Genomic DNA, 56,067 nt, shown 5'->3' with positions numbered 1-56,067 from the left:
CAGATACCGGTATTAAGAGCCCTTTATATCGATATAAAGAGCTTTGTTGTGTGGACGGGTGCAGGGTTAATGCGATTTAATGCTGCTAAATTTGATATAAACTCATAGTGTTGGCCAGAGAGAGCAGCAGGTTTCCCCTATTGTTTCCCGCTCTTGTTTTCTTGACTAGTTTCTCCTCTGCACCAACTTGCTCTTTTGCTTTGTGAGCTTGGCTAGCTCAGTTGGCAAAGCATCAGCCTTTTAATTTGAGGGTCCAGGGTTTAAGTTCCTGGTCAGGTGATAAACTACTCACCAAGATCTTAAACTGTCTTTCTCATGTTCTCTTTGATGTTACTTTTTCTCTTCAGGATTTGCCCTTTCCTCAGAAGGGCCTTTTTGTGTGTGGGTTTGAAGGGGCAACTTCCTGACAGCCCCTCTGTCCTTGCGGCCTGGAGGAATAAAGGCCTCTGGGCATAGAGCATGTTCCTTCCCTGCACAGACACACACAGACAAAGACACAGAATATCCCTAAGGAATTAGAATCACCTGCTGCCTTCCCCTGTCCTGCTGGATCCCCAAATGAAGATGCTCTTCAGCCTAAACCCATGTCCCCTCTTTCCCAGTGCCCTCAATCCCAACCTTCAGTCCCTCCTATTCCCAGTGCCCCTCAGTCCCAACCCACAGGCCCCCCCTCCTCATGCTGCTCCTCAATCCCAACCCACGGCTCCCTCCTTCCCTCCAGCAGCAGGTGCTTCAGACCCCCTCAGGAAGATTTTCTTGCAAGGTTTCGTGTATGAGTCTGCATGTGGATTTTACAGTATGTTGGAAATAGGTTGGGTTGCTTGCCGAAATGATCACTTGTGGCTGGTGCTGGATTCCCAGTCTCCTTGTTATTGGGGCAGGAGAAACAAAGGGTCGTTATCCTTGATGTGTGAATCGAGGGCAGCACAACTGTGCTTGGCAGACCCCGACTGAGGGACTCACCCTCAATTCAATAGCACTTGCTAGGCAGGGGATAGGGGTTCCAAAGCCAAGTGGGCTGGGGCCTGGGTCCCAATACTAAAATGTAGGTGTTAGACCAATGTTAGGACAGGGTGGCTGTGGAGGGATGAGTGAGTCCCTAGACAACATAGTGAGTACGGTGCCTTCTTATTTTCCCCCTTTTCCACCCAGGATGGCAGGTGAACTCTACAGAGGCACCTCTGGGCTTGCACTGACTAAGGACAACAGCTGTGAGTGGGGTGCAGAGAGGGGATGGGTCATGTTAAAGGTCTCTTCTGGCCATAAAGTCAACTAATTTCTGAAAAACTGACTGTAGCATTGGGAGCAGCGTCTGATGTTTCCCTGTCTAGCCGGCTTGCTGCCTAGAACAAACGCTTCTTGAGTGAGGTGATCCACAGGGAGTAGCTCAAACCTCCAAAGTGCCTGGCCAGGGGCAGGACATTAGCACAGCAAGGGAGGGGTGTGGCAGTGACATCACAAAGGCTTTTTGCAGGACCTCAGACTATTGGTCAAAGGTGGTGGGGAGGTGGTGACCTCACAGACAGATGCTGACATCAGGCAGGCAGGACTGGGGTGAGGGACCAGGGAAACCTCAGAGACCCCTGTGGCTTTGCTTCAGCAAGTCTCCTGCTCCAGGTCTCTCTTTGAGGACTGAGAGAGTATTCGGGTTCACGGACGTGAGCGCCAGGAGGAACCTCTTTCGAGTTTTTTCCTTCCCTTTTAGTGATTTTACTAGAAAAGAGCCGTCCCTGTTTAGAAGGTAAGAGCCTCCTCGAGGTTTGAAACCTGTTCAGTCTGATCCATCAGGTGATAGTTGAATTCTAGGCATGGAAAACACAAGCTTAAGGAGGCAGAATTTTATTTCACACTTGGGATTTTGTCCCATAGAATCAGTGGGGGACATTAGGGTTTGTCCTTTTTGTTTCACCTTTTCCTCCATCCATCCCTCCCTCCTTTCTCTTTGTCTCTTGCATCTTTTGTCTTTTCACCTGTTCCCCTCCCAACACCAGGAGGTGTGTGTGTGTGTGTGTGTTTGTGTGTTGCGGGGGAGTGCTCTGCAGCTCCCACTCTGGGAGGTCCACCCAAAAATGTGGGGCTGAAATAGTGCTCGGGCAGTGATTCCCACCGGTGACCTGGGCCATCCTTTGGGCTTTCTGGTGAGAACCCTCAGCCTCCCGTCCTCAGTCTCTACCCTGATTGGCTGAGCAGGGGGTTATTGACAGGGAGGAGACTCAGGTACTTGTTGTTCTCTTTTAAGACCAAGTAAATAAGTCAGACCCAGTTCTATGTTTGATGAATTTTGCTGCTTCTCTGCATTAATGGTCTCTGAACAGTTCATGATTCTCTCTAACATTGCAGTTCTCCTCAAATACTTGCTGAATAATTACTGTGCACTCTTGTTGGTCTGGAGCTCATTTGAGAACACTTAAGTCATTCAATGTTTGAAATTCAAGATCTGATGGTTAGTTTGAAAATCAGGGCTCTTGGGTCCTACTCCCAACTCTGCCACTGGCTGGCTGTGTGACCTAAGACAAGTCAATTCTCCTTTCTCAGCCTTAGCTTCTCCCTCTTTCAAGTAGGGATAATAATGATCCACTCCTACCTACCTCACAGTGGGTGGGGATCCATTGGAGAGTGTCACTAGGAGTAGTGAATAATATGAGGTGTCCTATCACGTTTACTCCGATCAGATTATGACATAATACAATAGCTGAAATAGTCTATTTGATTTGTATTTTTTTATTTTGAAATTGTTAACAGCAGCAACTACTTAGCTCAGACTAAAGCATCTTATCTAATGTTTGTGATCTAAGTGTCTCCTCTTTGTGTGTGATGAGACAATTTAACACACTCTGACAAACAGGAGATGCTTTTGTTTTGCAACAAAATATTTTTGCAAAGAACTTTCATCCCATTTGTTTTGATTTCAAGAAACAAACTGGTTTAGTCTGAAGGGGATTTTCTGACATTGAGCAGGCGCAGTGTGTCCCATGACACCCGCCCGCTATACGCCGGCCCCTGCTGAGGGCGCCTGGCTGCAGCTGCAGCTGGTTCTGCTGGTGCCCTGTGGTTGCCTCGTTCGGCCAGGAACAAGCCTCAGGTGAGCTGAAAAGAATCCTGTCCAACTGAGTCTGGCAGCCGCCATCATGTAGCCAGAAGTCCCCACACATGTAGGGAAACAAACCAGCCACCAGAAAGTGGTCCATTGTCTCACACAGTGCCAGAGCCATGAAAAGTACCTGTGCCACTGGCAGATACTTTAAGGCTTCCGGCAGTGAGTTCTGGGGACAGTTGCTCACTTTCACTGAATGTAACTGTACGTGCAGCTCTGTGCAGTCACATTTGATAGAAGTTTGGTAATTAAATTATACAAGAAGGTCAGGTTCAGTGTCTACTACCACCACTATGTTTTGTCCCGAGAAACCTTTAAAGCCATTCTGAGGGGAAATGGGACCTTGCCCACAGAAATGGTCTATAGGGACGGCTCCAGGCAGCAGGCGGAGAGATGATCTCATCAAAATGATTTGACTCCTGGGTAATGTTAGCAAAATCACTAAAGGAATGTCCGGAGTTTCTATTGGCACTTAACTTGCCTGCCCCTGGCTGGCTCTGGTTGTACAAGATGGACGTGCAGTCAGGGTTCAGTTGTGTAAAAGGAGTAATCACAGTGCAAGGGATGTTAGGCAACAGAGAACTTTGTGTGTGATGATGTCAGGTTTTAAGGACCTAAACTGACACTCATGGTTTGTAAAACTCTTGTTTTGTAGGTTTAAGATGAATTGGTTTGGTTCTGCTTTGTTGGGTTTTTATAATGCCTCTGAAAATCCATTTGAATCATTCAAAGTGGCAAAACTGCCGGACACCTTTTGCCAGACACAGGTAACTAGTGTTGTTTGGGTTTGGGATTTAGCATTTAACCCTTAAGGTACCTCACTACTCTATAAAGTCCAAGACCACAGTTATGGCTGTAGTAAGGGGCAGCCAGAACCAGAAGGATGAAGAAAGAAACATTGGTTGGACAGACGGACGGATGGACAAACCGAATAATTAAGCCTCTGTTTAAAAAAATCCACAAAAACGCTTAAAAACATTAAAAGGAAAAAAGGGGCAAAATGTTTCCCCGTTTACCAAAATACCTCAGCCTAGCTCTGCCCTTGGGGTTTGGGGGTGGGGGCACCGATAGCAGGGTTTGCCTAGGACACCAGGTGCTGCAGCTAGTCCAGGGCTGCCCCTGCCCAGAGGCCTTTATTCCTCCAGCCTGCGAGGACAGAGGGGGTGTCAGGAAGTTGCCCCTTCAAACCCACACACAAAACCCCTTCTGAGGAAAGGCAAAATCCTGAAGAGAAAAAGTGACATCAAGAAGGACTCCAGAGACAGAGCTTTTTAAGACCTTGGGGAATAGTTGAGTATCTGACCAGAGACTTGAACCCTGGACCCTCAGATTAAAAGTCTGATGTGCTGCCAACTGAGCTAGCCAGGCTCACAGAAAGAGTAAGTCAGTTCATGCAGAGGAGAAGCTATGGAAGAAAAAGAGAGCAGGAAACAATAGAGGAAACCTGCTGGTCTCTCTCTCTCTCCCCCCAGCCCTGGCCCTGGCCTGCTCCTCCCGCCAGCGCCCTGAGGCATTTTGCCAGCACCATGCCCCAGTCAGCTCCACCCTCCCCAAATGCTGGAAGACCCAGCTCAGGAACCTGGCCGCTCTTACAGCCGCCTCTTCCGCCCTGACCAAGAGGGAGGGGGATTGAGTCTCCTCCCTCAGGCCTGTGCCTCAGCATCCCTGGGAAAGACCAACCCCAAAGTGACTTTGGGCCAGTAGGTCAACCAAGAGGGCGCCCTCCTGTGCCTGGCTGCAGCCCAGCTGCAGAACTCCGAGTAAACCCAGGAGACAGCCCCCTTGGTTGACCTACTGGCCCAAAGTCACGTTGGCCATGTTGGTCTTTCCCCAGGAATGCTGAAGGGCGGGCCTGGGTGGGGGGGTGTGCGCAATGTCACACCCTCCTCCTGAACTTACTGCCAGAGGCTTGGACACTGTCCATGGTAGAGGCGGTACACCTAAAATCCCTGCTTGTCTCTGGTCACACCCCCTTTCAGAACCTTTAAACTGTATGATGTCCTACATGGGTGGTCTAGCAAGGTATAGGGTTCCTGGTCCCCGGCTGCCTGAAAACATGTTGGGGTGTGGTATTGCTAAGAGAGTGCAGACAGCAATATCTGTTAACGTGTAGGTGTCTTGGCATTTAGCCACCAATGGCATAAGGCAGTGTGCCTCAGTTTCCCCTCCCACACAGCAGCGTAGGCCTGTTATGCTTTTGCTGCTGTGCCAAGCTTCCAGCCTGTTTACAGGTATGAGATGAAAAGAAACAATTCTTGTGGGACTGTCTTGTCACCATCCCTAGCACGTATAAAAGTTTTTTTTTCCCCACAAAACAGGTATGTCCTACATCTTTAAAGCGTTTACCACTAGTATTAACTCCTTGGGCTTGATGACGTAGCAAAAGACCCCCAGATTAACAGCAAATCTACAGCGGACAGGTTTTGTTCACACAATTTAGCTTGTTTAGTGTCTATTACATTTCCCAATTCCTTTGTGTACCCTCGTAAGTGCTCTGATGCAGATTGTTCTGCCTCTTTGGAGAAGGTTTTAAATTCAGGCATGTGTTTGAGGTGTTGGCAAGGAAGGGTGCACTGCAACCATGCCTGCCCTTGGCCCAAATCACACATTCCTTCAAAGCTTGTAATGTCTTTTCCCCTCACCCACGTATCTAACAAATCTCTCATTTCATTTACATAAGCCACATTACTGAATCCAGATCCTCTCTTAAGACTCCTGAATTTAACCCTGTAGGTTTCAGGTGTAATCTGAAACTGTTTTAAAACTAGTTCCTTACATTTACCATAGTTTGTAGCATCATCAATAGGCATCTCATTCAATATGTCCATAGCTCTTCCAGTCAATTTGGCTACCAATGTGACCATTTTTTGACCACCAGGGATTTCACAGAGGTGCAGAGTCTCTCAAAGGTGATGAAATATTCAGCAATATCACTGGATTCATCATACTGTGGACATAGTCACTCCCATTTGTGGATTTTTGGGGAAGTGGAGCCAGCTGCTGGAGGGTTTTGTCTCTTCCACTCCATAACAGCCAGTCCATGCTTCTGGGCCTCAGTTTGGGCCTCTATTTCTCTGTCTCTTAACTCCAAGGCTCTTGTGTGAGCAGCTCCCTCCCTGGCTGCCTCTGCTTCCATAGCCCTTCTGTGCACAGGTGCCTCTGCTTCTTTGAGCTTCAATTGAAACTCCCGGTCCTTTGCCTTCTCTTCTGCTTCCAGTCTGGCCAGCTCTAGTTAAGTAGCTGCCTCTCTGGTAGTCATTTTCCTCCTTTCTTGTGCTGAGACACCCCCTCTGCAGTTCACTGAAACTGGGATGCACTCAGCTCAGGGGGCTTCTTAGTTAACAGAGACTTTCCCAGCGCCCAGTGTTCAGCCTTTCTGGGCAGCAACTTGCAACCTGTGCAGTTCCAGCTTCTTCTGCTCTTCACTCTTCATTAGTTTGCTTATTTTTCTTTCCCTATTTCCCTTACCCGAAAGGAGCAAACAGAAAATCATAAACCAGTAACCACTTTGTCTGTTCTCCAGCCACCACACCCAACTCACTACCAGTCTCTCAAAGCAATCAGCTGTGAGTCTGGAGGTCAGGACTGGGATAGCAGGGGCTGCAGGTCAGGAGTGAGGGGCACCGTCAGACCTGGAGGGAGCCCAGGGGCCTGCGAGTCGGGAGTGAGGGGCACCGGTAGGGCTGTGAGTCTGGAGGTCAGGACTGGGATAGCAGGGGCTGCAGGTCGGGAGTGAGGGGCACCAGCAGAGCTGTGAATCTGGAGGTCAGGACTGGGATAGCAGGTGTAGCGGGTCGGGCGTGAGGGTCACCAGCAGTGCAGTGACTGGGGAGCTCAGCGGGAGCCCAGGGGGCTGCAAGTCGGGAGTGAGGGGCACCAGCAGAGCTGTGAGTCTGGAGGTCAGGACTGGGATAGCAGGGGCTGCGGGTCGGGAGTGAGGGGCACCGGTAGATCTGAGGGAAGCCCAGGGGGCTGCAGGTCAGGAGTGAGAGGCACCAGCCACGCAGTGACTGGGGAGCAAAGTGGGGAGCCAAGGGGGCTGTGGGTCAGGAGTGAGGGGCACCGCTATAGCTGGGGGGAACCCAGGGGGCTGCGGGTCGGGAGTGAGGGGCACCAGCAGACCTGTGAGTCTGGAAGTCAGGGCTGGGATAGCAGGGGCTGCAGGTCGGGAGTCAGGAGCACCAGCCGCACAGTGACTGGGGAGCTCAGCAGGGAGCCCAGGGGGCTGCGGGTTGGGACTGAGGGGCTGGGAGTGAAAACTGTGCAGTTCAGAATGTGAATAGTGACCCCGTCTCCTTCCTGCACCTGCTCTACATTGCTCCACAGCAGCTTCTCCACCTGCAGAGTCACCCCAGCACGGCAGTGCAGCCGCCCAGGGTTCAGCAGGGGCCCTGGCAAGGACAGTGGGTTCAGCTAACAGCCCGGTGTGCCTGGCCGTGAGGCAGCTGTAAAAAAGCAACCCCCCCCCCAGAAGTACAGAGACTGAATTCCCAACTTTAACATCATGACCCCCTGTAGAAAGCCACACGTGTCAGTTGTATTTTCACAGGGAGATGCAAAAATCAAGTGACACCAATTTTCAAGTTGAGTAAATAAAGTTGAGGAGATAGTTATTAACCTCCCAAAAATACACTAAAGATCCCTCAACATAACACCTGAAGGTGAAATATGGACAGAGACAAACCTTGTCAGCAAAGGCTCATTTCCCAAACGATCCTCAAAATGTTACTAATTCCCACCCCTCCTCCACAGGAGCTCTGTGCAGTGTAACTGTTCTGCAGGCAGCTTCCCATTAAATGCTGTTGTGGGACATTCCCAGGCCTGGAAATGTACCAAGGACAGAATTTGAAGAGCAAACCTGGCTCCCCGCACCAGGCGGGATTTGAGTGTTTTGTCCCTGTCACTTAGTCTTTGTCAATAGTACAGACGCCAGGGGCAGGACTCCAGGCTCTGCTTGAGGGATCCTGGCACAGGGGCTGCAGGAGGGAGGGGGGCAGAAAGGATTGCAGGTTCTGACCTGTGCTCTGGAGAGGAGGTAATAATTGAAGGGGGTGTTTTTGACTATTCCCCTGCCTCAGGGTCCCCAGGGCTTAAATTCTACATTCCACAGGGCCAAATAAGGGGGTGATGCCATGTGGTCAATGAAAACCAGTGCTCCATAGGTGAGGTTTGAACTCACAACCCCAGCATAGCTCCTCTCAGCACTGCCCTGCAAGTACTGTGCACTAACCAATTGCACCACTAGAGCACCTGTTAATTATAATTCTGAGACCCCCCTAGGCTGATACAGGCAAGGAGTGACCCCAAAACAGTCTCAGTGGAGGTGAGAGCCGGTAGCGACAAGTGTTGTACTCGGTGGGATGGATCCTTCTTAATGGTTCCAGGCACCATTTGACACCTTGTGGTCCCACCAGGAGCAGAACAGGCTCCCTAAAAGCAGGGCCGCCCAGAGGATTCGGGGGCCTGCAGCAAAGCGGGGGAGCAGACATAAAAAAGGTGCCACCCGCTGTGGCGCTTGTACTCACTGGATGGCGTCCGAGTCTTCAGTGGCAGCGGGTCCTTCACTCGCTCCGCGTCTTCGGCAGAACTGAAGGACCCGCCGCTGAAGTGTTGCCGAAGACCCGGACTGCTGCCGGGTGAGTAAAAATTAAAAAGGCGCCTCTAGCCAGGGAAGGGATTCTTGGCCAGGGCTTGTGGGGCAAACTGCCCCACTTGCCCCCCGCACTTGCCCTGCCTAAAAGTAGCAGCCACCAGAGCCCCACCCCTTCCACTCGAGGCCACGCCCCTGCCCTCCCTTCTCCCCAAGGCCCCGCTCCTACGCTACCTCTTACCTCAAGACCCCTCCTCCCGCTCACTGCTCTCCGCCCCCTCCCCACCCTCACTCGCCCTTACGGTCATTACAAAGTGGCAAGGCAGAGCCCTCCCATTTTTAAAAGCCCTGGGGTGTTGTTTCCCCCTGTTCAGGCACCCCTGGGGCCCTGCACTTCACTCAGCTCTCCCTGATTTCAGCTGTTAGTGAGGGAGCCTCACTGCTAGCACAGACTGGGCAGTTTGTTGCATGAGAGACACTGTCCCAAAGCAGGACTAATGCTTAGAGCTGGTTATCAGCGATTTCAGATCTTTTGGTCTGCAGCAAGACTCTCCATTGAGTCTTAACCAGCTCTGTTATTACACAGGGAAGAACAAAAGGGTGAAATGGGACCTGGAACCCTTAAGAAGAATCCACCCCACCAAGTACAACACTTGTCGCTACCTGCTCTCAGCCCCACTGAGAATGTTTTGGGGTCGCTCCTCGCCTGTATCAGCCTAGGGCGTCTCAGAGAATGATAACTAGCAGGTGCTCCAGTGGCGCAATTGGTTAGCGCACAGTACTTATAGGGCAGTGCTGAGAGGAGATATGCTGAGGTTGTGAGTTCAAGCCTCACCTGAAGCACTGGTTTTCATTAGCCAAGTGGCTTCACCCTGTTATTTGGCCCTGTGGAATGTAGAATTCCAGCCCAGGGGACTCTGAGGAAGGGAAGAGTCAAAAACACCCCCTTCACCTATTACCTCCTCTCCAGAGCACAGGTCAGAATCTACCATCCTTTCTTCCCCACCCCCCGCCCCTGTGCCAGGATCCCTCAAGCAGAGCCTGGAGTCCTGCCCAACCTTGACCCCTGAGCCTGGAGGGAGAGGAGCAAGGAGCCATTGTTAGAGGGCTTTCCCTTCCCCCGCCCACTTCCCTGGCTCTTGTCACGCAGACAGCAAGCAGCAAAAGACCAGAAGTCGGAAGCTCAGACAAAGGGATGGTTACTGGGGTTAGTTTCCAAGCAAGCAGATTCCAAAGCCCTTCACACCAGTCGGGCTTATCTCTATACACCGACAGAGTCTGTTCCCCAGTGTCCCCCTTCCCAGCTCTGACACCGCAGTTCTTACAGTCTAGATCTGTGCAGGCAGCCTGAATCTCTCTATTCTAACAGCCATCGGCCCCTGTGGGAAAATGATCTATTCAGGGTTGTCCCTAGACATTTTGGTGCCCTACACGGCACCCCCGTCCCCCAGCCCGAGCTGGCAGAGCGGAGCAGGCTGGGGCCAGGTCACTCCACTTCCCGCCGCCCGGTAATTGCAGGGCAGGCCTGACCCCACACTCACGGGGCGGCGGGAAGTGGAGTGATCCAGCCCCAGCCTGCTGCACTCTGCTCCCAGCCTTGGAAGTTGGGGGGGAAACACCCCCCAGCACTCACCAGCGGCGCGGCTGGGAGCTGGTGGAGCAGAGCAGGCTGGGGCCAGGTCGTTCCACTTCCCACCGCCCGGTGAGTGCAGGGGGCGCCTGATCCCTCCTGCAGTCCACCGGGATGTAGCTCAGGGGAAGGGACAGAGTGGGGGGGGGGGATGGGGTGGAGCAGGGGTGGGAAAAGGGTGGTGGGGGCAGACCAGGGGTGGGGGGCTGTGGGGAAGAGGCGGAGCAGGGGCAGGGGCAGCTTTCCTGGCCGGCTCAGCCAGCCGGGGGATCGAGGTCGCCGCTGGAGCAGTACCCAGCTGCATAGGGCACCAGGAAATTTGGGGCAATTTGGTGCCTCCACGTCCCTTAACCACGCAGTGTCCCTGTAGTGTGGGCTGTCTTCATAGGTCCTTTCTCAATCTTTCTCACCCTCTTGTCTGGAGTCTCCTGTGTCTCTGCTTTCTAAGCACAGACTCACTCTGGCTGTTCAGAGGAGGGGAGGACCATGCCTATGCGTGGCCAGCAGACAGCAACAAAGTCCCCTAGCCAGCCTGCTCCCTGCCATGCCAAACACCCACTGAAGGCCACCCACAGACCAGCATGCAGGGCGGCTGCTGATGCTCTGTGGCCAACATCACAAGACGGTAGGAAAGCAGGGCCAGCCCCCCTGGTGGGGCCTCTGACCGTTCCCACTCCAGGTGCTCACTTTTGCAGTGGGGCAGGAGATTTTACCCCAAGAGGCTGTTCCCCAGCTGGCGAGAAGCAGAGAAACACCCAGGCTCCCAAGGCGCTATGTAGCAACCCCCGTCCAGCACAGGGACAGGCGCACACTTGGAAGAGGGAAACTGCTCCACACGCTAGCCCGGGCAGCCGCCCATTTTCTTTGGCAAGTCAGGAAGGGCAAAGGCGAGACTGGAAGCACCTGGGGCTCATGCCCCAGCCTTTGTGACACCCAACCCCCAACTTCTTTCCTGGGCTCTAGCTGAAGCCAGAGCATTGGCCTGAGCGGCCAAGAAGAGGTTCCAGCCCTGAAGGTAGCAGGACGTTCAGCCCAAAGGTAAAACTGGACAAGCACAACCACAAAGGGACTCGAACCCTCAATCGCCTGATCTGAAGTCAGACACCTTATCCATTAGGCCACGTGGTCACACAAGAAAAAACTCTCCAAGTACTTCTTTAAAGAAGACGGGCACTGTGTTTCTCAGACTCAGGTCATCTACTGAGGGGGGTTGAGACTCTCTGGGCACAAGAAGTCGAGATCCCAGCGACACGTGAGACTTAATTGTCTGGAGCCAGGTGCAGGGCTTTGGCAGGGAGGCTCAGGCATGGGGGATTGGGGTGCAGCGGACGGACCGGCTGTCTAGGTACAGAGATTTAGTTGCACTGAGGCACAGAAGGGAGGAGAAGGAGGAATCCCGCTGATGGTCAGTGGCTGTGCAGAAAAAAGGGTGTTGATTCCCCCATCCTAAATGGGCTGATTGGCTTGACCCTTCTCCCCTCTGCAGAGCATGGTGGGGCTGCAGCTCACCCCTTGTGGGGCAGGAGGGCACAGGTGCAGGGCGCTGAGCTCCAATGCACCTGGAAGGCAGCTCCAGTGCGGTGGGGCAGGGCAGGGCCTGTGGTTTACGTTCTGCGTTGCCTGGTGCTGGGCTATTGCACAATCCCCAGCCACGCCGCACAGCGCGCCCCGAGAGGCGGTTGGGGGCCAAGCAGACGATCCAGCATGAGGGGGGAGAGGATGTGTGGTTGGGGGGAGGAAAAGCCTTGGGCTGCACTGGGGGAGCGCAGAGCAGGGGTGACACCCCAGAAACCTGCAGCAAAGGGATGGACAGGTGGGGTGGGTGGATAGAAGAGGCAGCGAGCCTAAAAGGGGAGTGGGGTCTAGTGGTCAGAGCAGGGAGGGGGCTGGGCGCCAGGACCTCTGGATTCTATCCCTGGCTCTGGGAGCAGAGGTGGGTCTAGAGGTCATAGCAGGGGGACCGGGAGCCAGGACTCCTGGGTTCCATTGTGGCGGCTGCTTTTTCCTGTGTCTTCCTCCCTACAGATCCCAGCCCAGCCCCCTAGCAGAATCTGACTGGGGGAGGGGGTTGCCCTGCCACTCCAGACTCGTGATTCGAACCCCTCCCCCCATGGGCTCTGACATCACGGAATCTCCCCCGCCCCCAAGACAGAAAGTAGGAGCCCCTCCCCGCATGCGGAGGAAGCTAGTGAGTTTCTTGGGGGGTCTCTGGCGGAGGTGACAGCACCCACCAGACACCCACTCATGGTTGCAAGGAGACCCCCCTGCACAGCCCCCTGCTACGAGGGGCCAGGGGCGCCCAGCCAGGGTCAGGAGGTGAGATGGGGTTGCAGTGGCAGGAAGGGGGCAGAGCTGGGGGTGGTGCCAGGTCTGGTGCTGGCTTCACGGGGAAAAAACCACACTGCTCCCCCGCAACAAACACAAAAACAAACACACACACACACACAAACAACTCCTGGTCTTGGGAGGGGAACAAGAGAAAGGACAAAAGAAGCAAGAGACAAAGAGAAAGGAGGGATGGAGGAAAAGGTGAAACCAAAAGGACAAACCCTAATGTCCCCAGTGATTCTAAGGGACAAAATGCCAGGTGCAGAATAAAATTCTGCCTCCTTAAGCTCCATGCCTAGAATTCAACTGTCACCAGATGGATCAGACTGAACAGGTTTCAAACCTCAAGGAGGCTCTTACCTTCTAAACAGGAACGGCTGTTTTCTAGTAAAATCAGGAAAACAGAAGGAGAAAAGTCGAAAGAGGCTCCTCCTGGCGCTCACGTACGTGAACCCGAATACTCTCTCAGTCCTCAAAGAGAGACCTGGAGAAGGAGACTTGCTGAAGCAAAGCCACAGGGGTCTCTGAGGTTTCCCTGGCCCCTCCCCCCTGTCCTGCCTGGCTGATGTCAGCATCTCTCTGTGAGGTCACCACCTCCCCACCACCTTTGACCAATAGTCTGAGGTCCTGCAAAAGGCCTTTGTGATGTCACTGCCACACCCACCCCTTGCTGTGCTAATGTCCTGCCCCTGGCCAGGCACTTTGGGGGTTTGAGCTACTCCCTGTGGATCACCCCACTCAAGGAGCGTTCGTTCTAGGCAGCAAGCCGGCTAGACAGGAAAACATCAGACGCTGCTCCCAATGCTACACTCAGTTTTTCAGAAATTAGTCGACTTTATGGCCAGAAGAGACCATTAGAGCATCTAATCTGACCCCCTGCATATCACAGGCCTCCTGTATGACACAAGAGCTACTTTTGGGGCAAACACATTCCAGAAAGGCATCTAGTCTTCATGAAATGACATCAGGAGATGGAGAATCCACCACTTTCCTTGGTAGCTTGTTCCTGTGGTGAATCATCTTCGCTGTTGAATATTTGTGCCTTAGTTGTAATATGAATTTGTCTCTTTTCACCGTCCAGCCATTGGGTCTTGTTCTGCCTTTCTCTGCTTTAATACCCAATCTTTTCTCTCCATTAAGGCCCTTCTACACCCCCCAGTGCCCAGAGCCCAGACCCCACAGCCCCCAGACACCCCCAGCCAGGGTCCTGCCAGATCTTCCCTGGCCCCCAGTCCCCAGAGTCCCTGGCCAGGGGCCCAGACACCCCCAGAGCCCCACCAGCCCCAGGGGGAGCTGGGCACTGGCGAAGGGGAGAGAAAATGGGGCCCAATCGGGGGGGGGGACAGGGACCTTCTCAGGGGTTGGGGAGGGGTCACCCTGGGGCTGCTCGTGGCTCTCTAGGAGAAAGGGGGCAGGGCGGGGGCGGAGGGTCCCCACGGGGGCAGCGGTAAATCCGAGGATCTCAGCCCCCTTTCTCTCCCGCTCCCCGGGGTCACTGGCTCCCGGCCATGTCCGGGCTGCACCGACACTTCCCCGCCCTTTCCCAGCCCCCGCGGGACCCCTGCCTGGCTCCGCCCCCGGGACCCCCGCTGCGAGATGCCGGGTTTCCCTCCCCCACCCCGGACACCGGGGCGGAGTCACCGCCCGGCCCCGCCCCCGGGACCCGGAGGCTGCAGCTCCGCAGCGGGGTCGGGGCCGGGCACGGGGGGGTTAATGAAGGTCTCTCCCGCCGCGATCTGCGCATGCCCAGAGCCCCAGCAACCTTCTCCGGCCCGGGAGAGGCTCCAACGGCCCCGCACGAGCCAGGCAGAACCGCAGCTCCCAGCGCGCCTCCCTCGCCGACGTCACTTCCTTTCCACTAAGAGTCCGAAACTACATCTCCCAGCCTGCCCCGGGGGCGCGTCCGCCCTCCCCAGTCCGGGTGAGGGAGGGGTCAGCAGCTGGAACTGCGCATGCTCCGTGCGAGCCCCGCTGGGGGCGGGAGAACAAAGCTGCTGCTGCCGCCTCCGTGTGAGCCGGTGAGTGAGACCCCGGGGGGGGGGGGGGGCGGGCACGTGACTCTGCCCCGGGGAACCTGGGAGAAGCCTCGGAGCCGCCTCGGCCCCGGGAGCTGCAGCAGGATCCGCCCCGGGGAGTTGCGGGGCGGGGGCGGGGGTTGAACTGTCTCTGGGCAGCCAGAGGGGGGGAGTGGGGCGGGGGGTTAATTGGCTCCTGTCCCTGTTTGCGCCTCTCGCCCCCGGCACAGAGTCTCTCCGGTTCTGCCCCGTTTCTCTCTCGGGGTCTCGCTCGGGCTGTAACATCCGGGGAGATTCGCCCCCCCCCGTTCCGCTCTCTCGGCTCCCCTGCCCCCCCCCCCGGTCTCTCCATGAGTCTCCAATGTCCATTTAAAATCTCTCCGATGGGGGGGCCCCCCCCCCGTTTTACCTGCAGCGATTTGTCCTTGTCCGGGTGGGAAATTGTTGCCCCGGGTCAGTCCCCAGCACGTGGCTGCCCCTGGCGGGGGGGCGGGGGTGAGATGCCGGTTCTCTGCCGGGGGCGGAGGCACGTGTCCCCGTGGGGCTGCCCGGACCCCGGTTTCCCAGTTACTGCCCCCAACTACCACCTGCCCATCCCCCACTGCTGCCCCCTTCCCTCCTCCAGGGACCGGCCAGCTCCCCTTTGCCCTCTTAAAGCAGCTCCTCACAGGGCTCCCTGCTGCCCGTGGGAATGGTGGGGGGAGCCATCACTTTGTGTATATGAATTGGATAGTAATATAAAATCCAGTCCAACAGCCCCCCTTTTCCCTCTAGTTATTTAACAGTAATATAAAATCCCCTCAGATCTTGGTGGTGTTCATGGAATCATAGGGTTGGAAGGGACCTCAGGCAGTATCTAGTCCAACCCTTTGCTCAAAGCAGGACCAATCCCCAACTAAATCCTCCAACAGATTTTTACTGCAGATTTCTAAATGGCCCCCTCAAGGATTGAACTCACAACCCCGGGTTTAGCAGGCCAGTACTCCAACCACTGAGCTATCCCTCCCCCCTCTCATGTTATCAACTGTGTAGTTTCTGACACGTATTCTCTGCAAATCTCAAAGATTGATAAAAATTATCCTAAGCCCCACTTTTTCTCCAATTGTCTATTTCTAAATGACTATGGCCTGAGATTTTTCCCTGTCTCTCTAATTATAAAATACTAAGAAAATCTCAAATTTACACCTTTTCTCAGATTCCTGAACATGGATATAAAATGTTGGCAAATGTTGCCCATTTTCTCTCTATTCAGTTATCAGATATTGATGTGAAACACTCAGATTTTACCTCGTATCAACAACTGATATAAAATCCCTCTGATTTTCCACTTTCCTCTCTAAACGTATTTAATACCCATCAAACCCAGAGGCCTCCCCCTGTTTGGGGGATCAGTGGTTCCCAGCTGGTAACAGGAGAGTTGGCTGGACCCTTTTCTTTTCTCCAGCTGGCACTGGGTGAGGAGGTCACTCTGAGTGCAGCGTGCGTCCAGAAGTGTCCCAAAGCCCATGACAAATGGTCTCTGGGAGGGGTTGCTTCCCGCAGTGCGAAGATGTAGCTAGTGACAGGGCATGGACCTTTCTTGCCCTTCCATTCTCCTGTTAAAGCAGCACCGCCCAGGGATCCCTCTGCCCGTGTGACTGGCCAGCAGGAGGCAGTGATAACTTTCTATCCACTTAGCAGACACAGTGAGGTAACTGTTGCTGGGGTAGGGGATGGGGTGTCTGTGTGGGGAGATTGCAGCTGGAGCTGAAGGGGTATTGTGGGAGGGGGAGGCCTCTGGGTGACTGGGCAGGGGGTACCCTACTCAAATTGGTGGGTTCTGGAGGTTTGGGGGGGGGTTCTGATGTGCCCAGCCCTGAGGCTGTGGGTCCTGGAGGTGGGTATCGCTGGGGACTTGTGGGTGCAGAACAGTGAGGGTGGGTGTCTCTTGGGGAGGCGGGGCAGGGGGCTGGAGGGAGCCTGGTGCTGTGCCAGGGGCTCAGTCGTGCCCAATGCACAGAACTGGGTGGGGGAGTCCCAAGCGCTAGGTCGGGATGCCAGGCAAGCAGAGGGAGGGGTCCCGTTGTAAAGCATCAGGGGGTCCCAGGCAAACGGCCTGGCAGGTCCTGCTGGAGGACAGGTGGGGGTCCTAGGCAGCAGGGGCGGCTCTAGGCACCAGCAAAACAAGCTGGTGCCTAGGGCGGCCAAATCTAGGGGGCGGCAGGCTGGGCCGGCGGACCTGCCGCAGTCATGCCTGCGGGAGGTCCACCGGAGCCACGGGACGACCGGACCTGCCGCAGGCATGACTGCGGAGGGGCGTCCCCGCGGCTCGGCTGAACCTCCCGCAGGCATGACTGCGGCAGCTCAAGCGGAGCCGCGGGATCCGCGAACCGTCCGCAGCCGCGGGGGTCCAGCCGAGCCACGCGGGACCCTCTGCAGTCATACCCGCGGGAGGTCCGCTGCTCCCGCGGCTCCGGGGCGCCTCCCGCGCATGACTGCTTGGGGCGGCCAAAACGGTAGAGCCGCCCCTGCTAGGCAGGCAGTAGGGGAATCCTGGGCAGGCAGTGAGGGACTGAATTCCCAGTGAGGGGTCCCCTGCGGGGGTGGTCCCTGGCTGTTGGGGGCTCTTGGTGGGGGGAACCTTTAGGATTCCCAGCCTGCCAGTGATGGTCTGGTGGGGGTTCTCTGGCCAGTGGGGTGCTGAGGGGTATCTGGAGTCCCTGTTCAGGGATTTTGGGGGTTGGGTCCCAGGGAATATCTGGTGGGACTCTGGCTGCGGGGTCTGGGCTCTGGGTACTGGGGGTGTCTGGGGGGCCCTGGATGGAGGCTCTGGGGGCTGCTACTAACCATGCTCCTTCTCTCTGATCAGCTTGTGCCAGAATCCTGACTCCAAGCACATCCCAGCATTCCCCAGCCAGGCCCAGTCACCAGGATAACTTTCTATCCACTTATCAAACATCTTGAAAACTCCAGGACCTTCCAGTTCCATTGGGAAAATTTGTGCCCCGAGTCCTTATACTAGATCTGGGGGGTGCGGCAGGTGGGAAGGGGGCTAGAAATGCCACACAATGGTCTCTTCCACAGCGTTCTGGACTCATTCATTCTGAAATCTGCTTTCATTGAGACCATTGTTAATCCAGAGTCACTGCATGGAAAGACAAGGAGTGACTCCAGATGGACAGTGGGGCAAATGAGATCAGCAGTTCTCCCTGCAAGGAGGGGCTCTCATTAGCTGCTCTCCCCAGAGAGCTAAAGGAGGGAAGCTGCTCAAACGCTCTGTCCCTCTCTGCCCGGGATATTGGGGTTCAGCTTCCTGGGTCAGACGCTGCAGCCTCCATTGTGATCTGGGAGACCAGGCTTAACAGCTGCTGCTCCCCCAGGGGGCTCTGTGCTGGGATGTGACCTTAATTAAAGCTGCTTCTCTGCCTGGCCCAGGTGATGACTTTCTCCAGCTGGTCCTAGCCCCTTGGGGCAGCCCTGGGCCCTGTTAATACAAATTCTACCACAGACTCCAGGTAACTGAAAGTCCTCTGGGAAAGTGCTGGGGACTGGCAAGAAAGTGACTCTGCACAAACAGCCTCTCCTCCCATTAGCAATTGCCAGGAGCAAATCCAGCCATGGGAGAGCAAAGCCCCCAGGAATGGGACTGTCCCAGCCAGAGGGGCAGGGAGAGAGGACAGGGGAAGGAGAGACTGAAAGGGGCAGTGGGAGAAATGAGTGGGGGGGAGAGATTTCCAGCTCTCTAGTCCACCCAGACCCATGTATTGCAGCATTCCTGGGCAGAACCACTTTCCAGTGATCAAGAAAAGGATCAGACAGAGGAAAAGCTGGTTCTTGACTCCATATTCCCCCTGCTGAGGTGTGACTGCCGTGGGGTCAGTGTCAGAGGGAATCCCCCACAGTGACTCCTTGGGTTCTGCTCTTTTCTAGCCTTGTGTTCAGAGACTTAGTTATGAGATTGGGAGAGGGAGAAGGAAGGTTAAAAATCTCTCTGTGGGCTTAGCCTGGCAGGAGGGGCCAGCTCCACACTGTAATACAGAGATTGAGCATTTTCCCAGGATGGCAGAATCTAGGATGTCTGTCTGCAGGGAAAGGGCCTGGGGGAATTGTGATGTGAAATTAACTAAAGCCTGTGCTGAAACCTCCACAACTGCCCTTCTCACCCTCCCAGGCTGCAGAATGACGTCCATGTTTCGCTCTAGCTCATCCCATCCTCCCGTGGGACAGGGGAGAGAAATGGCTGCAGAGGAGCCTGTTCAGGTAGGGATTGTCGGGGGGTTGCTGATGGGTTCCTGCAGGAGGGAGAGGGACAGCAAATACACCGGAGATGGGAAGATTTGCACAGTCTGGTTTGGAGCCGGGCAGGAAATGCACAGGGTGGGGAAGGGAGGAGGACAGCTTGTGACATTCCTGCTGGGGGGAGTTTAATGAGTGGCCCAGATTCTAGGAACAGACCCATGAGATTAGGATGTGGAAATACCCCAATTTGTGAAACAGAAAATAACCCTCCTACATCGGGCTAGGAAAACTGACCAGACTCCCAGTGCTGGAGCCTGACCTGACTGACCAGCCGCTGTGAGATATGAAGGGGGCACCCACCAGTGAGGTTTAGGGGAGATTCCCCTCCCTTCATATCCAGCTCCTCACAATGGGGAGGGTGTTGGGCTTCCTACGAGGGAGCTCTCCCTGGTCCCTGCTAGGGGCTCCATCTCCTTTATCCGTCTGTGGCTAGTAGGCGTGTGATGGATCTGCTGGGAGAGAAAAGGGGCTCTGTATTCATCCCCTTAACCTGGTGTTTCCAGGATGCTCTGAGTGGGGTGGAGGTGGGACTCTGACTGTGATCCACCCAGAGCTTGCATTTGATTGACTTCTCTCCCCCACAAATAGTGGGGCTGTGAGTGGGACATCAGGTACTGAGTGTTGGACCCTTGCTCTTTCAGGGGCCAGTGACCTTCAAGGAGGTGGCTGTGTATTTCTCCAGGGAAGAGTGGGCTCTGCTGGACCCTGCTCAGAGAGCCCTCTACAGAGACGTCATGCAGGAGAACTATGAGAATGTGACCTCGCTGGGTAAGGATTCCTGTCCCCTCAGTTCTTGGAAGGGGAAATGAAGAGATACGGTTCACGCCAGCCCCACAATGCCACCTCTGCTCTGTCCTGTCTCTGCATCACCCCAATATGCCAGGGACCCACACACTGCCACAGACCCTCCCCTGCTGCAGAACACAGGAACAATATTGCACAGTGTCAAATATCTCCTGTTTGCAACAGTAAACTTCTTTGAGATGGGGCAACCACATCTGAACGCAGTGTTATGCTCCTACAAAGCACACGGGATCTTTATAGAGGAAGATAAACACGCACACGCGCGCGCGCACACACACACACACACCCTCTGCCAGAGCAGTTCATAGTTACCAGTCTGTTGTAGCTCGAGTCAATCTAATGGCCAATTACACTGAGCACGAGTGTGGGGCTGGGCTCTTGTCGGTCGCAATCCAATGCTCCGGGAGTGTGGCAAGATGAACCCAAACTCCCATGGCCAAACACCCTGGTTCTTATAGGGTTTTTGCCTTTGTTGAAGTCTATGGATTTTGCTGTATCTGTTTGTGATCGGTTACTACTTAACTGGTGTAAACATTCCAGTGCACCTCTGAGAGGGTCAGCCTGTCCTTTTGTTCTGATTTAATCAATTGTCCTCAGGGGTGCCAGCCTTGACCTCAGGGTCATCAATCTGCCCTTTGTTATGAATGCACGTTGATGATTCTTTGATGTCCTTTAAGTCTCTTGACTCCTTCTTCCTTGACTCTGGCTATAACAATGGCCTTTACACCTTCTCTTTTCCTGATGCATACATCCTCATTCACACAAACCCACTGAGAATACAAACAGTAGTGTTTTATATCGAGCAAAAAGGCATTGCAAATGAAACCTTGCCTTCAATGTTTCTCTAATCTACTTAACATAGACACAATCGAGAATCCTGTCTCTTATTTACTAAACCTTAAAACAAAGACATGTAGATTTAACTAGAGTGCCTAATTTGTAATACATAGAGGAAACCATAGTAGACAGTGTAACTTATCCTAAAACAAAAGATGACCATAATCAGTCAGAAGGATTGTTCTGGTCTGTCATTCCTTTCTGCTATTCAAACAGGGTGGCTGACAGGATGAAATCAAATCATACATTACATTCTCACAGTACATTATAAAATCCAGCTCCTACAGCCGTATTCGAGATGTGGGCGTACCATAGATTTGTATACAGGCAATATGATATTTTTTGTCTTTTCTATCCCTTGCTTAATGATTCCCAGCATTCCGTTCGCTTTTTGACTGCCGCTGCACATTGCGTGGATGTTTTCAGAGAACTATCCATGACTCCAAGATCTCTCTCTTGAGTGGAAACAGCTAATTTACACCTCATCATTTTGTATGTCTAGTTGGGATTATGTTTTCCAATGGGCTGCACTATGTGCTATCCTGACATCTAGTACTGCTGAGATCCTGCATTCAGTACTATCCCTGCCCTTCCTGTTCCCTTTCTCCACTGAACCCCACCAGCCCATGGTTACTGTTCCCAGCTTCCCCAGGACTCTCTCATTGTCTCTGGACCTCTCCGTCAGCAAGAAGCAGTGGCAGGGAGACTTGCCCTCTCTCTGGAGTCTTGGATTTCTGGGACATGGATTTACTTTCTCTGTGTTTTGGGAGCCTCTTTGAAATTGAGTGTCTGTGACATTAAGCACAGTGCAATCTGGAGTGTTGAACAGCTGTGTCCCCTCAGTTTCCCAAGCTGGGGTGACTTTTACACTGTTTTACTGTGAGAGCAGCCGCTCCTGGGCAGGTAACACACAGTCTCCAGCATGTAACTCGCTCCCAGCTACACATTATTTAGTGCTGCTAGTCAGCGACTCAGGAGTTACAGTGCAGCACAGGAAAACCCCAGAAAAGTCTCTGTTCCCAGACTTCCCCCAGAAATGTGCATCTTTCCCTGTCCAGCACAGTACTGAACACTGCAAGCTCATATGAAGTCTGTCATTTCATCAGTGGAAACTGACATGCACCAGCCTTGTTATCCCATGTAGATGAGGGGACTCACCCCTGCGGCACCCCCTGCTGGTGACTTCTGGGAATTAGCTCATTCCAGCTCCAGCGCACCCTCTGCAGGCCGGTGATCCACCTGTCCTCTGGCCCCCCATGTCCCTCCCTGGACCTGGTGCCCCTTTTACCTGGGGTGCTGCCCTCTGGCAGTAACCCCTCAGTCTTGGGGTCTCCCCTCCCCAGGGAACTCCCACCCACTATTCCTACCTCGGCTCAGTATAAGGCCAGTCATCGTCTAGCCCCACACCCTGGGGCAGGCTGCAGTATCAGCCACTCATCACTGGCAAGGAGGGTTTGGACCTGCTGCCTTTGCCTACCGCTGGGCTGCCCTCTGCAGCCCCCCAGTACCTATTGCCTTCTGCTGGGCCGCAGCCTGGGTCTTTCCAGGCTGGAGCTCCCCAGCTCCTCTGCCTTTCCCCAGCCCTGCTCCACTCAGGTACCCTGTGTCCAGCTCCCTGCAGCCAGGCCCATCTCCCTCTACAAACAGAGAGAGACTCTATCTGCCCCTGGCTTCTCTGCCTTTATAGGGCAGCTGAGTCTGTTTGGGGCGTGGCCCCAGCTGCAGCCACTTCCCCCAATCAGCCCAGCCTAAAAGCTGCTTTCTCCAGCCACAGCCCCCTCCCAGGGCTGTTTTTAACCCTTCAGAGCAGGAGCGGACGTCCACCCCGCTACATCCCAAATGCAGTTTCCAACACACTTTAATCCAAACACGCTAGTTGGATAAAACAATAAAACAAGATTGTTAATTACCAAAAAAAAAGATTTTAAGTGACTACAGGTAACAAGTCATAAAAGTCAGAATTGTTTACAAAAGAAATGCAGATAAACCACAAATAAATTTGTTAGTCTCTAAGGTGCCACAAGTACTCCTGTTCTTTTTACAAACTAACGTGTAAGTCAGGGGTGGGTAAACTACGGCCCGCAGGCCACATCCGGCCCCTGAGCTCCCGGCCGGGGAGGCTCCCCCGTCCCCTCTCCTCCCCTCCTCTCCCCTGTTGTCCCCTCGCCCCCGCTGTCCCCCTGCAGCCTCAACATGCCGCGCCCTCAGCGCTCTGGCCCACCGCTCCTGGGCAGTGCTGCAGCGGTGGGGCTGCGAGCTCCTACTGCTCTGAGTGGCATGGTAAGGGGGCTGGTCTGCGCGCTCCTGAGGGACCCCGTGTCTAGCTGCAGCAGGCAGCGTGGCTGTGGTAAGGGGGCCAGGGCCGGGGGTTGGATAAGGGGCAGAGAGTCCTGGGGGGCAGTCAGGGGACAGGGAGCAGGGGACGGTTGGGCGGGCGGTCAGGGGATGGAGAACTGGGGGGGTTGATAGGCGTAGGAGTCCCGGGGTCTGTCAGGGGGCAGGGGTGTGGATATGGGTTCATATCCAGGACCCCACCCCCTACCCAACCCCGTTGCTACCTGTCCCTTGACTGCCCTGACCTCTGTCCACCCCCCTGCCCACTGACAGACCCTTGGGACTCCCACACCTATCCAGCCCCCGTCCTCCCAGAACCTCCGCCCCATCCAACTGTCCCCTGACTGCCCCCTGGGACTCCCTGCCCCTTATCCAACGCCCCCACCTCCTTACCATGCCGCTCAGAGCAGCGTGTCTGGCAGCCACGTGGACCACGCAGAGCCAGACACACTGCCCAGCAGGAGCGCACAGCCCTGCCCTGCAGGAGCGCACTGCCTGCGCGGTGGCGTGGCTGCGGGGGAGGGGCTAGCCTCCCCAGCCAGGAAATCAGGCACTGGGCAGGACGGTCCTGTCGGCTGGATGTGGCCCGTGGGCCGTAATTTGCCCATCCCTGATCAAGGGCATAAACCTATTGAGTCAGCAAGACATGCAGGGGTATGTCTGTGTGCTGAGACTTCCGAGGCTTTTCCATGCCCTGTGCTGTGAAGCTTGTGTTTGGGACACAGGTAGTACAAGCCACATGGCAAAGGGAATATAAAGGGCAGCTGCATCATCTCCATTTTGTCTTCAATCCCTCTTCCTACCTCTGGAGCAACTTCTCTACAAATTGAAGCCTGGAACAAAGGACTGAAAGACCCATCGAACTTGTGGATGTGTTCCAGACGGACTTTCAAGCCAGCAGCTCAACAATACTGCTAATAACCTGATATATAGATTTGGGAATGCATCTCACTGCTTTTCCATTTAACAACTTTTTTTGTGTCGTGTCCTGTCTTGTCTTTCCATGCTAAAGGATTGGCTGGCAGTGTGGTCTTTTGGGTAAGATCCAAACCTATAGTGATCTTGTAATGTGGCTGACCTTTTGGGGTCAGAAAAACATTTTGTATATGAGCAGGGTTTTTAAATAACCTCTCACTGTACTGGACCTAGGTGCTGATTGGGAGTCAGAGAACTGGAATGCAATAAAGGGGGCCGTGTGATTTCTTTTTTCAGCTTCTCGATAACCCGTGTGTGGGATCAGAAGCACAGTTTGTGACTGGTCGTTGAGTTTAACTTCAGTGTTAACCACCAGTTTTGGGAGCATCTGCTCTCCTTTTCATCCTGCCCTGACCCTGGCATTTTCAGTGTGGACTGCCCCAGGCACACCGTCACACTAAGCACTGAAGTTAAATTAATAGAATGTTTTTTATGACAAAGTTATGAAATCAAGTGACCTCCTTTGTTTTCTTTCATCTGAGCAGGGTTTCCAATTTCCCAACCTGATGTGATCTCCCAGCTGGAACAAGGGGAAGAGCCATGGGTCCCAGACCTCCAGGGTTCAGAGGAAAGAGAGATCCTGAGAGTTCCCTGCACAGGTGAGGAAATATTAAACCAACTCAGAATCTGTAAGTGCCTGAAGGAAACATCTGGGATGCCCTACAATGCCCTTGGAAGGTCTCTCAGTTCAATATTGTCCCTAGCAGGGGTCGTATCCTTAGGGTAAATATAGCTCATGGCTTCCTGTAGACACTAGCAGACACCAGGCAGTAGCTTCCTCCCTTCCCCCTGTGAATTTGGATGGGATGTGAAGCCTGAATTGATCCCCTCCTCTCTCCTGTTTGGGGAAGAACTTGGGGGAGTTCAGTTCCTGATTTTTATTTGACCTCTCTCCAGTACTTGTATTGGTTTGACCTTCCCCTTTCCATCCCTGTTTGAGGTTTCTGTCTCTTTCACAGCAGGTGACACAATGGTATGTGAGAAAGAGGAGGAGAATTCTCAGCAGGAAAATGTTGAGCAAGTGGATAAACACAGAGCATTATCACAAAGATTGAAAAGGAATGTGTCCTGGAGTCATAAGCAGGAAAAATCCCATGACATTCAGCACAGACCAGAAGGAGAGCAGGGAAACCAGCCAGGGGAGAAAGTGGGTAAATGTATTTCCTGTCAGGAAACTCAGAAGGACCTCAAGGAAACCACAACACAACAGGAAATCCTCAGCAGAAAGAGAAAAAATACATGCAGTGAGTTTGTGGAAAACTTATGTGATTACTCCATCCTTATAAAGCATCACAGAATCCACACAGGGAAGAGGCCCTATGAATGCAGTGAGTGTGGGAAAACCTTCAGTCGCAGTTCACACCTTATTACGCATCAGAGAATCCACACAGGGGAGAGGCCCTATGAATGCAGTGAGTGTGGGAAAACCTTCAGTCGCAGCTCAAACCTTCTTGCCCATCAGAGAATCCACACAGGGGAGAGGCCCTATGAATGCAGTGAGTGTGGGAAAACCTTCAGTCGCAGTTCGCACCTTATTACGCATCAGAGAATCCACACAGGGAAGAGGCCCTATGAATGCAGTGAGTGTGGGAAAACCTTCAATCGCAGCTCAAGCCTTCTTACCCATCAGAGAATCCACACAGGGGAGAGGCCCTATGAATGCAGTGAGTGTGGAAAATGCTTCACTGACAGATCATACCTTATTAGGCATCAGAGAATCCACACAGGGGAGAGGCCCTATGAATGCAGTGAGTGTGGAAAATGCTTCACTGACAGCTCAGCCCTTTCTCAACATCAGAGAATCCACACAGGGGAGAGGCCCTATGAATGCAGTGAATGTGGGGGAAAATTTAGTCGCAGCTCAGACCTTATTACACATCGGAGAATCCACACAGGGGAGAGGCCCTATGAATGCAGTGAGTGTGGAAAATGCTTTACTGACCGCTCAGGCCTTTCTCAACATCAGAGAATCCACACAGGGGAGAGGCCCTATGAATGCAGTGAGTGCGGGAAAACCTTCTGTGGGCACTTAGCCCATGTTAGTCATCAGAGAATCTGCAAGGGAGATCAACAACATAAACACCTCTAGGGCTATCAATACTTTTTTTTCTGTAATAATTTTCCTGATTCCCACATAGTAACGTTTAAAGCTGTTTGAACTGTTTGCAGCATGGTTATCCCTCAGTTTGACCAGATGAGGGGCCCATTTTTGCCTTTTGCAGTTTGCCCTGTTTTGAGGTGGACCCATTTGTCCTTTCTATCAACTCCATTATCCCATGAGTAATTCGAGTGTGCCCTTCCTATCAGGAACCAGGGAGCATCACATTTATACTATTCTTCCTATTTCAAAGTTATTGTTGGTCACCAGTGATACAGATTGTATCATTGCCAATTGTTCTCACGTTGCTCTGGGTTGTGCTGAAGAGCAGATACAATGGGAATTTTTCAAATTATAGTTAAATGAAGAGGAGCAGGGGCAGGAAAAAAAAGTGTAATTTCAGCCTCTGTGACACTGGAAGGAGATGGGGAGACGCAGAGATTCCCTTCTTCCCCATCACTGCAGAACTGTTACCTTTTGTCTGAGCCATGCAGAGGTTATCATCATCACATTCTATCCATTCACTTCTCAAAGTGTCCTGTGAGGAACAGTTCTTAGCTGTCTGTGCTTGGAGATGATGCTTTGACTTCTTTAATCTTATCTCAGAGTCGCTCTGACTGGAGATGAAAGTGTCAAAGACCTGGAAGGGGAATTCAAATGGATCCCAAACACAGTGTGCTCATTGGGAGTTTAAATCCCAGGTTCCATCTATTGGTAAAGCCACTTCTGGCAAGGTGTGAGTGGTTTTGTCCCAAATTATAGCAATGCTCGGATACTAAAAATTTTGTAAATAACATAACTGGCTATTGAGACAGTGCTGAGTGAAGTATGTTTGAATGGATCAGAGGAGAATGTGATGGGAGAATCTCTTGTCCTGATTCTGAATAATCAGATGTAACCTGCTGTGGAATTTCCCTTCACACTTTCATTGCCATGTATTCTAGCTCTCTGTGATGTGGGTTTCTATCTTTCCTGAAGGCTGTTTGGTCACTCAATTGGATAGTAGTTCAGTTTGATAGGATGTAGCTAGATTTATTGGAGAATTTAAGACAAATGACTATTTGCTAAAGTCATCATTTCTCACTTCAGCTTTGCTTTTTCCCCATCCCTGCACGATGTCATGGAGAAGGTTGAGGTGCAGTTCTGTCAGCGTTAGAGAACTCTCCAATTTACTGGACAGGCTAACAAAGAAACAGCAGTGATTTAAAATCTCTACTCAGAAATTGTGAACAACAGCAGAACCCCAACTAACTGAAGGAAGTGCATATGATCACAGTGTAGTTCAATTGTTTAAGTCAATATTGTCCCAGATGTTCTGGGGAGAAAATTCCATGGTAAGTGATTTTTGAACTAGGCACAGTGCCCAGGTATTTGGTTCCAAAGCCTTTGTAACCCAGGCCCTACAGAAGTTCTTTCCTAGCTAATCTTATTGTATCGGAGATGCTGCCCTTCATGATGCAGATGTTGAGGAAATAGAAGTGGAGTTTTGTTGAATTTATCCTTTGTAGGTGCTAAAAATGTATATCGAATCAAATCAGTTTTGGAAATCTAATAGCTGCAGAAAAATAGCTATTTTTTAATAGAAACTCCAACTCTGGTCACTAATGAAGATTGTGATCCAGCCCTGTATCCAGTCCCTTGCCTGGAACTGTGCCACCAAATTAAAGAAAAGCTGGGCATGTTTTGGTAAGCCTCCATGTTTTGGTAAGCCTCACTAACACTGCTGAGATTTGGAGTGGTTTTGTAAAGGATTCTACTTCGGAGAAGTGTAAATTTACCCTACCCAAGGCCAAGGATTTGGAAAGAGCTGGGGCTGAGAGAGTCCACACCCAGTTCTTGGTTTCCACCCCAGTAAAGGAAGCTATGGTGACCAATGACCCAAGGAAAATTGTTTGTACAACTCCATTTCCTAGTTCAGTGTCACTGATTACAGTTCCAAAGGATGCCAGGTTACATTGAGAACAATCATCCTTTACCATTTGGATCCAAAGAGAGAGAGCTTCAAAGGACATTCCTTCCCTGTGGATCCCAAACTGGCTGCCTGATTGGGTAACAAGGACTTCAAGGCTGTAGAAATGATGGTAACCAATGAGGCAATGAATGTATCAGGCTCCAATTTCAGACTTCTGGATACTCGCATGTTGAGTTCTGATTCTATGGTTTTGTGTCTGATGCTCTGGCTACACAATAAAGCTGATGTTGGTGCAGCTGCACCAATGTAGCTGCGCTGCTGTAGCGCTGCTATTACAGACGCTTTCAGCCAATGGGAGAGATTTTTCTCATCGGACTTGATTAGTCCAACCCTCGCAAGCGGCAGTGGCTCTTTTGGCAGGAGAAGTTCTGCTGCTGATGTATCGCTATCTACACAGGGGGTTAGGGCTGTGTAACTACATTGCTCAGTGGTGTGGATTTTTCACACATCGGAGTAATATAGTTAACCGATAAATGTCTTTAGTGTAGACCAGACAGTTCTCTCTTGTGTTTTATGCATTTACATCACTTCTCTATCTTCTCTCACTTTGAAAGATTAAAAGTGTGACACGAGAGGTATTTTTCCTCATGATGCAAAGATTCCCACATAGGAGACCCCTTCCACCAACACATACTGTAGAAGATCCTGAGATATATGAACTCTCAGAAGTGGTTGGGACAAACCACATCTTGAGCCAAGGTTCAGTTGTTGGCAATGGGCATTAGAAGAAAACTAACATATATGATAAGAATTTGTGATCTTTGAATATGTTTTTATCATCTATTAAAATGAGATTATTGGTGAAGTTATTGGTTAAAGAAGAAGAGACTAAATGTGTGATAATCTGAAGTATTTTGGAAAACTGAAAGTTGTCTTTTTTTGTTTTGTTTTGTTAGTCGTACAGGAAATGGTGGCTAATCTTGAAAAGTTAATTTGATTTAATTTACCCCCTGTAGTGTAAGGAGTTCTGGTGGAAAACCTCACTCCAAAGGTTGGGGTGGGAGAATGTGTGAGAGAAAGTGTGTATAAGAGAATATTGGCCCAGTATACATTTTAATATTTTGTGTTTTCAAATAGAATTTATTTTGTTTAGTTTCTAAGTCAATTTCTATTCAAAGGAAAGCTACTCGAGGTGATAAGTTGTATAAATTTTTACCAACTTAGACTGTAAGGGTCACTGTCTTCCCCACTTCTCTAATTTGCAAAGGAAAGGCCTGACATCTGTCACAGGATGTGTCCAGCAGGTAGGACAGCTGCACTCATCAACCATCAATATAAAGAAAGACTGAAATCCATTGCCTTTCAGGTCAATAAGCCAGCTAAAGGCTGGTCGATGTTGAAAAGCTGTGTTGGCAGAGCACATCTGTCAGGGGTGTGAAAAGTCCTCTCCACTGAGAGAAGTAGTTAATGTGACCTGAGCCCCAGTGTAGACAGTGTTAGGTTGTCAGGAGAATATTTCCAGTGTTTGAAGTGTAGACACAGCCTTAACATCAATTCCAAATTTGACCCATCTCCCTATGTGTGAGAAAGTTACTCGTATGGAGGGCTGAGCCAGCTGTCCGCTCACCTGGTTCCTCAGCTGTAGCTACAGCTCTTAGTGCCCATGAATGCAAAGACTGAGAGAAATGGAGAGTTCCAGCCATTGTCATTTTAGTATCTTATTGTTCCTCTATCTGTTTTTTTGTGCTGGCCTTTCTGTTCTATCAGGATGTGACTGTATAGCTCAGTGCATCTGTGACAAAAGCTCATTGGTGCCAATTGGCAAAGGGGGTCACAGGTCTTCACAAGCAACTCCTGTCTCAGACCTGACAAACTCCCCACACCTAATACACTGCTTTTATGATAGTTATCCAGGAAGCATAGCAGTGAGATCTCTACTGAAAGCTTGTAAATTATTGATACTCCTAATCACTGCGAGAGGTGTGTCCGAGTCATAGTTAAGGGGTAATGTAAGTACATGGAAAATTATGCCCATATGGTATTGTTGTGAAAGTGAGTCACCCCAACCATAGCTCTTGGTGGGGACGGCCCATTCCAGTGGGAGGGAATTGGCACCCGTCCCTTGCTAGCCAGTTTTGTGATGTATTGCTCCATTGTCAGCCTTTGCACCAACCCAGAAAAGCCAATGGAAAACCATCAAAGACAAATTATAGACATCGAAACCCTGTGGACATGACAAGGACAATATGAGACTGAGGAGATCATCCTTTCTGTGAATAAAGACAAAAGACTGATTCAGTTCCTAACAGGGTGGAGAAAAACACTCTGGGTCCATTCACCAAGGAGATTCCTAATGACCAGTGGCACTTCATGAAAGGCAGGGCTGTGGCTCCTAGGGACTAGAAGCAGCAAAGAATCCTGTGGCACCTTATAGACTAACAGATGTTTTGCAGCATGAGCTTTCGTGGGTGAATACCCACTTCTTCGGATGCAAGCAGAAGTGGGTATTCACCCACGAAAGCTCATGCTGCAAAACATCTGTTAGTCTATAAGGTGCCACAGGATTCTTTGCTGCTTCTACAGAACCAGACTAACACGGCTACCCCTCTGATACTAGGGACTAGGAATCAGTGAAATTGACTAAAGTGTGAGGTGAGAATCTACTTAGATAGGAAAGGTAACTATTAAGTGTAGGTTGCATTTTCTGATTTTATTTAGTTGGTAACAGTTGGTTTCCATCACTCACGTTTGTTTAAATCTCTATCGGTTGTTAAATAAATTTCTGCTTGTTTGATAACTATACACAAGTGCGGTGTGAGATACAGTAGCAGTGGTCCACAGTAAAACTAGTAACCTGGGATCTACCATTGCTTTGGGCAGAAAGAATCTGGGATTTCTCTGAGTATCTGGTGAGCCGGGCTGGACCCCAGAGGGGGACACATTGAAGGAACTCAGGGGTTAGGGTGGCTGCTGTAGCTCAGAGGAGGGTCTTTGAGTGCCTGACGGGCTGGATGAGTTTGGTCACTAACATCCAGCTGCCAAATGCAAAACTCCGTCTTCCTAGTGGAAGGGGGCAACAAGGAAACTCTCAGCCCTCAGCTCCCTGAGAAGGGTCACAATATGTCTCTATGTTGATTCACCTGTCAAATTCACACAGGGAAAGCTCCCTATAGCATAAAACTCTGCCATATGAAATCATGGAACATGTGCTCTTCACTCTGTGAATCCAAGCGCTGGAGGACAGGGTTTGGGTCCAGAGTGACCTAGACAAACTGGAGGATTGGGCCAAAAGAAATCTGAGGAGGTTCAACAAGGAGAAGTGCAGAGTCCTGCACTTAGGAAGGAAGAATCCCCTGCACTGCTACAGCCTGGGGACCGACTGGCTAAGTAGCAGTTCTTCAGAAAAGGACCTGGGGATTACAGTGGATGAGAAGCTGGATATGAGTCAACAGTCCCCTTGTTGCCAAGAAGGCTAACAGCAGATTGGGCTGCGTTAGTAGAAGCATTGCCAGCAGATTGAGGGAAGTGTGTTCATTTCAAACCTGCAGCTTATTCATTTCATTTGGTGACCCCTCCTAGTTCTTGTGTTATGAGAAGGAGTAAATAATACTCCCTTCCTTGGTCCTTGAAAAGATATTATGTGACCCCCTCCTCCTTGTTGTATCCATGTTGGTCCCAAGACATGATACACAACACCGCAAACAACAGGTTCAAAGTCAATGCACATGGGAGAAGCATCTTGTGTTTCATTCCTTATGTCCTAGTCCCATGGTGTGGCCATTTCCTTTTCTTCCTTTCTGGTAAAAGCTTTGGTGTTTTGCACAGAAACATTATTTCCCCAGGAGAGACTCAGGAGTGGGGGCTGCATTCCTGTACCAAACAGTCACTAGAAGGGGGCAGACAAAGGCCTTTAGGACGAGGCGTCGGTCACTGTCAAAAAATCATCTCCCTCCTGTGGTTCCGCGGGCAGCAGGAGGAGCCACAGCTCGGTGGCCCCTGGCAGCAGCACTCCTGGGGTGGCCGGAGCAGTAGCAGGCCCCCTGGGGCTCCCCCCTCCCGCCCCGGGGCAGCAGCTGGAGTGGCAGCAGGTTGTTAGGGCTTCTCCCCTGGTAGCTGGTGCTCATTATCCATCAAGTAAATCAAAACACTTCCACCTGCAAGTGGATTTAGCCCAGGACCCTCAGAGTCAGCAGCTCTTACAGCCCCCACTGAGCTCTCTGGTCAGGTGTCCTAGCGCCGGAAGCCTCCTGTTTAGATCCTCAAATAGCATTTTTGCACTGGGGTGGGGCTGAAATTTTGAACCGGACGTAGCTCCACCGTTATTTTATTGAATTGCTTCAAAACAGCAAGTCAAGAAAGTCTCCTAAGGGCCAGGCTCTCTGCCATGGAAACAGCTGCCCCTGCTCTCCAGGACTCTGTGCGTTCCACCCAACAAAGTACAAACCTCTGCACTGAAGGTGGGTCAGACAGTGACGGTAACACAAATCTTCTGACTATTAACCCAAGTCCCTTCCTTTCTTTAACCCAGGACGTGCCAGTCAACTGTTAGCCATGGTGTTATCTTCATCTTAAAATACCTCTCAGGACATTGAACAGAGGAAGTGAAACCCCCTCCCCCAAATGGCTCCCTGTTGAGGCGTTGTACTGTACCTGCCCCTGGAGACTGTCTGGTTTTATATCCTTAGGGCTTTTTCTCTTCAAACCCCTTATCCCAATCTATGGGCCACCTCCGCATTTCAGAGTTTAGAATTTGCTCTCATCACCCTCGTATGGCACTTTCCATGTGAATTAGACAAAGTGAGTGGGGGAAGCTCCCTGGCTACTGAAAACCGATGCTTTGGGTGAGGCCTGAACTCATAACCCCAGCAGTGCGCCCGCCTCACTAGCCAGGTGTGCCCCTGTAGGTGCTTCATAGACAAGCTTGGGAAGTAGGGTAGTTACTTGTGTCTGTGATTAACCACTTTGGTGACCTAATTCAGAGGCTGATGGTTCAAACCCAGGTGAAGATAAAGGTAGGGTTTTTTTAGTGATGAGACTCCAGTACATTTTAATAGGCAGTAAAACGCCTCAATTCTGGTCCAGCCTCATTGGGCAAGCATAAGTGGTATTTTTGCCAGATGCATTGGTGGTACAGTGGTGAGCATAGCTGCCTTCCAAGCAGTTGACCTGGATTTGATTCCCAGCCAATGCAGTGATGTGATGTTTTCTCTGCTGGGAATGGGTTTAATTTCAGTCACATTGTATCAGTTTAGCAATGGAAGGAGAGAATCAATGTCCTGCAGATCATTAAACACCCAGTGGAGGAAGAAAGGGGCGGGACTATACAATGAGCGGATGGAGTCATCCTGGTATTACAATGTTTGGTTTATTTATTTTTTTTCCCTTTACTTCCCTCTCCCTTTTAGACTCAGAGCCTTTATGGTCAGAAGGGACCAGTGTGATCATCTAGTCCGACCTGCTGCACCTTGCAGGCCAAAAGACCCACCCACCCACTCCTGTAATAGACCCGGGAGGGGAGGCAGCTCTGTGCACTGCCCCTACCCCAGGCAGCACATGGAGGCCCTCTGCTCCCCTCCCCCCATGGGTGTGCAGAGATGTGCCAGCTGCACTGAGGTGGCTCCCTGCCCACTCTGCCTCCATCCCTCCGTGCCACTCCCAGAAATGGCCGGCATGTCCCAGCATCCCCTGGGGCGGGGGGAGTGTCTCCATGCACTGCCCTTGCCCCGAGTACCAACTCCGCAGCTCCCATTGGCCAGGAACTGCAGCCAATGGGAGCTCTGGGGGCAGCGTCTGCAGGCAGCGGTGCACAGAGACTCCCTGGCCCCGCCCACCTAGGAGCTGCTGCCAGAGGGTTGTGTGTACCAGTCACTTGGGGAGCTGCAGTGCCCGGGGTAAGCACCACCCTTCCTGCACCCCAAACCCCTCCCCCAGCGCAGAGCCAGCACCATGCACCCAAATTTCCTCCCAGAGCTTTGCTTGTCTTCCTTTCATCCAGAACCATCCTTCTCCTGGGTTGCAAGTAGCCATCCCAGGGAAGCCAAGAGGCAGGCACAGGATTCTACCTCCCAGCAGCCAACCGCACCTCCCCAGGCTTTGCAGAACGACTGGTGGTGCTCTACTAACCCCACTTAGCCGCACTGAGGCGCTTAGCTTCTGCCCTGCCTTCCTCAGCTCGACTTTCCTCTTTTGCCCCATTCCTGCCTCACTCCCTCCTTTGGCAAGTCACACAGAGGAGGCTAGCAGGAAGAGCCGGCCGCCATAGGCCAACCTCCAAGTGCAGAGGAGACCAAGCCACAAGGCTTCAAAAGGTGACTGGCCCAGATCCTCTAGCTTTCCCCTGCTGATGCCAAGGCTTTTTCCCAGCTCATTTCACCACCCTCTGCCATGCAGGGGTTGGGGTTATCGCAGGTGTTACCCAAAATTGGGCCAGCTAGTCAGTGTAGGGAGCACTAATGACCCACCAGAGTTTGGCAGAAAGCAGCACATTTATTATATTGATAGGTAAGCTCAAAAGAAGGGGTGCGGGGGGTGTCACACTCACACTCCCAGGACAGGCACAGCAGTGGAGATGTCAGGATTCTGCAAGGTAAGTGTCCCACTTCGCAACTATGGGCGGAGCGATGAAGGAAAGTCTCCCTGAGGCACAATGAAATACAACGCAGAGAACCACTGGCCAGGCGGTCCGGGCAAAGGGCATTCACTGGAGGTACAAGCTTGTGAGTGCTCTCCTGAGCACATGGCCCCTTCCCCTTTTAAGGGCCTGCACCTCATGGCCTGCGACCAGAGATGACTTGGCTGCATCTGGTTGGTCACACTCCACCTTGGGCAGTGTCCATGCTCTGGGTGTGTGATCGCTGCCTAATTAGAGTCCCAGACACCTTGTCTACCTGGGAGCTCTTCTGCTCTTCAACCAGAACGTTCATCCCAGGAGCATTCCAGGAGGGAGCGGGAGGGGAAAAGCCACTTCACAGGCATTCAGAGAGGGAGAGGAGACAAAAGTGGGAGCAGGGGAAGTATAACAGACCTTCTGAGCGTTGAAATCACTGCTGCTCCTACAACAGTAGGAGCTGGGAAAATTAAGCCCACATGTTTCTGCCTAGTTTTGAACCAGGGACCTTTTGCGTGTTAAGCAAACGTGATAACCACTACACTACAGAAACTCTGTCTCAGTACATTGCTCCTCCCTTCATAAGACCATAAGAATGGCCATACTGGGTCAGACCAAAGGTCCATCCAACCCCGCATCCTATCTGCCAGCAGTGGCCAATGCCAGGTGCCCCAGAGGGACTGAACCTAACAGGTAATGAGCAAGTGATCTCTCTCCTGACATCCATCTCCACCCTCTAACAAACAGAGGCTAGGGACACCATTCCTTACCCATCCTGGCTAATAGCCATTCATGGACTTAACCTCCATTCATTTATCTGCAAAAAGAACAAGGAGTACTTGTGGCACCTTAGAAACTAACAAATTTATTTGAGCATAAGCTTTCCTGGGCTAAAACCAACTTCATTGGATGCATGCAGTGGAAAATACAGCAGGAAGATATAGATTATCTATCTATCTATATACATATATACATACACACACACACACACACAGAAGATGAAAAATTGGGTGTTGCCATACACTATAACGAGAGTGATCAGTTAAGGTGAGCTATTATCAGCAGGAGAAAGAACCCTTTTGTAGTGGCTTTCATGGCCTTTGAGAAAGCAAGACAGAGCCTTGGAAGACCCAGCAGGGTTTGTGGCACAGGAATTGTTCTCAGATTCCACTGAGACTTCAACTCAGATTGCAGGATTCAAAGTCCTGAGTGCTGCCCTTACACCATGGGACCAGCAGAGCACCTGTTGATTACTGTAGACTTCCAGCAGGGAGGACTCTGTGGGCAGGGGCGGCTCTAGGCATTTTGCCGCCCCAGGCACGGCAGACAGGTTGCCTTCGGCAGCTTGCCTGCGGGAGGTCCGCCGAAGTCGCAGGACCAGCGGCCCCCTTGACAGGCATGCCGCCGAAGGCAGCCTGCCTGCCGCCCTCACTGCAACCGGCAGAGCACCCCCCGTGGCTTGCTGTCCTAAGCACGCGCTTGGCATGCTGGGGCCTAGAGCCGCCCCTGTCTGTGGGGACAATTTTTTCTGGCAGGGAGGACTCAGTGGGAACATGCCTCTCTGGCCAGCCTTGCATTTGCTCAAAAAGTCAGCACCCAGCACTTTGCTGCAGGCCCAGAGGCCTTTCTTCCTCCAGACTGTGAGGCCAGTGGACAGGTGAGGCAGTAGCACCTTCAGTCCCAGGCAGTAAAGGGCCCTTCCTGGGAAAGGCCATGTCCTGAAAAGGAAAAACTAAAGTCAAGGAGAGTCCTTCTGAAACTCTTTGGGTATGTCACAGGGGGAAAGTGTTTCTTTGCCCGACCAGGGACTTGAACTCTGGACCCTCAGATTAAAAGTCTGATGTTCTGCCAACTGAGCTAGCCAGGCTCACATTTAAAAAGTGGAAATTTCGTGCAGAAGAGAAACTAATCATGAAAATGAGGGCAGGAAACTATACAGAAAACCTGCTACTCTTGCTCTCTTAGCAGTCCTAGCCCCAGCCTGCTCCTCCATCCAACGCCCTGAGGCCTTATTCTTTTTTTCATTAAACATCAAATCCAGGAGAAAACACAGTTATACAAAGCAAAACAAAATCACAAACAGAAATGTCACTGGAAATACAAAAATAAAAAAGGAAAATGCAATCCCCATCACTTTATCATGTCTGGGCCATTCCTGTATCGAGAGCACCCGCAAAGGTCCCTGTGTGCTTACGAGAAACCTGGAGGAACTCATACCACAGCCTGAACATGAAACTCAACTGCTCCCGGGTGCCGCAGTAAAACCCTTTCCCTGCTGTGACGTTGCACTCCATAGGATTTTATGAAAATATGCTAATAAGTGTGAATATAAAGTGACTGGACTATGCTTCATGCAAAAGATCTATTGTAAGGTATCATTACAAAGCTTATAATCTACTGTGTGTGTTCATCCTATTTGTATGAACCGATCATTCCTGTGTCTGAAACTAGAAATATGAACTATAACTCTGAGGTCCTGTTGTAATGATGCAAAGTGTGGGCCATTAACAGTGGTTTGGACTCTTGATGGCTCCCATTAACCAGGACAATTGACTGGAGATGGCTCTGTCCTGCACCATCCCTGAGTCAGGCCAGGAAGAATGAAGGCTTGGGGGGGGGTCTCACAGGACATGTGACCATGTCACCTGGTACAGGAATCCATCTTAAACCTGGGGCTCTTCCTCAGGAGAGAGACAAAAGATTCCTGCCTTGTACCAAAGCTGTATAAGGGGGTGGAACTGAACAAACATGGCTGCAGTCACGAGACATCCCCCAGCTACCACCTGAGCTGGAACAAAGGCTATACCAGGTGAAAAGATTGGGCCCAGACAAAAAATAAGTCTAGTCTTTGCCTCTCAGTCTGTGCAGATGGGAACTTCCTTTCCAGTGCTGGAGGATTCTCCCTTCTCATCTACCCTTGTCCCAAGCAGCACAGCTGGTGGGAATCTTAAATGTACAGAGGAGACTTGGGAGCAGAAACCCCCCCAGAACTTCCACGCAATTGGCACTTGCCCCTCACTGAGCAGGACTGAAATTCCTGCAGGGAGACTGCTGGGCCACATCCCCTCTGGTCATGAGCAAAGCAGCAGGGTGAAAAGAACTTGGAGATACTGGGGATTGAACCCAGGACCTCATACATGCAAAGCATGTGCTCTACCACTGAGCTACATCCCCTGGATGGTCATGTATGCTATAGGTTATACTCAGAGCCCTCCTGTTTCCAGAGCACATAGTGGCCTAAAGGCAGCATGGGGGACACATTCCCTGCTCTGAGGCCAAACCTGCTGTCCTGGAGGCTGCTGGTTCTTAGAGGTCACTTTGCAGCAGGGCCAGATTCTATGTGTGGGGCAGAGAGAGTGGGTGCCCTGGGCTCAGGGTGCAGAGATACTCTCAGCCCTCTCCCCAGCATTGGGTGGGGGTGCTGCACCCCCTGCTGGAAGGAAATGTGTTGGGGGGGGCACTGTGAGTCACTCAACACCTGACCCTGGTAGCAGAAATGCTGTGGGGAGCTCCAGGTGTTTCTAGGATCTGCTCTTTCCACCTGCCTGTGAAGTCCAGCTTTCCCCAGCACATTCACTGCGGTGCAATTGGGTCACTGTTTCCATGGCTGACAGCAAAGAATCACTCCCAGTTTCCCTTCTAGCTGCAGCAGGATTAGCCTGTGTCAGTGGTTAATGAGGTGGATCTAGTTGTAGATTGTTATTCATTCCCCACCTTGACAATTCACACAGTCCCTTTCCCATGCAGATTCCCAGCACCTCAGTGATCCTGGTAGCAGGGGTTGGGTCCTGAGACTTTCACGGTTGTTTCCCCCTCCACCTGCAGTGATCTCAGCTTTTCCCCCATCCCAGACAATCCATGAAATAACAACAGGGGCATAAAGAAAGAGGGGAGGGAACATCTCACGGCCAGGGCTGGATGTGCCCAGGGCCCCCGGCTTGTCCAATGTTTCCATGGAATTTGGCCCCCTGCTTTGCACAAGGGACAGAGAAAGATCTTGCTGCTCCTGTGTCTGTGCAAAGAAAATTGTGCTTCCCTAGGAAAGAGAGGTGGGAAATGGCCCCATGGAGGGACAATTTCCTCGGAATTAAGAGCAAAGGACTCAGGCTGAGAACTGATTTAACCCCACTCACCTGGGATTTAACAAATTCTCTTCCACGGAGACACTGGGAACTTGTGACATTGATCCAGACTCTGGGGGTTCGGGCTGCTTTAACTCTTGGCAAAAACATGAACCTGATTCCAAGAAGGGAGAGAGGAGAAGCCTGAAGCTGACTTTAGTCCCAGGCTGGGGTCTCCTGAATGGTGGGAAACATCCTTGGCTGCTACTCAGGGACAGCAGCTACTGGCGACATACCAGGGCTGGGATGTGAGGGGAATGTTACATGGACTTTATCATACAGGGCCCATCCTGCTTCTCAGAGCCCACAGGCAAGAATCTAGAGAAGGACAAGTCATTTCTCAGCTGCATTCTCAGGAGAAGCCAGTAGCCGTCCTTGATCAGAGACCCAGGGGAGAAACCACAGCAGTTCTGCGGAGAGCTCTGGCTGCCAGGGGATCCAGCTAGGAGAGGGAGTGCTGGGGGATCTGGAGGGCCAGTCCAGTGGGGCTGTCTCAGGAGTCAGAGGTGGCTTTGCCAGTGGGGCGGCGCTATTTCACATGTTGGTGGGGTGGGGAAGTACGGACTACAGGATGTGAGGCTGGTTAAAATGAAACTTCACAAAAAACCCTCCCCCTTTGCTCCAGCTAAAGGCCCTACTTTGACCTCTCCCGCTTTCCTAAAAATCTCCATATCTACCCTGGCCTCAGAAACCCCCTTTCTCCCATGGGTATTTTCATGGTTTCTTCCTTTTTTCATGGTCTCGTACAAATATTTTTGCCATCAAAATGATCAAGTAAATTTAAAATGAGAAAAACAATCAAACAACACATCTGTCTCTCCTTCACCAGACATGGTCTGTGTCTGAATTTTCTACAGAACAGTCTAGGCAGGCAGAGTCACCCTACATTTACTTCACATCAGGCCCAGGACTTGCACCCAGCAGTTCTTGCTGCTGTGGGACAGAGCTGAGCTTCACTGGCAGCAGTGAGGGAGGACGGTTGGGACTGAGCTGTCTGGGGAATATTTTAATCCTTATCTAATTTTCAAAGGATTAAATCAATGCAGCTTCCACTTCTCCGTCTCTCCCAAGGAAATGATGTTTCTGTGCAAAGTACCCAAACCTTTTAACAATAAGAAGTGAAATGAAATGGCCACATGATGGCAACAGAACCTAAGAAACGTGTTAGTCTCTATGGTGCCACACGTACTCCTGTTCTTTTTGAGGATACAGACTAACACGGCTGCTCCTCTGAAACCGAAGAGATGAGAAGCCATGTTCTTGTTCAATGAGCATTGAAGCTGAAAAGGGAGATGTTTCCTCTTTGATTCCTAAGCCCCCAACTCTAATCCACTAAACACCCCTTTCCTCCCACAGCCAGGACTAAAACCCAGGAGTCATAACTAGTGGCCCCCCTTAACCTTCTCTCTGTGAGATGGAAGAAGAAGCTCTGAGACCCCTGTGCTGTCCTCTTGCCACCCTGCCTGGGCTGCACTTGAAACCCAATGGGGTTTCCTTGGGCAGTTCTGAATCTTGCTCCCAGGAAGGGTGTAATTTTAGGAGCAGGTTCCAAATAGTGCAATTAACCAGCCAGAAGGGACAGCAGGTATCGGTGTAGGAGCCATTGAAATAATCACAGCAAAGTAGTTCAGGGAAACTGTTATTAATGAAGTGTGAGTGAAAGGTGAGAATCTGATGGTGTCAGTGTCACACTAGAGGGCGCTGAGATGGTTTTAAATTTGTCATCCAAACCCAGCCACCACCTAGCACATGGTTTAACCTCTTCTTCTCTTACCGTTGCTCCTTATCAGGGAAGGGGAGAGAGCAAACGAGCAATAGAAACAGAGACCTAGTGACCGGAGCAAACATTTCTTTGCTCCTTGCTTGGCTCTGTCAGTTATTTGGGTACAAACTCACCCCCCACCCACTGTCTGGGCTGGGCTCAGTGGGCAGGAAGAGCTCAGCTGTCAGTGGGACTTGTGGAGCTCGGGACATTACTGGGAGCTGCTTGAACGTTTAGGTGAAAACCACCTAAACACGGACACAAGGTCTAGGCTGCAGTAACTCATCTTGATCTGCAGCTGTTGAAGCTACAAGGCAGAGGACTAAGTACAACATTTAAACTGATGTTTGACCTCAGAGAATAAAACAAATGTGTCTGTGAAAAGAGGGGAGTCGAGTTCAATCCCTTGTCACCATCAATGTGCAAACCAGGAACCTGTTGCTTTGTATTCCTGATGTGTCACCATCATGTGGCTATTCTCATAGACTTTAAGGTCAGAAGAGACAATTATGATCATCTAGTCTGACCTCCTGCACAACGCAGGCCACAGAATCTCACCCACCCACTCCTATAACAAACCCCTAACCTATATCTGAGCAACCTATTCTGTTCAGTCCCTTTAATTAAAAAAATGTGTTTTTTTCATAGAAACTATATTTTCCTTGTAGACACATAGGGGCAGATTAATCTACAAAGGGAAGGTGATTCCAAGGCAGTTCTGGAGGAGAAGGGAATGTTTTCAGCATCACTAAATTATTTTGTTGTGCCTCACAGAGAGAGAAAGAGAGAGAGAAAATAAACCTATTAATTTGAGCTACCGACACAGTTCACAGCATGAAATACATAATTTTGTGTTCAATGAATTGTGTTCATTTACATAATATGAAAAATATGTATTAGGCAATGCATGAAAACCTCACTGCATTGAAGAACCCACCTGATCTAGTCAATGTACTACAGAATATTTAAAGTTGTTAAGAAAGATGTGCTTATAAATTAACATGTTGTGCCATTTACACACGTACAAGACACAGAAGAAACTGAATTATTTGAGCTACTAAAATTTCCACTTTCTCACAGCATTTTAGTTCTCAAGGTTGTTTTAATTTGCTTATTTTTTTGGAACTAGAAATGGGGAAAGAGCACATTGAAGTCAGTGGAATTACCGCAATGAGGGATTAGTCTCATTATTTGCCACTAACAAAACCTTTGTTAACAGAGAGTTAACTTTGACTGTGACTATCTCTTACCTTCCAGAACATGGAGTTCAGTAAAACTCAAACTCTGGAAAAACAGGGAATACAGAGTGAGGGTACATGCCCAGATAACCTTAACTCTGCCCTCTAGAAGAGAATCCCTGATAGCATATGAGAACAAGGAAAGGTTTGGGGACAAATTACAGCTATTTCCCAAGAGTTTGTTTCTTCTGTAATTAATTGACCCTGGCCCCATCCATTGATCCTGGCCTGGTGTCTGGCTGTGGAATTTACTATTTACTATTTTTATCCCAGCATATTTAAAGATGAAACTGCTTTACAAAAGCTCCTTTATTCTAGGTTATACAAACAGGTCACTTCCCCAGCTATTTCAAAGAGATGGAATTTTCCTGACCCACAGGGAACTTAAACTAACATGCTCAAGATCACACATTCCTTAGGAGAAAACGAAGGGGAAAAAACCAAAACCCACCAAACCGTTGCTGTTTCTACCCAAATGATCAATGAGACCAGAAAGTGAGACTGTGCAATTAACTGTCTGGGACTACACTGACTCTGCAGTTACTTGGATGCAGACACACCCAGCTCTACGGTTGGGAAACGTACAGAGACTCTGCTGCTGCTCATGAACTAGCAGCACATGACCTCTGAACAGCTGCCATTCGAATGTATCTGAATTCACAAGGAACAACGATCTGTGTTAAAGGAAGGCTGCCATTTATTAGAGCCCCAGTTGATGCCGTGTGCACACACAGAGGATTGAATGTGTAACAGGGAGTTTGGTAAATCTTGGTTATTTTATTTTTGTAACAGGCTCCTGTCCACCTCCAGTAGAGTTTTCAGTCCCAATGGCAACTTACTTACCAAATGTAATACAGACTAGTCCATGCCTCCCAAGTGGATGTGGTTCTTCTTCTTCTGCACATTGTAGCCCATGGAGGCCAAGGACCTGCAAATGTGTCTTCATGTGTCTTTGTTTCATTGATGAAAACAAACCAAGACACTTAGAGGATTGAAAGTGATTTCTGCTGGGGGACGTTTGCTAGGTGTTTATGCATTTGCACAGGAAAACAGTAAGTGTGTCCATTCATTTCAGGAATCCCTATATAGTAGAGCTCCTGAGCATACTAGAAATAGAATTATTTTTATTGAAGAAACAAGCTTGTAAGGGGGCACTTGAATTTGAACCAAGGACTACTTGATTTGCAGTCAAATACTCTACCACTGAGCTATACCTCCATGACATTTGCATAGGCAAGTCCGTGATCTTAAGGATTTTGAAGGATGGGCTCTGCCTCAGAGAGCTCCTTTCCTATTCCCAGACCACAGGGGTTTAAAAAATGGGGTTTGATTAAACTTTATATGCACATGTAGACACCACAGCTTGCACACCCACCAACATAACTTCCCCCCACTGACATAGCTACCACCTCTCGGGGAGATAGGTTAACTGCACGGACGGGACAGCTCTCTCCCCTCCGCTTAGAGCAGCTTCATTATTTATGAATAGGTGGGAAATAACCTCCTGAATGCACAGGAATCAATGTATTAACTATTGCTGTGTCTGCATTCAATATGGGTAACTGGTCATATTGGGCTGGATTAGTAGGAGCGTTGCCAGCAGATCGAGGGAAGTGATTATTCCCATCTAGTCAGCACTGCTGAGGCCACATCTGGAGCATTGTGTCCAGTTCCCCACATACACACACACACACACTACAGAAACAAATTGGAGAGAGTCTAGGGGGCAGGGGACTTACGAGGAGAGGCTGAGGGCAGGGCCGCCCAGAGGGGGGCGGGGGGGGGTCAATTTGCCCCAGGCCCTGCAGGGCCCCCAGGAGAATACAGGATTCTATAGTATTGCAACTTTTTTTTATGGAAGGGGCCCCTGAAATTGTTTTGCCCCAGGCCCCCTGAATCCTGTGGGCGGCCCCTGCGCAGACCGTGGTGCTGTCCCCCCACTCCACCCCCTTCCCTCGTTCTCCTCCCTCCGAGGCCCCCCCTGTGCTCCACCCTCACTCCCAGTTGGCCACGTCCCACCCCTGCTCGTTGGCTGGGGCCTGCTGATCGCTCGCTCCGCTCCTCCCGCAACGCCGCCGCGCGCCGCGCCACCCCCTAACCCAAGGTCTGCCTACTGCCCCCCCTCTCTGCCCCCTCCCCTGTCCATCGCCCACACCTCTCTGCCCCTCCCCTGAGACCTACCCTGTCCACCTCTTTCTTTGATCATCTGTTGTTATTCCTTGAAACATCAAGGATGGAATAAAAAGCGAGTTTACTCCAGGGTGAGGAAAGAAAGGAGCCATCAACCCCCTGGCAAAGCTCAGTGCCCCAGAGAAAGCCTGCCCCCTGCTATCACAATCACTGATGTACTGGGGATATGACGGGAAAGGGACTGTCTGAATGATCGAGGCAGGAAATGGACAAAAATCTACAGCAACATCATTAACCACAAACACACTCTCCTCGTGCTCCAGCCAGAAGGGAAAGGAGCAGGAATTCTTGCAGTTCAGCCATGGACACACTTACACAAGGGCACAGCAGTGTGTGTGTTGTGGAAGCTGGTCTGAGGAAACAACTGGAATTGATCACTCAGTGAGAACAGAACTAGAGTGCAGTGAGAGCTACTTACCAAGCAAGTAGTTGTGGCCGAGTGGTTAAGGTGATGGACTAGAAATCCATTGGGGTCTCCCTGCGCAGGTTCAAATCCTGCCAACTACGCAGGAAGTTGTGGCTCTTTAGTTTCAATAGAGCTGGGTCTTGTCTCACTCTTCAGTTATGTCTACATGAAAGAATAATGTGGCTTAAGTTAAAGTGTTTTAACTGAACAGCTGTTGCATGTCCACCCTATGCCCCTGTGTCACCAGAGCACATCCATGCTAGCATCTCTTGGATTGCCACAGAGAGCAGTGCACTGTGGGTAGCTATCCCACTGTGCAACTGGCTGCAGGGTGCTTTGGGAAGGGTTTGCAATGCCTCACGGGCTGGTACAGCATCACCTGATGCAGGTTTCTATCCCATTGGTCCATGGGCATCCTACTAGATTGCCAGCTGCTTTTCAACTGCAATGTGTGTGATAGGGTAGAGAGTGTGTGTGTGTGTGTGTGTGGGTGGGTGGAGACAGTGTGTGCGTTGCGGAAGAGTGAGTGTGTCGCACACTGTCTCTAAGTTCAGACAGCTGCTGGAAGCGACCAGTCCTGAGGCAGGGGACAGCCCCGACATCAGCCCCCTTCTCTCTCTGGCTCAGCTCAGCACAGCACTCTCTGTCACACACACACACACTGCTGCCTGCTTAGCTCGGTGTCAGGGGTGCTGGAACAGGGGGTTTAGAGGGCCATGGCCCCACCACTCTTTACTGGCTGTTAGGACAAATGATGGGGGCGGGGGAGGGTGCAGTCTTGGGGAAGAGGCGTTCTGTGGGTGTGGCCTCGGGGGGAGAGGTGCTGTGAGTGGGGGTCCTTAGGGAAGGGGTGTCATGGGGGTGCCACAGTTCGGACAACGGTGCCCCCCCCCCACTGTAAGGAAGCTTCTGCCACCTCTGCTCTGTGTTCGCAGAGCGGGAGAGAGCAGCATCCATGGCAGTGATTTGCTCCCCGGGGCTCTGGCAGGGGGGCTCGGGAGGTGATTTAAAGGGCCAGGGGCTCCGGCCGCTGCAGGGAGCCCTGGGCCCTTTAAATCACCAGCCTGGGGAAGCCGGGCCGGGCTGGCACAGCGTACCGGCTCTTGCCGGTACCCCCACCGGAACATACCGGCTTACTTTCACCTCCGGAAGGTCCTCACATGGATCAATAACTGGTTAAAAGACAGGATACAAAGGGTAGGAATAAATGGTCAGTTTTCAGGATGGAAACAGGTAACTAGTGGTGTCTGTATTGGGACCAGGACTAGTCAACATATTCATAAACAACCTGCTAAACAGTGAGCTGACAAAATTTGCAGATGATCCAAAACTACCGGCTTGCTGCCTAGAACGAATGCTCCTTGAGTGGGGTGATCCACAGGGAATCATAGAATCATAGAACTTAAGATCAGAAGGGACCATTATGATCATCTAGTCTGACCTCCCGCAAGATGCAGGCCACAAAAGCTGACCCACCCACTCCTGAAATAATTCTCTCCCTTGACTCAGCTGTTGAAGTCCCCAAACCCTGATTTAAAGACTTCACGTAGTAGATAATCCTGCAGCAAGCGACCCCTGCCCCATGCTGCGGAGGAAGGCGAAAAACCTCCAGGGTCTCTGCCAATCTACCCTGGAGGAAAATTCCTTCCCAACCCCAAATATGGCGATCAGCTGAACCCCAAGCATGCGGGCAAGACTCTTCAGCCAGACACTCAGGAAAAAGACTTTCAATTTCCCAACACTGACCCTCGGTACTAATTACCAGTGGTTGCACGTTATTGACCTATTGACTAAATCACGTTCTCCTATCAAACCATTCCCTCCATAAACTTATCAAGATTAATCTTAAAGCCAGAGAGATCCTTCGCCCCCACTGTTTCCCTCGGTAGGCTGTTTCAGAATTTCACTCCCCTGATGGTTAGAAACCTTCGTCTAATTTCAAGCCTAAACTTCCCGACTGCCAATTTATATCCATTTGTTCTTGAGGGAGTAGCTCAAACCTCCAAAGTGCCTGGCCAGGGGCAGGACATTGGCCCAGCAAGGGAGGGGTGTGGCAGTGACATCACAAAGGCCTTTTGCAGGACCTCAGACTTTTGGTCAAAGGTGGGGGGGAGGTGGTGACCTCACAGAGAGATGCTGACATCAGCCAGGCAGGACAGGGGCGAGGGGCCAGGGAAACCTCAGAGACCCCTGTGGCTTTGCTTCAGCAAGTCTCCTTCTCCAGGTCTCTCTTTGAGGACCGAGAGAGTATTCGGGTTTATGGACATGAGCGCCAGGAGGAACCTCTTTCGAGTTTTCTCCTTCCCTTTTAGTGATTTTACTAGAAAACAGCCGTCCCTGTTTAGAAGGTAAGAGCCTCCTTGAGGTTTGAAACCTGTTCAGTCTGATCCATCAGGTGACAGTTGAATTCTAGGCATGGAAAACACGAGCTTAAGGAGGCAGAATTTTATTCCGCACCTGGGATTTTGTCCCTCAGAATCACTGGGTACATTAGGGTTTGTCCTTTTTGTTTCACCTTTTCCTCCATCCATCCCTTCCTCCTTTCTCTTTGTCTCTTGCTTCTTTTGTCCTTTCTCCTGTTCCCCTCCCAACACCAGGAGCGGTGTGTGTGTGCGTGTGCGTGTGTGTGTGTTGCAGGGGAGTGCTCTGCAGCTCCCACTGTGGAAGGTCCACCCAAAATGTGGGGCTGAAATAGTGCTTGGGCAGTGATCCCCACCAGTGACCTGGACCATCCTTTGGGCTCTCTGGTGAGAACCCTCAGCCTCCCATCCTCAGTCTCTACCCTGACTGGCTGAGCAGCGGGTTATTGACAGGGAGGAGACTCAGGTCCTTGTTGTTCTCTTTTAAGACCAAATAAATAAGTCATAACCTGTTATATGTTTGATGAATTTTGCTGCTTCTCTGCATTAATTGTCTCTGAGCAGTTCATGATTCTCTCTAACATTGCAGTTCTCCTCAAATACTTGCTGAAACTGTGCACTGCTGTTGGTCTGGAGCTCATGTGAGAGCACTTTATTCAGGTCATTCAATGTGTGAAATTCAAGATCTGATGGTTAATTTGAAAATCAGGAAAAGGGAAGGAGAAAACTCGAAAGAGGTTCCTCCTGGCGCTCATGTCCGTGAACCTGAATACTCTCTCAGTCCTCAAAGAGAGACCTGAAGAAGGAGACTTGCTGAAGCAAAGCCACAGGGGTCTCTGAGGTTTCCCTCGCCCCGTCCTGCCTGGCTGATGTCAGCATCTCTCTGTGAGGTCACCACCTCCCCACCACCTTTGGCCAATAGTCTGGCTCCACTTGCTGCAGTTCTTCTCCCCGCACAGATCTGCTCCCTGGGCAGCTTCTACGGCTCGTGCTGCTGCGGCTCGGCTCCCAGCACAGATCAGCTCTGGTTCTCCCCGGCTGGTGCAGCTCTGCTCCCCTGCTCTTCTCGGGCTCCTGCTCTCTCCTTAGCTCCGCCCCACTCTGGCCCAGGCAGTTCCAGCTCCCACGGAGGATGGGACCCCCTGGCCTGGTGACTCCCTCATCACACTGTCTGGCCTGTCAGTGCGGCTAACTTGGAGCTTTGGCCTCTCCCCATTGCCCCTGGGGATTGTCAGTCTCAGGGTCCTGATTTCCCATTGGCCCTTCCCCCTTCTATTGGGACTGGGAACTAGCCAACCAAAAACCCCACTACATGAGCCAGCCCCGTGAGAGTCACCAATGTCCAGAAACAGCAGCATGAGCTGGTCCCATGGTGTAATGGGCAGTACTCAGGACTCTGACTCCTGCAATCTGAGTTCAAATCTCAGTGGGACCTTGTGTTGGCTTGTGGTAAAGCCCTGGAGCTTCCAGTGCTCAACTTCCCTGTGTGCACTTGTGCAAGAGCAAATCTTTCCCCTCCTGCTGGGTGACTTGCCCACTAGGGTTGAGGCTCTCAAACTTGCTTCCCTGGTTGTTGATTCCTGTGGTTTGACCAGATGCTTGGGATTCTCACAGCTTCACCTGATGCCCACAAGTTTACTTGCAGCCACATGTTACCTCTTGTCCACATGGCACGTGAAGGAAGGTGTGTCAGGGTTAGGCAGGAGGGAGGCTGGAGCACATTATGTTATGGTTGATTAGTTAAATTATATTAAAATGATTGATTAAAGGCATTGATGAGAATGAGGCATGGCCGGCCAGAGGTGGGGGTACAAGAGGGGCAATTTGCCCCAGTCCCGGGCCCCGCAGAGGCCCCCATGAGTTTTTTGGGGTCCGTGGAGCGGGGTCCTTCACTCGCTCCAGGGGCCCCAGAAAACTCTTGCGGGGCCTGGGGCCCCAGAGCTTCTTCTGCTCCCGGTCTTCGCCGGTGGGGGGTCCTACCGCTCCGGGGAGGAAGGACCCCCCGCCAGTGAATTACCACCGAAGTGGGACCTGCCACTAAAGTGCAGCCGGGTCTTCAGTGGCGGGGGGCCCTTCCGTTCTGGGACCCGCCAACGAAGTGCCCCGAAGACGCAGCTGCAGTAAGTCGCCGGCAGGGGGCCGCCGCCGCGGGTCTTCGCGGCACTTCGGCGGCGGGTCCCGGAGCAGAAGGACCCCCCACCGCCAAATTACCGCTGAAGCGGGGGTCCCCCACCGCTGAAGACCCCAGGCCCCCTGAAACCTCTGGGCAGCCCTGGGGGAGCCAGTCAGCGTGTGACTGTACGACCGGATCAAGCAACAGCTGCCGAGTTCCAGGAGATGAGGCTGCAGCTGGCTGATATGAGCGGGAGCATCGAGTGAAGGGAGGAGCAGACTCCCCTGACATTTTTGCAGCCTGCAGGGAATGGAGACAAAGCAGGGGGATGCAGGGACTCAGGGCAGGACCCGTGGATCTGATAGTGCAGGACCACAGTCGCTGGAGGAGGAGAGAGAGTCCCGCGAGAGGAAGCCGCTGGTGGGAAGCAATAAGTGCAGAGTGCAAACCAGCCAGCTGAGAATCACAGGGGTCTAGCAAATGAAATAGCAGCAGGTCCCATGGTGTAATGGGCAGCACTCAGGACCTGGAATCTGAGTTCAAATCTCAGTGGGACCTCCTGGAGATATGTGGGCTTGCTGCAAAGCCCTGGAGCACAATGTGTTTGGCAGGGGCGGCTCTAGACATTGCGCTGCCCCAAGCACAGTGGCATGCCGCGTGGGGGCGCGTCACCAGTCCCGCGGCTCCGGTGGAGCGCCACCGAAGCTGCGGGACCAGTGGACCCTCCGCAGGCACGCCTGCAGAAGCGCCCCCCGTGGCATGCCACCCCAAGCACACGCTTGGCATGCTGGGGCCTGAAGCTGCCCTTGGTGCTTGGCTACCCTCTCTCAGGGTGAACTAGAGTGAGGTTTTTTGTTTCTAGCTGGGTGACTGATGCCCACTGGAGATAGGTCTTTGGTCCGGCTGGTTCAATGGGCTGGCGGCTATAGCTTGGGGTCCTAGAACTTAACAGTCTGGCTAGAGATTCCTGTGGTTTGACCATATGCTTGTTTCTCGCTGCTTCACCTGATGTCCACAACTTTGGTCCCTGCAGCTGCCACACTCTTCCTCTTGCCCACATGGCATTTAAAGGAAGGAGGGCCAGGGCCAGGCTTCATAGTCAGGGCTAGGCAGGAGGGAGGGAGGCAGAGTCCCAGGCAGGAGCCCAGCACCTCTCCTCCTCCGGGCACCTGGAGCAGAGGCGGCTGGTGCTGACAGCTCTGAGGGAAGGCTTAAAAGCCACAGAGCAACCGAGAGCAGGGCAAGAGGAGGGGAGAACCATGCCTATGCATGGCCAGCAGACAGCTACAAAGACACCCGGCCAGCCTGCTCCCTGCCATGCCAAACCCCCACAGACCAGCATTCGTTCTGCGGCCAGCATCACAAGGTGGTTGGAAAGCAGGTGGGGCCTCTGACCGTTCCCACTCAAGGGGCTCCTTTTGGCGGTGGGGCAGGAGATATTTCCCCCAAGAGGCTTTTTCCGAGCTGCTGAGAAGCACAGAAGTACCCGGTGTTTGCTCTTGCGGTGAAAGGGGTTAATACGTTTAGGCGGCCTGGCTAGCTCAGCTGGCAGCACCTCTGGCTCTTACTCTGAAGGTTGAAGTTACAATTCCGTCTGGGTGCTTGGGGCTCCTCCTCAACAATACAACACACAGTCTGCTTAAGCCCCCACCCAGTAACCTGGTGAAACTAACTCTGGCCACTGTGTGCCTCTAAGAGGTGATACTTTCCCCACTCACACGCACTGAGTGTAGAAAAGAAACTTTAATAAAAAGGACGAAAATCACCTTGTATTAACTTGGGAAAACACCACAATCAGGATTCATAACACAACACTATGAGCAAAACACCCACCCACAGCGCGCTGGGCAGTGGCCTTTTGCCTCGGGCTCCTACATCCAGACACCAGAAGCTCTGTGGATGTGCCCCTCCCTTCACTGCACCTCACCCACAGCTGCTGTCCTGGGTCAGTGAAAACCCAGAGTTCACCTCTCACCTCCCGGGGGGAAAGCCCCTTTCTCCCTCCGCTGTCTGGCCACATTGCCGGCCACTTGCCGTTCCCCCCATCACTGCTCTGCTGGCCACCCTCTCTGCTCTGGGACGTCTTGTGGTCCCACCAGGAGCGGAACAGGCTCCCTAAAAGGAGCAGCCACCAAAGCCCAAACAGTAGCCCCATCCCTGCCACTCGACTCCATGCCCATGCCCTATCCCTTCTCCCCAAGGACCTGCTCCTACACTGCCTCTTCCCCCATGATCCCGCCTCCCGCTCACTGCTCTCCGTCCCCTCCCCACCCTCACTCGCCCTCACAGTCATTACAAAGTGGCAAGGCAGAGCCCTCCCATTTTTAAAAGCCCTGGGGTGTTGTTCCCCCCTGTTCAGGCACCCCTGGGGCCCTGCACTTCACACAGCTCTCCCTGATTTCAGCTGTTAGTGAGGGAGCCTCACTGCTAGCGCAGACTCGGCAGTTCGTGGCATGAGAGACACTGTCCCAAAGCAGGACTAATGCTTAGAGCTGGTTATCAGTGATTTCAGATCTGTTGGTCTGCAGCAAGACCCTCCATTGAGTCTTAACCAGCTCTGTTATTACACAGGGAAGAGCAAAAGGGTCAGATGGTGCCTGGAACCATTAAGAAGAATCCACCCCACCAATTACTAACACTTGTCACTACCTGCTCTTAACCCCTGCTCTCAGCTGCACTGTGAAGTCTTTGGGATCACTCCTTGCCTGTATCAACCTAGGGGCCTCAGAGAACCATAATTAACAGGCGCTCCAGTGTTGCAATTGGTTAGCGCACAGTATTTATACAGCAGTGCTGTGAGGAGCTATGCTGAGCTTGTGAGTTCAAACCTCACCTAGAGCACTGGTTTTCATTAACCAAATGGCATCACCCCCTTATTTGCCCCTGTGGAATGTAGAATTCCAGCCCTGGGGACACTGAGGCAGGGGAACAGTTAAAAAATGCCCCCTTCACTTATTACCTCCTCTCCAGAGCACAGGTCAGAATCTACAATCCTTTCTCCACCGCCCCCCCACCCCAGCCCCTGGGCCAGGATCCCTCAAGCAGAGCCTGGAGTCCTGCCCCTGGGATAGCTCAGTGGTTTGAGCATTGGCCTGCTAAACCCAGGGTTGTGAGTTCAATCCTTGAGGGGGCCACTTAGGGATCTGGGGCAAAAATTGGTCCTGCTAGTGAAGGCAGGGGGCTGGACTAGATGACCTTTCAAGGTCCCTTCCAGTTCTAGGAGATTGGTATATCTCTAATTATTACCTTTAGGACAGGCAGTTCTGCACAGAGTGTTCAGAGCTGCCCCATATCTGCCCTTTCTCTGCACCGCCCCTGCTCCCAGAATGCACCAGGCCCTGGACTGAACTCTTCCCCTGCCAGCCAAGCTGGTTTTGTTTGCTGTCATCTTGTTGGCTTGGCAGGGGGGAAGTGACAGTCCCACCCCAGAGCCAATGCCCCCCTGTCACCCAGCCCCCTGACCCCCAGCAGTGCAGGTCAGTCAGGAGCTGGGCCCTGCCAGGCACTCAGGGGCGTCTCCCCTGCAGCTGGGTCTCTCCCCAGCGTGGTCTGTGGGAGCTCGCGCACTAACGGGGCAGCGGCAGCAGCCGCGTGGTGGGTTGGGCTGGTGACCCGGGTCCATCTCCTGGGGTCGGCTCGGTTCATGCTCAGGCGACTGGCCCCAGCCACCGGCCGAGCCCCACGGCCACGCTGCTGCTGTTACCGCACTAGCCCCTCACGCCCCCATTCCCTCACTGAAGCCAGGAGAAGGTTTGCAGGGAGGAGGTGGGAAGGGTTTGACCCCAATATCCCAGAGCTGATTCTCCTCACAAAGGGGTGTGTGCATGTGGTGGGTGCCGTGTGCAACGCCCTGTGCCCATGAGGAGGGGACCAGAGCTCTGCCGGCAGGAAGATTTATCCTGCAGGAGCCCTGCCTCCCTCCCCCAGGGGTTCCCCTGGAGCAGAGAAGCTTTGAATCCTCGCTGGAGACTAGAGACGCCCGAGCAGCACGAGCTGCCTGGCAGAGGTTCTGGATCAGGGCCTCACGGGCACATTGGGGTCATTCCCTCAGGGCTGCCCTGCCCAGTGCCAGGGCTGCTCTCACTCCTCCAGCATAGAGGGGGCTGCAGGCTCTTTGCCAAGCTGGGTCCCAGCTCAAGGCAGATTTAACACTAGCAGGGGGCCCAGGTATGTGCTGGTGCCGCTCAGGGAGGGAATCTGGGCCAAAGACTGATTAGAAATTGGGTAACACTGAAGTGGGACTAGAAAGACCCTTGATGGGACGTGGCGGGTAGGTAGCCCCCATTGTGTACCGTGCCCTCGCCGAGAAGTCTCTGGGAGAGTGGATTCTTCCTGATGCGCCACCAACACGTCTCGTTGGTCCTGATGTCGGCTGCTCCTTTCTTGATACTGACAAGCTAGTTGTGGGCGTTTCCCACTCACCCCATAGCTCCGGAATGCACAGACAGCAACACTGGTGTGGAAGAAACGAACTCCACGCTCAGGTTTCAAGATCCTTGAGATCACTGACTTGCCAATGTAATTGTCAGGGGGTATAGCTCAGTGGTAGAGTGTTTGACTGCAGATCAAACAGGCCTTGGTTCAAATCCAAGTGCCCCCTTAAAAGCCTGCTCCTTCAACAGCAATAATAATTGCATATCCATTTCCATTATGTTCAGGAGCTGCACTGACTAGGGATCCCTGAAATGAATAGAAACACTCAACATTTTCCTGTGCAAATGCATAAAAATCTAGCAAACATGTCCCCAGCTGAAATCAGTTCCAATCCTCTAAGTGTCTAATTTATGTTTTCATCAATGAAACAAAGGCACATGAAGACACATTTGCAGGTCCTTGGCCTCCATGGGCTACAATGTGCAGAAGGACAAGAACCACATCCACGTGAGAGGCATGGACTAGTCTGTATTACATTTGGTACGTAAGTTGCCATTGGGACTGAAAACTCTACTGGAGGTGGACAGGAGCCTGTTACAAAACTAAAATAACCAAGATTTACCAAACTCCCTGTTACACATTCAATCCTCTGTGTGTGCACACGGCATCAACTGGGGCAACCTTCCTTTAACACAGATAAATGGCAACCTTCCTTTAACACAGATCTTTGTTCCTTGTGACTTTCAGATACATTCGAATGGCAGCTGTTCAGAGGTCATGTGCTTCTAGTTTATGAGCAGCAGCAGAGTCTCTGTACGTTTCCCAACCGTAGAGCTGGGTGTGTCTGCATCCAAGTAACTGCAGAGTCAGTGTAGTACAGACAGTTAATTGCACAGTCTCACTTTCTGGTCTCATTGATCATTTGGGTAGAAACAGCAACTGTTTGGTGGGTTTTGTTTTTTTTCCCCTTCGTTTTCTCCTAAGGAATGTGTGATCTTGAGCATGTTAGTTTAAGTTCCCTGTGGGTCAGGAAAATTCCATCTCTTTGAAATAGCTGGGGAAGTGACCTGTTTGTATAACCTAGAATAAAGGAGCTTTTGTAAAGCAGTTTTGCCTTTAAATATACTGGGATAAAGATAGTAAACAGTAAATTCCACAGCCAGACACCAGGCCAGGATCAATTGATGGGGCCAGGATCAATTAATTACAGAAGAAACAAACTCTTGGGAAGTAGCTGTAATTTGTCCCCAAACCTTTCCTTGTTCTCATATGCTATCAGGGATTCTCTTCTAGAGGGCAGAGTTAAGGTTATCTGTGCATATACCATCACTCTGTATTCCCTGTTTTTCCAGAGTTTGAGTTTTACTGAAGTTGATGTTCTGGAAGGTAAGAGATAGTCACAGTCAAAGTTAACTCTCTGTTAACAAAGGTTTTGTTATTGGCAAATAATGAGCCTAATCCCTCACTGCGGTAATTCCACTGACTTCAGTGTACTCTTTCCTCATTTCTAGTTCCAAATAAATAAGCAAATTAAAACAATATTGAGAACTAAAATGCTGTGAGAAAATGGAAATTTTAGCAGCTCAAATTTCAGTTTCTTCTGTGTCTTGTGCGTGTGTAAATGGCACAACATGTTAATTTATAAGCACATCTTTCCTAACTTCTTTAAATATTCTGTAGTACATTAACTATATCCAGTGGGTTGTTCAATGCAGTGAGGTTTTCATGTATTGACCAAAACATATTTTTCATGTTATGTAAATGAACACAACTCATTGAACACAAAATTGTGTATTTCATGCTGTGAACTGTGTCGGTAGCTCAGATTAATAGGTTTGTTTTTTCTCTCTCTCTCTCCATGAAAAAAGGAAGAAACCGTGAAAATACCCATGGGAGAGAGGGGGTTTCTGAGAGCTGGGGTAGATATGGAGATATTTATGAAAGGAGGAGAGGCCAAAGTAGAGCCTTAGCTGGAGCAAAGGGGGTGGGTTTTTGTGCAGGTTCATTTCAGCCAGCCTCACATCCTGTAGTCCCTACTTCTCCACCCCCCCAACAAAGCCCCCTGTGACTCCTGAGACAGCCCCACTGCAAAAACTGCAGAGCCCCCAGCACTCCCTCTCCTAGCTGGATCCCCTGGCAGCCAGAGCTGTCCGCAGAACTGCCGTGGTTGCTCCCCTGGGTCTCTGGTCAAGGACGGCTACTGGCTTCTCCTGAGAATGCAGCTGAGAAATGACTCACCCTTCTCTAGATTCTCGCCTGTGGGCTGTGAGAAGCAAGATGGGGCCTGTATGATAAAGTCCATGCAACATTCCCCTCACATCCCAGCCCTGGTATGTCACCAGTAGCCTGCTGTCCCTGGGTAGCAGCCAAGGATGTTTCCCACCATTCAGGAGACCCCAGCCTGGGACTAAAGTCAGCCCAGCCCAGCCCCCACACCTTAAAGTGAATAAGGAAAAGTTATTTACTTGTTCCCATAATATAGGAACTAGGGAACACCAAATGAAAGTAATAGGCAGCAGGTTTAAAACAAATAAAAGGAGGTTCTTCACACAGTGCACAGTCAACCTGTGGAACTCCTTACCTGAGGAGGTTGTGAAGGCTAGGACTATAACAGGGTTTAAAAGAGAACTAGATAAATTCATGGAGGTTAAGTCCATTAATGGCTATTAGGCAGGCCGTGTAAGGAATGGTGTCCCTAGCCTCTGTTTGTCAGAGGATGGAGATGGATGGCAGGAGAGAGATCACTTGATCATTACCTGTTAGGTTCACTCCCTCTGGGGCACCTGGCATTGGCCACTGTTGGCAGACAGGATACTGGGCTGGATGGACCTTTGGTCTGAGCCAGTATGGCCATTCTTATGAAGGGAGGGAGAAAGCACTGCAACAGAGTTTCTGTAGTATATTGGTTATCATGTTTGCCTACCACACAAAAGGTCCCTGGCTCAAAACCAGACAGAAATAGGAGGGCTTATTTCTGCCTGTCCAGCAAGGCGCTCCTACT

General features: G+C 51.5%; 1 protein-coding gene and 6 non-coding genes across 7 annotated transcripts; 5 read left to right on the top strand and 2 right to left on the bottom strand.

The window, feature by feature from the left end:
• Positions 1–5,099: 5,099 nt before the first annotated feature.
• LOC120375925 (zinc finger protein 3-like) lies at positions 5,100–25,899 on the top strand (the record flags this gene model as incomplete). Its single annotated transcript, XM_039496947.1, has 2 exons — positions 5,100–5,116; positions 25,131–25,899. Coding segments are annotated over exons 1-2 (786 nt in total), but the record flags the coding sequence as incomplete, so codon positions are not given.
• TRNAI-UAU lies at positions 9,434–9,527 on the top strand. The gene is made up of 2 exons: positions 9,434–9,471; positions 9,492–9,527. It is a non-coding gene; the product is annotated as a tRNA-Ile (tRNA).
• A 7,115-nt stretch (positions 25,900–33,014) lies between the features above and the next one.
• Positions 33,015–33,086, top strand: TRNAG-UCC. Its single transcript has one exon. It is a non-coding gene; the product is annotated as a tRNA-Gly (tRNA).
• Positions 33,087–34,982: 1,896 nt separating this feature from the next.
• TRNAV-AAC lies at positions 34,983–35,055 on the bottom strand. The gene has a single exon. It is a non-coding gene; the product is annotated as a tRNA-Val (tRNA).
• Positions 35,056–37,604: 2,549 nt separating this feature from the next.
• On the bottom strand, positions 37,605–37,676 carry TRNAA-UGC. Its single transcript has one exon. It is a non-coding gene; the product is annotated as a tRNA-Ala (tRNA).
• Positions 37,677–44,238: 6,562 nt separating this feature from the next.
• Positions 44,239–44,320, top strand: TRNAS-AGA. Its single transcript has one exon. It is a non-coding gene; the product is annotated as a tRNA-Ser (tRNA).
• An 8,900-nt stretch (positions 44,321–53,220) lies between these two features.
• On the top strand, positions 53,221–53,292 carry TRNAC-GCA. The gene has a single exon. It is a non-coding gene; the product is annotated as a tRNA-Cys (tRNA).
• Positions 53,293–56,067: the final 2,775 nt, after the last annotated feature.

The sequence above is a fragment of the Mauremys reevesii genome, linkage group 12 (assembly GCF_016161935.1).
Source record: "Mauremys reevesii isolate NIE-2019 linkage group 12, ASM1616193v1, whole genome shotgun sequence".
NCBI lineage: Eukaryota > Metazoa > Chordata > Testudines > Geoemydidae > Mauremys > Mauremys reevesii.
The sequence above is the reverse complement of the archived record's forward strand: the minus strand, read 5'-3'. Positions and strand labels throughout refer to the sequence as shown.